Source organism: Sapajus apella, unplaced genomic scaffold (genome assembly GCF_009761245.1).
Source record: "Sapajus apella isolate SASKATOON/1434 unplaced genomic scaffold, GSC_monkey_1.0 scaffold16, whole genome shotgun sequence".
NCBI classification, from domain to species: domain Eukaryota; kingdom Metazoa; phylum Chordata; class Mammalia; order Primates; family Cebidae; genus Sapajus; species Sapajus apella.
In genome coordinates, this window is record NW_022436956.1 from 17,187,258 (window position 1) to 17,258,310 (window position 71,053).

Genomic DNA, 71,053 nt, shown 5'->3' on the forward strand with positions numbered 1-71,053 from the left:
AGAAGAAACTGCTGGGGTGAAAAAGAAGCAGCACTGGGTGATGCTGACAGTAACATGACAATTGGAAGTAGACAGAGGGGGTAAGTCCCCTCTTCAGCCTTGCCGCCTCTCTCTATTGCCTCCTATTGGCAGAACTTCCCCTAGCTGGCAATAAGAAACATTTGCAGAGTCCCTGTTGTAACATCACAAAGCCAACTACAGAAAGTGGGTTTGAAATTGAGAAACAATAGCTTGACTGGAACAACATTTTAACTGAACTATATCTTGGTTTTGAGTATTAAGCTATCCTCCCACCTCAGCCTCCTGAGTAGCTGGGGCTACATGGGTGTGTCACCATGCCTAGCTACTTTTTGTATTTTTATAGAGATGGAGTTTCAATGGTCAGGCTGATCTTGAACTCCTGACCTCAAGTGATCCACCTGCCTCAGCCTCCCAAAGTGCTTGAATCATAGGTGTGAGTCACTGCCCCAGGCTCTTGAGTAATATTTTATTCTAGGTCAGATGCTTTGTCCCTCTTTTGCATTTGGTTTTATTTATTTATGCTATACTTCGAGTGTGTGGTTGCTACGTCCTTTATTTGAGTGACTAAGTCCAGACATTCTATTTGTCTGACATTGATGACAGACTCTTCTCCTGTGTCTTGATTCTATTTTCAAAAAGGGAAATTACTATCTTTACCCCAAACAACACAGCCACGAATTTCTCCTCCTCCTCTTCTATTCTTCCCCTCCTCCTTCTTCCTCCTTCTCCTGTCCTCTTTGCCCTCCTCCTTCTTCCCCCTTTTTCTTCTTTTTCTTTCTTCTCCTCTTCCCCTTATACTTCTCCTCTTGTTCCTCCTTGTTTTTTCTCTTCCTCCTCCTCCTTCTGCTTCTCAGTTTCTCTTCTTCACTCTCCTTCCCCAAACTCCTAATTTAATCCCTTGACCTCACTTTGTTTTTAGACTTTTTTCCTCTTTCACCTTCTCTTCTTTCTTCCTCATCATTCTAAATAAATTTTAAGTCAATTTTCTTCTTTACAAACTGAAAACCCATGTTTCCCATGTCAACATTTTATAAGCATAGTTTTGTTTGTAAAATCAATTTGTAAATTTTTAAAAGGGGTTTGATAGAATTAAGATAGTATTTTGGCCAGATCCAGGAATACTGAAATCCTGTCATTGACTACAAAAAATTTCTAAGGGAGAGACACATAAAGAAACAGGAAATAAATGTCAAAGAAAAAAATAGCATATCACAGCACTTGTATCCCAAATCCCCACAGGCTTGTCTTGTAAACTTGACTGGAGCAATGACCAAGGCTAAAAGAGCCTTACGGCATGTTTTTCTCCTCCTTAGCCCAACCCCAAGTCCTGGGTCTTACCACACTTTGGTCTGCAGGGACAGGGAACTGTCATGATGAGCATGCCTGCATGTAAATTTGAGGAGACGATGATGTCTACAAGACTTCCTACTGCTCCAGTCATATGGAAGGAGGCAATGGAATAGAAGGGCCATAGTTATGACCTCTGAACATATGTTGATCCTGCCCATCAGTAAACTTGGCCCAACTGGCATGACTCAAGAGAGACAGTGAAGCAGGGAGGGAAAGAGGAAGTAAAGGGTCATCTTGGATGAATCTCTTTCCCTAGAGCCCTGTGCTGCTTTGTGGAAGCAGGACTAATAGAACATCACAATTATATTAACTCTTCATGAGCCTTTGACTACATGGTTACGGATCCACACACAACACTTGCATCTTAATGATAAGAGTGGAGACTGGGAGAAATGGCTCCTCCAGGCCAAATACCACTGTGAGTGACACAAAACAGGACTCCGTTTTGAAGAACCTCATTCTCTCAAACACCTTTGTGGTCTGAAACTGCTTTTGGATGATGTGGATGTGTGCCTCCCTGTCACAGATGTTGTGAGTGTGAGTCCTTTTGTCGGCTGGCGGCAATGGGTGGATTGATTGGATGAGGGGTATCTTCAGTAACAGTTGGTACGGTTACCTAACTGCTGACATAAAGAAGCTTCACATAGGCTGCTCTAAAAGCCGCAGCATAGTTCTGGAGATGTCTTCTCAAATTTATTTTATTTCTGCCTAATTACTTTAGAGAACAAGTAATTTTAAGCAATAAAGGATAATGGAAAGGACATGGGTTTTGGTGCCAGAAAGAACTGAGTTCTTGCTGTGGCTTTGGCATATACAGCTCTGTGAACTGAGTGATTACATAACTGCTAGGAGCTCTATTTGCAGTTTCCTTAACTGTAAAACAATGGTCAACAATAATGTAGTCTAAAAACTAAAAACTACCAAGCCAAAAAAACAGTGGTGGTGATTTAAAAAACAAACTTTTTTTTTAAAATAGAGACGGGGTTTCACTATGTTGGTCAGGCTGATCCTGAACTTCTGACCTTGTGATCCACCCGCCTCAGCCTCCCAAAGAGCTGGGATTACAGGTGTTAGCCACTGCACCTGGCCTGGTGGTGAATTTTAAAAAAATTCACATAGCTGACAGCCTGTTGGAAAAACATCTGAGAATTTTCACCTGTAGCAACATCTGAGGCAAAAGTTTTATTGACCCTTTCTTAAATTTGGATTTTATGAAGAGGAATATCAGTTCACCATATATTTATGGCTACCGAGGCTTATATAAGACTTGCATTTATTTTTTAAAAAAAGAGACAGGGTCTCACTGTGTTGCCCAGGCTGGTCTGAAATTCCCGGGCTCAAGCAATCTTCCTGCCCCTGTCTCCCAAAGTGCTGGGGATTACAGGCATGAGCCACCACACCCAGCCTAAGACCTGCATTTTAATGAATGCAGAGTTGGTAGATATATTCTTTCCCTCTGTAAAATCCTAGGTAAGGATTCATGTGCCCATCTGATGTCTCAATTATTTTGGCCAATAATTAGAACATATTAATTAATCAAGCAAGAAATTTATTCTGGCAAGATCACCAAGAGTGATTTTTCTAAAGCCAGATGTTCTAGTGGGAGCCCTATGATAACACACCTGTTTGGAATATATTCACCACAAAGAAATAATCTTTAATTATTCCTATAATAGAGATATCCTGGACCTATTTCTGAGAAAAACTCTGGCTGTGCCTAAAGATTGGCCCACCTCAGTATAGGCATTGCTCAGGAGAGGAAAAGGGTCAGGCTTCTCCATTTCTATTGAGAAAATATCCCCTCATCCCCCAACTTATTCATCTCTATGTTTAGTTCTAAAATATTTGCCTTTACCACAGGCATCACATTAACCAACCTCAAACTATACTAAAAGGCTACAGCAACCAAAACAGCATGGTACTGGTACAAAGAGACACGTAGACCAATGGAACAGAATAGAGAACCCAGAAATAAATCTGCACACCTACAACCACTGGATCTTTGACAAAGGCTACAATGATAAGCAATGGGGAAAGGACTCCCTATTCAAAAAATGGTGCTGAGATAGCTGGCTAGCCATATGCACAAGATTGAAACTGGACCCCTAATTTTCACCATATATAAAAGTTAACTCAAGATGAATTAAAGACTGAAATGTAAGACCTAAAACTGTGAAAATCCTAGAAGAAAAGTTAGGAAATACCATTCTGGACATTGGCCTTAGCAAATAATTTATGACTAAGTCCCCAAAAGCAGTTATGACAAAACAAAAACTGACAAATGGGACCCAATTAAACTAAAGAGCTTCTGTACAGCAAAAGTAACTATCAACAGAACAAACAGGCAATCTATAGAATGGGAGAAAACATTCATAAACTATGCATCCAACAAGGGTCTAATATCCAGAATCTATAAGGAACTTGGGCAATTTGACAAGCAGAAACAAAATGACTCCATTAAAAAGTGGGCAAAGGACACAAACAGACACTTCTCAGAAGAAGACATACAAGTGGCCAACAAACATGAAAAAATGCTCAATATCACTAATCATCAGAGAAATGCAAATCAAAACCACACTGAGATAACATCTCATGCCAGCAAGAATAGCTACTATTAAAAAGTCAAAAAAATAACAGGTGTTGGCAAGGCTGCAGAGAAAAGGGAACATTTATACACTGTTGATGAAAATGTAAATTAGTTCAGCCACTGTGGAAAACAGTTTGGAGATTTTTCAAAGAACTCAAAACAGGACTACTGTTTGACTCTGCAATCTTATTACTGGGTATATACCCAAAAGAAAATAAGCAGTTCTACCAAAAAGTTACAGGCACCCATAGGTTCATTGCAGCACTATTCACAACAGCAAAGACATAGAATCAACTGAAGTGTCCATCATCAACAGTGGACTGGATGAAGAAAATGTGGTACATATACACTAGGAAACACTACACAGCCATAAGAAAGAACAAAATATTGTCCTTTGCAACAACATTGGTGCAGCCAGAGGTCATTATCTTAAGCAAATTAACACTGGAATGGAAAACCAAATACCACTTGTTTTCCCTTGTAAGTGATAGGTTAACATTGGGTACATATGGACAGGGAAAAATGGACCCTGGGGACCACTAGATGGGGGAGAGAGGGAGAGGAGCAAGGGTTGATGAACTAACTATTGGGTACTATGCTCACTACCTGGGTGATGGGATCATTTGTACCCCAAACCTCAGCGTCATTCAATATACTCATGTAACAAACCTGTACATCTACTCCCTGAATCTAAAATAGAAGTTGAGGCTGGGTGAGGTGGCTCACTCCTGTAATCCCAGCACTTTGAGAGGCTGAGGCAGGTGGATCACCTGAGGTCAGGAGTTCAAGACCAGCCTGGTCAACATAGTGAAACTCCATCTCTACTAAAAATACAAAAATTAGCTGGGCATGGTGGTGGGCACCTATAACCCCAGCTACTTGGGAGGCTGAGGCAGGAAAATTGCTTAAATCCAGGAGGAGGCAGAGGTTGCAGTGAGCCGAGATTGTGCCACTGCACTCCAGCCTGGGCTACAGAGTGAGACTCTGTCTAAAAAATAAAAATAAAAATAATTGGCCTTACCCTTTATAAGCAATACAGAAAACGTGTAGCCCAGGATCTTACCACAGATCATACCCTTGGCCTGTGTATTTTCTAACCTATACATATACTTTAGTTAAAAAGAATGATTCTTGGGCCGGGTGCAGTGGCTCACGCCTTTAATCCTGGCACCATGGGAGGCCGAGGTGGGTGGATCATAAGGTCAGGAGTTCGAGACCAGTCTAGCCAATATGGTGAAACACGGTCTCTACCAAAAATACAAAAAATTGGCTAGATGTGGTGGCATGTGTGTATAGTCCCAGCTGCTCAGGAGGCTGAGGCAGGAGAATTACTTGAACCCAGGAGGCAGAGATTGCAGTGAGCTGAGATTGCACCACTGCACTCCCACTCCAGCCTGGGTGGCAGAGTGAGACTCTGTCTCAAAAAAAAAAAAAAAAAAAAAAAGAATGATTCTTATGGAGGGTTGGTTGAAAAGAAATGTAGTCTATTTCTTCCTAAGGATAATTCAGGCCTTCCTTGATGTAATAATAATAATAAATAAAAGAGTTATGATATCAACCATGGGCACCAGAATTCTTCATAGGAAAAGAAATGTATTGTTTGAACAAATAACTTAATAGGGTCTTCAAATTTGGAAAATTGTCGGCCATATCTCATCAAATATTTTTTCTTCTGTTTTCCCTCCTTTTCTCCTTCAGGGAATCTAGTAACACATATATTAGGTGGTTTGAAGTTGTCCTGCACCTCACTGATGCTCTCTTTTTTTTTTGGAGATGGTGTCTCACTCTGTCACCCAGGCTGGAATGCAGTGCAACCTCCGCCTCCCAGGTTCACGTGATTCTCCTGCCTCAGCCTCCCAAATTGCTAGTATTACAGGTGCACACTACCACACGTGGCTAATTTAAAAAATATTTTTGGTAGAGACGATGTTTTACCATTTTGACCAGGTTGATCTCAAACTCCTGACCTCAAGTGATCCACTCACCTCAGCTTCCCAAAGCGCTGGGATTACAGGCATGAGCCACGACGTCCAGCTTTTTCATTTGTTTTATTACTTTTTTTTCCCTCTATGTCTCATCTTGGGTAGTTTCTATTGACATGTTTCAAGTGCACTACTTTTTTCTTCTGTAACGCCTAATCTGCTGTTAATTCCATTCAATGTAATTTGCATCTCAGATGTTATAGTTTTCATCCCTGGAAATAATTTGGGTCTTATAAAATTTGGGTCTTTTATAATTTAAGACTTATTGAATCCCTCTTTTTCCCTCTTCCTCTTTTTCACACACGTGAAATTGGGATCCTTGGTGGTTAAATAGCTTGCTGAAGGCCTCAGGCTGATGTGTGAATAGCATTCAGAGGCAGGCTGCAGGATTCCAAGGCTTGTGCTCTGTTGATTATTCTGTTCATTGTGGGTCATTTTGCTGTGCCTCTCTGAGTGCCTGATAATATTTGATCAAATGCAGATATTGTGAATTTTACTTTTCTGAGTGCTAGACATTTTTGTTTGCCTATAAATATACTGGGAAGCTGTTAAGTTACTTGGAAGCAGCTTGACCTCTTTGGGTCTTGGTTTTATGGTTTGTTAGATGGGTTCAGAGCAGTAGACAAAACATTAAACCAAGACCCAAAGTGGTGGAAATAATTAGGCTTAGGCTAAACAGTCTAAGGCTAATTATTCTCACTACTAAGGCAAGAATTTCCTGAGTTCCCTATCCAATGCCATGTGAATTAAGAGTTGTTCTAGCTTGGCTTATGGGAATAGGTACTGCTTCTAGCCCTATTTAAATTCTAGGCACTATTTCCCATGAATTCTTTCAAATGATTCTCCGGCCTCAGGTAGCTTCTTTATACACATGCAGTGATCCATTACTTATTAAATTATTGAGGGGGTCCTTCTGCACATCTCTGGATTTTTTACCCGATGCAGCTCTCATTTGTGTCTTGTGAACTTTAGCTGCCTTGGACTGTCTCCTCAACTTACATTTTTGATATCCTGTGTTTTCAATATCATTCAGATCTAAGTAATTTCTAATTTCCCTTGTGATATCCTCTTTTACCCAGGATGTTTTTAGAAGTATGTTGTTTAATTTCCAAATTTTGGGATGTTTGCCAGATGTCTTTTTGTTTTTATTTTCCAATATAATTCTGTGGTCAGGGAACATATTCTATATAATTTTATTTTATTTTCTCTTCTTTTCTTTTTCTTCTTCTTTTTTTCTTTTTACTTGGTGATTAGGAAGTATATAATTTTAACTTTTAAAAATTTATTGAGATTTACTTATTAAGACTTATTGTTTTATGGTTTAGCATATGATCTGTTTTGATGAATGCTCCATATGTACTTGAAAAAAATGTGTATTCCTAAGATGTTGAATGTAGTGTTCTGTAAATGTCTACTAGCTCAAGTTGGCTGGCAGTGTTGTATCTTTTACATCTTTACCTGATTTCCTGTTCTATCAATTGCTGAGAGAGAAGAGTTGAATTCTCTAATAATAATTATGAATTTTTAAAGTTTGTCTTTCAGTTATATTCATTTTCTCTTTTTATATTTTAAAGCTATATAATGAAATGTCCTCTTGATGAATTACCTCTCTTATCATTATGAACTGTCCTTCTTTATCCTTGGTAATATTTCTTGTTTTAAAATATATTTTGTCTGATATCATTATAGCCACTTCAGCTTTCTTTTGATTAGTTTTTATATGGCATATCTCTATTTTCCTTTTATATGTGACTGTGATAAGTTAAAGATACATTTTATAAACCCTAGAACAACCAATAAAAAGTATAGGAAAGATGTGTAGCAAATGATATAAAATTAGATATAATGGAAAATTTTAACAAATAATTGGAAATTATAAAAAGAATTAAGTTGAAATTATGGAAATAAAAAACCCAACAATAACAAATTAAAACACTAAGGGTTATTAATAGCAGATTAGACACAGCTGAAGAGAGAATTAGTCAACAAGAAGATAGGTCAGAAAAAAATATCTAAGACAAATTGAGAGTGACAAAAGTAAGAAAAATGAAAAAACAATTTTATTGTTAATGTCAAACTTTTAAACTGAATGTTTTACCTCCTATAGAGTAAGTTTCTAAAAGCTTTACTTTGACTTCATGAGTTAGATGAAAACATTGAGCTAGTATTAAAATTTAATCAACTGTTACTCTTTTTTCTTATACCAGCCATAATCTATAACTGATGTCCATCTTAATAAATAGTAAAAACAAAAAACCAACAAAACAAAAGCAAAACAAACAAATGAACAAAACCTTACCCTGTGCATTTGGAAACTAAAAAGACACTGTCAAACCTCAAAGGTTAAAGAGGAAATCTCAGTAGAAATTACAAAACATTTAGATCAGACAAAGGTAAAAATATTACATGTCAAGTCTTAGAAAATGAAGTTAAAGTGATGTTTAGAGGTAAATTTAGAGCATCAAATACATATATCAAAGTACATTATGCTGGAAGTTCTAATCAATACAATTAGGCAAGAAATACAAATTGAGACATATAAGAACAGAAAGTAAGAGACTGAATTGCTTTTACTTGTGGACAGTATAATAGTCTACATATCCAAGGGAGACCAGAAGAAAATGACTAGAATGAGAGAATTCAGCAACACTATTACATGGAAGACCAATGTACATAAAACGAGCTCCCGTTCACACTTACAACATTGTAAAGTACTGAGGAATAAATGTAGCAAGAAGAATACCAAACCTTTAAGGAACAAATTATAAAACGTATTATAGTCTATAAAAGATGATTCCAAATAAGTGAAAACATTTGCCCTACTTGTAAGTTTGAAGGCTCAGAATCACAAATATGCAAGTTTCATCCAAATAAACCTATAAATTTACTGCTACCTCAATCAACTTCTAATAGAGTTTCACTGACCTTGAAAAATGAATTCCCAAATTCACAAGAAAGAGCAAAGTACTCAGAATAACTAACATGTTTATGAGGAAGGATAGAATGGAGTGTTTATTTTACCAGTTATTTATTTATTTATTCTTTTTTTTTTTTTTTTTGAGGTGGAGTCTCATTCTGTTGCCCAGGCTGGAGTGCAATCGTGTGATCTCAGCTCATTGCAACCTCTGCCTCCTGGGTTCAAGCAATTCTCCTGCCTCAGCCTCCCAAGTAGCTGAGGTTACAGGTGCCTGCCACCACACCCAGCTGATTTTTGTATTTTTAGTAGATGGTTTTTTGCCATGTTGGCTAAGCTGGTCTTGAGCTCCTGACCTCAGGTGATCCGCCTGCCTCAGCCTCCCAAAGTGCTGGGATTACAGGTATGAGTCACTACACCCAGCCAAGGTTTATCATGAGGCCATAGTAATTAAGATAATGTAACAGTGCTTGTCATTACATGTCTAGTGTCCAGTGACAGACATATAGACCAATAGAAGACAGTTGAAAGCCCAGAAAAAGAAGCAGGCACATCTGTAGAGCTTGATATATGAAAGCACCAGTGATGAAGGGGAAAACAGTGGAAAATTAATTTCTACATAAAAATTATGAAGATAATGCATAAAAATTAATTCCAGGTTGATTAAAGTACTAAACTGTAAAAAACAAAACGTTAAAACTTTTAGAAAAAAATTAAGAAGTATTTCTTATAGTAGAGGTGAATGTCTTAAATAAGATTTTTAAAAAGCACAAATATAGATAAAATTGATTAAAATATAAGTTAAAATTCTGCTCAAAAAAGACATTACAAGCAAAATTAAAAGGCAAGCCACAACAAAGACTTTGGGGACCCCTTTGCAGATCTCTGGGAATCCTTGTCTCTGTCCAGCTCCCTTCTCTCTGGTGTTTTGTCCTGTAAATTCTGGCTGCCTGGGCTTCCCTGAACTCTCAATTCTGACCCCTCAATTTGTCTGCTGGGCTCTTTCTGGGTTCTCTCTCCTGTACTGGAACTTGGGGAACTCACCCAGTCAATAAGCCAGGCAATCCTAGAGAGCTATTTATTTTACTTCCCTCCTTCAGGGATCACTGTTCTGCACTACCTTTACCCACTGTTTTACATAATTTGTTGGTTTTCTAGTTATTAAAGTAGGAGAGTAAATCTGGTCCCTATCATTCCACCATGGTCAGAAGTGGAAATGGTCCTAATATAATTTTCATAAAGTTTGCAAACATATAAAACAATGCTATATATCAGAGATGTAGACCAATGGAGCCGAACAGAGGCCTCAGAAGTAACATCACACATCTACAACCATCTGATCTTTGATACACCTGACAAAAACAAGCAATTGGGAAAGGATTCCCTATTTAATAAATGGTGTTGCAAAAACTGGCTAGCCATATGCAGAAAGCTGAAACTGGACCCCTTCCTTACACCTTATGCAAAAATTAACTCCAGATGGATTAAAGATTTAAACATAAGACCTAACACAATAAAAACCCTAGAAGAAAACCTAGGCAATTAGGCAAGGGCTTCATGACTAAAAGACCAAAAGCAATGGCAACAAAAGCCAAAATAGACAAATGGGATCTAATTAAACTTAAAAGCTTCTGCATGGCAAAAGAAACTGTCGTTAGAGTGAACCAGCAACCAACAGAATGGGAAAAAATTTTTGCAATTTACCCATCTGACAAAGGGCTAATATCCAGAATCTACAAAGAACTTAAACAAATTTACAAGAAACAAACAAACAAACCCATCAAAAAATGGGCGAAGGCTGTAAACAGACATTTCTCAAAAGAAGACATTTATGCAGCCAACAAACATGAAAAAAAGCTCATCATCACTGGTCACTAGAGAAATGCAAATCAAAACCACATTGAGATACCATCTCATGCAAGTTAGAATGGCAATCCTTAAAAAATCTGGAGACAACAGATGCTGGAGAGGATGTGGAGAAATAGGAAGGGTTTTACACTGTTGGTGCAAGTGTGAATTAGTTCAACCATTGTGGAAGACAGTGTGGAGATTCCTCAAGGATCTAGAAATAGAAATACCTTTTGACCGAGCAATCCCATTACTGGGTATATACCCAAAGGGTTATAAATCATTCTATTATGTTCATTGCGGCACTGTTTACAATAGCAAAGACTTGGAACCAACCCAAATGCCCATCAATAATAGACTGGATAAAGAAAATGTGGCACATATACACTATGGAATACTATGCAGCCATAAAAAGGATGAATTCACGCCCTTTGCAGGGACATGGATGAAGCTGCAAACCATCATTTCCCTCAGTTTCCCCTGGCTCTTGAAGGACCCTGAGTCACAGATTCTACTCTATGCAATTCATTCTCATCCTCCTCTTCACACCAGTTCGTGTCTGCCTACAAAACACTACCTAATAGCTGCTTTTTCTAGGAAGTCTTCCTTGATTATTGATTCAATAATCATATGCTATTGTTTTGCCACATGGGCAAGGCATCTGGAAATGGGAGAAACAGCCGCAGACCTCTGGTGGAGAGAAAGAAGAGCTGAGATAGCACCACAGTGACAGGTAATCTGTGCTAGAAGAGGTAAACATGGGGGTTTGGGGAGCACTGGGGGATAGCCCAGAATCTAGATTTGAGGGTGGTGTCAAGGAAACATCCCTGGGCTATGTGAGATCTGTGATGAATTGTGAAGGATGATCAGTCAGTTGCCAAGCAGAGGAGGTGGTGAAGGAAGAAGAGGCTCTAGGCTGAAGGTGGAGAGGTAGGAGAGATCATGGTTCTTTGAAGGCTCCATGTGGCCAGGTGTTGGCTGAGGATCAAGTGGTGGATGGGGCAGGTCATGGAGGCATTGCTGCTCAAGGATAGGCAGGATTCTATTGGCCCCTGAGAGGCTCCTTTGGCCAGGGTTGGGATGTACTGGGAGGAGCGAGCGCAGGCTAAGGCGGCCCTCCAGGTAGCCAGGAGAGTCATCTTGGAGAGGTGGTGAGAGCCTGACCCAGGGCAAGGGACAGGGGAGAGGTGGATAGGACATCGGGAAGAGAAGGTCAGCAGAACTGAGCGATCAATTGGAGGTAGTAAGTTAGGGAGAGAAGGGAGGCCTGGTGACTCCTGGGTATTGATTAGGCAACAGAGTGGATGACAGTGCCACTGATCAAAATGGGTCATGCAGGAAGGCAGTTCCATCGTCCTGTTGGGTTCAAGGTACCTGCCAGACCCCTTGAGGAGATGTTCACTGGGCAATGGATATCTAGGTCTAGACCTCAGGAGGGTCCTGTGGATCAGAAAGCTGAATTTGGGAGAGATCAGCACCCAGAAGATAGGTGCAACCGCAGAAGATGACATCCTCAGGGAAAGAATAAAAGCAAGAAAAAGAGAGGGCACACAGGAACCCTCGGGAACGCCGACATGCAAAGTGGAGATGATGGAGAAGATCCAGACAGAGAAGGACAATCACGGTGTGAGAAAGGCTCCAGGAAGACAGGCCAACTCTGCAGAGGAGGCAAGCCATGTCATCGAACAACATTTGCAGAAATTACAGCGGAGGTCATCGGTGGCCTCTGCAAACACAGCTCCAGAGGAATGAAGGGGGCAGAGGCCAGACCACCGAGGATTGTAGCGTGGACGGAGGTGCAAGGAACTGGTGAAGAAAGGAGAAAAAGAGCCAGGCCACACATTTCTGTGAGAACTGGCGATGACAAGAGTTGGCCACTCGCTCCCCAAGCTGAGTGGTAAGGGGAAGGATGGAGGTCTGGCCACAGCTAGAGCAGTGGTAGCCTCAAGGGAGAGTGGTGTGTTGGAGGAAGGGAGATGTGGGCATAGCTACCTGCTGGAGAAAGGGCGGCATGGAAGGCATAGAAGGAACCGCCAATTGGCGCTCTGTCTTGAGGAGGAACGGAGTTCAGAAGGCTTTGAAGGGATAGAGATAAACCTTCCTGGAAACTGAAGGGCACTCAGGAAGGGTTTGGATATGGATGTGTGAATGGGAGTGGGAGGGATAAGGAGAGGCAAGACATGAGGCATTCCTGTGTGCAGACCTCCGCCTCCTCTGGAGTAGGAGGTCAGAGCAGCTGATGACAGCATTGGGGGAGGGGAGGCACAATGGGCACCTTGCAGAGCACTCTGAAACATGGACAGAGCCACTGTGGGGAGAGAGCTGACCGTGAGCACGCAGGTGACACACTGCTGTGGGTGGAGTCTCTGCTGGGTGCTGGAGACAGTGATGTTGCTGTGGTCACCACCCTGTGGCTGAAGGACCTTTCAGCACCCAGGTGCAGGGGTGGTGTGGGTGGATGTCTGGCCTGCTCCAGGGCTGCAGTGGTGCTGGCTGGGTGTGGCAGAAGAACAAGGATGAAGATATTATATTTGCAAGTGAGTGGTGTGTTGAGAGGATTCACCTTGGGGGCTGAAAGCAAAGCCAGGAAAGGGCTGATGAAGAGAGAGAAATCGGAGGGGCCGGGAGCTGGGAGTCTTTATGAAGCAGACAGCAGGTGGAATTCAGGCATGAGGGTGGGAAGGTTGGAAGGATGGCAGCGCAGGACCAGAGGATGACTGACTGGAGGCTGAGCTCGGTGATGCCAAGAGGCAATTTTTGTGGAATGAAACACAAACAGACACAATTATTCAAAATAAACAATGACATTCATCTCCAGTTCAACTAAGCCTATAATTTGATACCTGGCTGCAGGATAGGGTAACCGCAGGCAGGGATTCAACTCTATTGACCCTGTGACCTAGTTGACATCGGGTCATACTGACAGCTAATTAGCTGTGCTGCCTAATTAGAGGAAGTTTGTCATCTCGGCACTGTATACAATAGCAAGGCTTGGAACCAACCCAAATGTCCATCAGTGATAGATTGGATAAAGAATATGTGGCACATATACATCATGGAATACTATGTAGCTGTAAAAAGGATGAGTTCACGTCCTTTGCAGGGACATGGATGAAGCTGGAAACTGTCATCCATTCTTAGCAAACTGACACAAGAACAGAAAACCAAACACCACATGTTCTCACTCGTAAGTGGGTGTTGTACAATGAGAACACATGGACACAGGGAGGGGAACATCACACACCAGGGGATAGGGGAGGGATAGGATGGGGTGGGGGGACAGGGGAGGGGTAATATTAGGAGGAATACCTAATATAGATGATTGGGGGATCAATGCAGCAAACCGCCATGGCATGTGTATACCTATGTAATAATCCTGCATGAGCTGCACATGTACCCCAGAACTTAAGGTATAATTTAAAAAATTGCTGTATATCTTTATATCTACATAGATATACATAATTTATTAAAAATATGAAGTAATAGCTAAAAATGGTGTATAGGAGAGAGAAACACCAAATTTGGGAGAGTATTTACTTGGAGGGAGAGATAGGAGAGAACTACCCTGAAATCAAACTAAAAGTAAGAGTGGCAGGATTTTAGAATTCTTTGAAAAATCAGTAGTAGGTACATGGCTGTCCTTGATGCTATTTTATGTACTTTTTGTATGCAAGAAATATTTTATAATAAAAGTGTAAAAGTATTAAAAAGAAGTCTAAAGAATATTAGTCAAAGGAGCATCCTAGAAAAATCGAGAGGTAAAATAGAGTAATTCTTTCTGCAAGCTACCTAAGTAAGAAGGCACTGTGTACAGGGGACAAAAAAGTAACCACAGAGACATAGCATCTCCATCCCTCACCTCGGGGTCTCTGGAAGGCCTGTGATTTCCCTGCTGGGGCTTTCCTATGGGTATTTCCTACTCTTGGACAGACTTTTCTTTGATGAAACGCTTCAAACCCCAGCTTCCACAAACACCACCAGTATCGCTATGATGCTGTGTGGTCATCTGTCCGTCCACCTGTGGGTCACTACCCCCTCATTCTTGAAGGTTTGAGCTCTTAGGTCACTGTCCCTCTCTCTGTCATCCGCAGAGATGATCTTCTTTGACCCTGGCCTCTTTCCTTGCACTTCTTTCCTCCAATGACTGTCTCTTGCTTGGATATTGCAGTACTCTCCTGACTGGTCCCCCTTCTCTGGCATCATTCCCTACCTCATCAATTCTTAACAGTAGCCAGCCAGAGACATCCTTTTAAAACACTGAGTCATGTTCCTTCTCTTCTCCAAGTCCCCAAGTGACTCCCACTCAGCGGAAAAGCCAAGCTACCCTCATTGCCTTCAAAGCACTACATTATTTGGCTCCTGGTACCTCCTCTCCTGCTGCCTTCCTGCTCATCACTCTGGGTTCCTGGATGCTCCTGGAACCTGCTAGGCATGCTCCTGCCTAATTTGTACCTACTGCTCCCTCTGCCTAGACCTTTTCACTCTAGATATCTCTATGGCTTGTTTCTTCTCTCACCTCCTGATATGGTTTGGCTGTGTCCTCACCCAAATCTTATCTTGAATTGTAGTACCCATAATCCCCAAGTGTTGTAGGAGGGAACAGGTGGGAGGTAATTTAACCATGGGGGTGGTTACCCTCATGCTGTTCTCCTGGTAGTGAGTGAGTTCTCATGAGATTTGATGGTTTTATAAGGGGCTTTCCCCTGTTTTGCTTGGCACTCTTCTCCTTCCTGCTGTCATGTGAAGAAGGACATGTTTGCTTCCCCTTCCACCCTGATTGTAAGCTTCCTGAGGCCTCCCAAGCCATGCTGAACTGTGAGTCAATTAAACCTTTTTTTATTTTTTAAATAAATTACCCAGTCTCAGGTATGTCTTTATTAGGAGTGTGAGAATGAACTAATTTACCTCCTTTAGGTCTTTGCTCCTCAATTGTCACATTTGTCGTGAGGTCTTCCTCGACTACTTTATTTAAAACTGCTCTCCCCATACACAATGCTTCCTATCTCTCTTTCAGCTTATTTTTTTTCTCTAGTATGTACCACCCTCTAATATGCTATGTAATTAATTTCTTTATTTTGTTTATAGCCTGTCTCCCTTCACTGGAATGTAATCTCCATTAGGACAGAGGTTTTCATATGTTTTATTGCTTTAATACATGTGCCTGGAACAGTGCTTCGCACAGAGAAGATTGTTGGGGGAAATAGCAATGGAGGAAGGGTTTACAGTGAGCCTACATAAACTGGTTAGAAGTAATGTATTAAAGAAATCAGGAACAATAAGCTGTGGAAGGCAGCAGGAGGCCTCTGGGGAGGAAGGCCTCTCTATGCCAGCATGTTCCCATGTACAGTGACCCAAGCTCTGACATTTTAAAAATGATGCTCAAGGAGGTAACACTCCTTTGAAGGGCTGGAATGTAGCCAGACATGTACGCTCCTTGTTAAGTCTTTTCCCACCAGCTGCAGATAGAGAATTACCTGCTTTTAGCTCTTAGAAAACTCACATAAACTGCCACTGCTATTAATCTTATGTTTGATGCACAGCTTTCCTTTCACCGGTTCACCCCACCATCTGCACTATAGATCAAAGTGATTGTATTTAATAAATATTGCAGAAAACCAGAGCTCAGGGCCTTTGCAGCCTCCATTTTGCAATAGCCCCCTGGCCCCACTTTATGCACTCTTAACCCATCTTTGTCTCATTGCTTGGTCAACACTGAACTCAGGGTACCCATGGGTAGTGTGTGAGGCTGGCACCCTATAAAGATGCAATTAAATACTTGCAGAAAGCCTTGGGCTTGCAAGAGGCTGTTCCATTGTTCCCCTCCGCTTTTCAACCATCTGTAGCTGCCTCCCTTGAAGCATCTTCCAGTTCCCATGGCCACTGCCCACACATGATTTCTGCCAGCATCTAAGCTGTTCTTGTGTTCTGGGGTGCTGGAACAATAGCTCACTTCCATGCTGGACTCCAGGTTGGGGTCAACAATAAGCATTTCTTTCCATAGCACAGGAGTATGTCATCTCCTGGATCTTCCTTTTTTCCTGGCTGTATAGCTGAAATGCATTCCAGAGAGTGAAATAAGATTAGTAATTACATTGGTTAAGCAGGCTAAATATCTGTAACAAGCAGATCCAAACTAATTATGGTTGAAACATAACAGAAGCTCACTTAGACCTCTAGTCTAAGTAGGTGTTCATGTCTGCAGATGGCTCTCCTCCATATGGTGACTCAGGGATCCAGTTTGATAGCAGCTTTGCCATCTTCAGCATGTGACTTCCACATTTGTCCAGCTGTCATCATTCAGGTTGGCACATAACTGCAAAGGAGGCTGAGGAGAATGGATTTTGGTGGACAAGTAGTTGCCTCCACAGGGTAATAATATTTATCATTTTCATCATTATGGTCTTAGTAGGAGGCATATATCTCAGTTGATAAACTCATGTATGCAAGAAATGTAACTTTGTGTTTTCTAAAATCTAACTTCTGTTTTCAGTCTCAGCCTGTTAAAGATGGCAGAATTTTAATTTTAGTCACTTTAAACATCCCTGTTCCCCTCTTTTCCTGGGGAGGGAGTTTAAGAGTAGGGTAGGGAGAAGTGCATAGTTCCTGATGTCATCTGCTTACACCAGTACCCATAGAGATGGCCATCATCTGGAGTAGGCTTTGAGCATCAGGATGCTGAAGAAGCATCCCTACATCCCAGCTGCATGGCTCTTCCAGGCCTGGAGTGGCTCTCTATGACTTCTCTGTCTGTCTTGTGGATACAGGAATCATTAGGTTGCTCTCATGCCATGACAACAACTCTTCAAGGCTCTGTGAGGCTCCATTTGGCAAGGCATCCCATGCAACTATTCTTACCTGGGCTATTGCTTTTCTTGGAGCTCAGCCCAGCTCTTGGATCCCACAACTCCATCTGGGGATTCTATTGCCTTCCCGGGGCTCAAATTTGGAGCAGGGAACAAGGTTGCTCTCTTTGGGACTCATCGGCATTTTTGTAACCTGGCCTTTTTCTTTCTCTTTTTCATCTCTCCAGGATGGAGATTTTTTCCTAGTATGACGAGGAGGGTAATTCTTGCTCTGGCTCACTTCTTATCTAGGCTGTGAATTCTTTCTTTTTCTCTAAGGGCCTGGGTTTTGGAAACTTAAAACTGAAAGGAGAGACCCCTTCCCTCTGCATTTGGCTGTCACATTCTCTTCACTGAGTAGAGAATAACCTGGTGGCTAGTGAGACGAAGGACCGAGGGGCATCGCATGGGGGAGGAAATGGCTTTTATTATCAATGGTCTCCCATCAAAAATGGGAGAATTGTGAAACATTTAAAAACCACAATTTTACCATTTGATAACACTAATGACAACAACAACAATGATGATGTAATTTACATCTATTGAGCATTTAGTGCATGCCAGATCCTCTCCTAAGTGCTCTCTACATACAGCATCTTTATTAATTGTCACAACAAATCTATATGTATTTAATATTAGTCTTATTTTCTATCAGAGCAGTCCAAGTTCAGCAAGGTAAAGGGATGTTCGTGTGTCAGGGTCTCACAGTTTGCAAACAATGGATCTGGGCCTCAGAGGCTAGCCTGCACCTAAAGTCTAGGCTCAACCACTGCAGCTCCTGGCCTCTTGGCAATATCCCTGGAGCCTCAGGACACCAAATGGGGAATCATTCTATTCTTTCATACCCTTATCAGGCAGGAGTGGGGCTGGCCTTCCTGATTCCCTGCCCAACGGAGGTGGGTTGTCCCTAGGGTGCTCCCACTGCCAGCCTCTTCCTCAGAACCTGGTTGCCCTCTCTGTTTCTGCTGTGGCTTATCTCATCTCCCTGCAGGTTTCCAACCTCTCTCTCTCTCTTTCCTGGTTGGACTTTACAAATAAAATAAAAATTTAGCTAAGAGCTCATACCACAAAAAGGGAAGAAGTGGTAAGTACAGGCAGCAAACAGGGCCCAAGAGTTAACATCCTGTTCCCACTGGGTACATGGGTTTTGCAAAGAGGGTGGGCCGAGGCTCCTGGGTCTGTGTTCTTGGGCCCTCCAGGTGGCCCCTCCTGACCATCTGGCTCATGCTGAGGCTGGACCTCCCAGGCTGTCCCCCAGATAGGCAAAGCCTTTTCCAGGTAGAATGTCTGTGACTTCAGAAAGACTTCAAACAATCTCTATTATCAGAGGACTATTCCTTTGGATTAAGAAGCTCCAAATACCAGATAGGCTCACTCTAAAAATTCAGGTATCAGACATTTTCACCTTAGTATAGCTAGGCTGAATCATCTGGCTTGGAGCAAGGCTCCCAGGGGACAGTCGTGTTGGTGGGCAGTGGGAAGGGAGGGGAACTTTGGAACATGATACAGGTGGGTTGGTGCAGGGGGCTGTGGGAGGGTACACAGCTGCATGTCTCTGCAGGTGAAGACTCCATCAACACCTTGGGCCTGATCCTTGGCGTGGGGCTGTCACTGCTGCTCGTGTCCATCCTCGGCTACAGCCTAGCCAAGTGGTACCAGCGTGGGTACTGCTGGGAGGGTGAGTGTGCACTGGGCCCTGTTGCCCCAGCTCTTCCTCTCTCATAGCAGTTGGCAATGCCTGGAAGGGCTGCAAACTCCTTAGCATGGTGGGATGCAAAAGTATTTCCTGTGGTGGTTGCAGTGGTTGAAGACTTGAGTGGGTGGCTGAGCAGTTGAGGTGGTGAGGTGAGGCAATGGTGCCTTTATCGAGGGAATGGGGGCTTCTCTCACCCCAGCAAGCAGCCAGCTTCCTCCTCTCTCAGAGCCCATAGGAGGCCATGCCAGGGACCTCTGTGGGCTAGATAAGAGAGCAATGGGCTAGACAGGCCATGCTCCAAGTGATCTCAGTCTGGCTCCATGTGTATCTCTGCCCCTGACTATGGGTCTTGGGACTCTCTCCTAAGCTTGTGGAGGTGTCGGCTTCACTGGGAGTCTCCTGGAATTTGCTGTGATGTTCTCAACTCTGAGACATGGCTGCACTTTTCACAGGACTCTGGGAAAGCTGCAAGGGAAGGGTGTGCTGGAATGCCAAGGGACAGAGACTATTTCACAGATCTGCAGTTAACTTTAACAGAGTCCATGGATGTTTGTTGAGCACCTACTCTGTGCCAATACACTTTTGCCTAATGTGATTTTCTTTAAAATTCCAAGTGAGAAATATGTTATTATAGCCTTCATTTTTATAGATGGGACATGAGGCTGAAGTCGTGGGGTTAGAATGAGGTAGAGTCTAAATTGAAGCCCAGGTCTGGTTCTATTGGGGTCCAGCCTAGGACTCCCTTCATCCTAGGGTAATCAAGACCCTAGCGCTGAAGCAGGCTGGGATGCTCCCACACCATCCTGAGGCTCAGCCCAGCCACCCTCCTCCTCCAGACAGGGGAGGGGGCACCAGACATTCTTGGAAGGGTGATGGACTGCTTTCCCTGGAAGTGTTAACCCTCTCTTTTTGAATTGTCTTCTTAGGGCCTAATTTTGTCTTCAACTTATATCAAATCAGGTGAGTAAATCCAGGGAAGATCTGGGTGAGGTGGGCATTGGGGGTAGAAAAAGAATCAAAGATAGAATAAGAACTGACTGCTTCCTTTTCCTGTCTTCTGTTCATGACCCTAAGAAAATAAAAGAGGGCAGGAGAATCAATTTAGAAAAGTCTCATGAATAAAAACTTGAATGTAGGACTATGTGAAACCCTGATGACAATGATCTTTTTAATATTCACCCTTAGGCAGGGACGATTCATTCATCCATCCATCCATCCATCCATCCATCCATCCATCCATCCATCTCTCCCCCAAGCAGGCAGAGCCAGCCTTCCTTCCTCCCTCCCTCCCTTCCTCCCTTCCTTCCTGCCTTTTCCTTCCATTCTGCCTTTTCCTCCCTCCCTCCCTCCTTTCCTCCCTTCCTTTTTTCCATCTATCCATCCATTCATTCATCTGTCAATCGTCCATCATTGATCATTCCTTCGTTTCTTTCATCCATCCATGCATCCATCCATCTTTCCTTTTTTCCACCTTCCATCATTTCTTCAGAAAGATTCTATCATAACCACCACTACTGTGGTATGTTTCTAAGAGTACAAAGATGACTGGGCATAGTCTCTGTCTTCAAGCATTTCATGTCTATGCTGGAGACAGGTCTGATTACAAATAATGTAATCTCAGGCACAAGAAGGTATCAAAAAGAGACACATATGAGAAAGTCAGGGATTTAGGGAGTGCGAGCTGGAAGTTCTCTTGGCGTTGGTCATCTCATCTACTTGCCATAGGCAGGGCTGCATCTTCTTTGTCCCTGAGAGATGATTATGGTAGGTGGCCCACTTCCTTTTCTGGAAGACAAGTCAGTGAGTTGGTGCCCTGGAGTCAAAGGAGATGGGGTCCAAGGGAGAGGCTAGGTTGTCAGCTCCAGTAGCCTGATTGGATCATCTTTCTCAGGAACCCGAAGGATCTGGAGATAGGTCCACCCTTCACCATCAGTGGTCACATCAGCAGCCCAGATGGTGGCTACGTGAAGTTCTCCAACAGGCTAGTCTGATGCAGGGGCAGCAGCTTATGGAGCCCTGGAGAGGTGAGTTGGAGGTAGGGGAGCTCCCGTGTCAGCCTGATGTCCAAGTAAGGTCCTAAGAGGGTCCAGGCACCCACGCCTTGCACCAAGGACCACTCGGAACTCAAAGAGATTATCTGGTCCATCCCCTGTCTTCTGGTGCTCATCTCAGGCTTGCGGTCATGTTTTCCCCCACCCGCTTCCGGCACTGGGCCGGCCCTGTTTTCTCCTGGTCCACCCAATCCATGCTCGGCCTTTCCTTCCTGGGAAGATTCTGTTCATATTCAAGGTGGAAGCTTCCAGAGCACAGCTTTTAAAATCTCAATTCTTGCTCTAAGATGAAGTTTCCAGATGACCAGTCTCTCCAAGAAGCATCACTCTAGCACTTCAGTTCTGAGCTTTCTGAGCCCAAGAGCTGCCCCTTCTTCATGGCCCACTAACCCTTTGGCCACACTTCCCCTCGCCTGCCTTCCAGCTCCTCCCTTCCTCACATCTCAGTTGCTTTTTCCCATCCAAACCTTTTCTCCCTGCAGCAGTTCCTGCCCCTTCCAGGCTCCTCTGGGCTGCCCTCATCCCCTTGGATCTTCAAGACCTGGCCTGGCCCCTCCCTGTGGAGGATGAGGGGGTCTCCTCTGGATACACACCAGTCTGCAGCAGGGGAGTCCTGGAGAGTCAGGCATCTAGGGATGGAGTCTGGCTGGGCAGCAGTGGCTTTCCCACAGAACTAAAAGAGGCGGACATTCCTCAGGAGGGAGCTGGGCTCTGGGAAGCTCCTGTAGGAGGGGTCGCAGAAGTCCTGGAGAACCAGCCCTGCCCAGTGCAGTCCAGGGTGGGCGAGGCCTCCAGACACCAGCGGGGAGCTTCTTTATGGGGTGTCTCCAGTTACCTCCCGTTGTAGGGTAGACCAGGGCCGGAAAGCTAGTCATAGATTTAACAGGCAAAGTTACGTGGAAACAGGTGATTCCAGACATGGTTTTAACCTTCCCACCTGAGGCCAGCTTCCCGGAAGCCGAGCTGGGCCTTGACTCTGCCCTGCCCCGCTGTCTACTTGGTTCGGGCACTTTCAACCCTCCCCCTGCCCCGTCCCCCATCTGGGCCTGTCTCTCACTGCTGAAAGCCTCAGTGCCTCCCAAACATGGCCAGCTCCCAGTTCTGACGTGCAGTGCTGAGAACAGTCTAGAAACATGTTCTTGTCGCCTCAGCTCCTGGGACGGGGTGGGCACAGAGGAGTGGGTGAGCGCTATTTCACAGTGTTCTGCATTTCTTATGCAAAGGCTGCCCTGTGGCAAAAGTGGGCCGGAAATGGTGGGAGTAGGAAGAGGAACCCAGGCGAGGCTGAACAAACCAGATAACATACCAGGGAAACCAGGAATCCACTGCAGTTTGGTGGACAGCAGGGCAGTTCACCTCAAGAGTCATCACTCCTTCCTCTGGTCTGTGCCCTGCTGGACAGGAGGCAAAGCGTGCACAAGGATATCAGCTCAGAAGGTGCTTAGTGCAGAGTTGTTCAATCCAGAGAGGCAGAGTCCTCAGGGCTGCTGTGGATGGAGTAGGGCAAGAGAAGGGGCCCAGTCACTGCTGAAACCCACAGTTAGAACAGCCAGCAGCCAGCCCCTCTGCTAGCAGTCCAGCAACAGATGCAGGAGGGGGAGGAGGGAAGCTGTGTGATTCTTCTTCCTAGCCTCCCTTTCCTGAAGCCTCGTTTCTTTCTTGTTTTGGGTTCTTGCAGATTGTAGAAGAAGGAAGGCGAGGAGCCTTACCAGCCCTTACCCTATTTTCTGCCAGGGTCTGGGGGCCGTTGTCTCAGCATAGCCAGGCTTTGACTTAATTTCCAAGTCTCTGGATTTGGAGGTCTTCAACCGAGTCTTCTGCCCCTGAGTAAGTGGGAATGGGGAAGGCCCCTTCATGGTTGTGGGACCCCCTCCCTTCTTTGAAGGTCTCTTGGAGTAGCAGGGAGGGGAGATGGGTTGACTTTGGCTTCCTTCCGTGGATTTCATTTCTGAGGACTGGGGCCCCTTTCCTAGCCCCTGGAGTATCTGGCCCCAGTAAAACTTTCTTTCTTTTTCTTTTCTTTCCTTTTTGTTTTTCTTTTTTTGAGATGGAGTCTCACCCTGTTGCCCAGGCTGGAATGCAGTGGCGGGATCTCGGCTCACTGCAACCTCCACCTCCCGAGTTCAAGGGATCCTCCTCCCTCAGCCTCCCAAGTAGCTGGGATTACACGCCTCCATGCCTGGCTAACTTTTACAGTTTTAGTAGAGATGGGGTTTCACCATGTTGGCCAGGCTGGTTCCGAACTCCTAACCTTAAGTGATCCACCCACCTCGGCTTCCTAAAGTGCTGGGTGTGATTTGCTGGGTGTAAAGTGCTGGGTGTGAGTTGCTGCACCTGGCTCGGCCCCAATAAAACTCTCAACCGTACCCTGCTTAGCAGGGATCCCGGGTCTGCAGTCCGTGCCCAGCCACCCTAGGCCCCTGGAAGTGCTCAGAACTCAGCAGCCTTGGAGAAACTTGAAAGGGAGGATGGTTCCCAGGACCCAGGTGGCCTTGGTCCCAGGTCTGTGGCTTCAGGTGAGGAGACAGGGACAGCTGCCTGGGGCTGGGAGCACGGAGGGTATTTCCCATCCCTGGGAGCAGAACTGATACCGGGCAACTTCCTCTTTTAGGGCCCTCTGACGCACCCTCTGTCCCCTCAGCCTCCCCCTCTTTTCCTTACTTCCGCAGGCCACTGGCGAGCACAGCTTTCTTCACCCATGGGGCCCGGGCCCCACCCCTGGACTCTGCGTGTTTCTGTTGATGGTTCTGAAGTGCAGATTCCAGTTTGTTTAGAAATGATTCGGAGCAGATGCCTGGAAATCCAGCCACAGGTTTTGTTGGGCCGGGCACTGGCTGGGCATCCAGACCATGGCTGTGCCAGGGCCTCTCCCAGAACCTCCCCACTGCCTTTTTATGGTTCTTCTTTCCACTGGCCCTAAGAGCCCAGAGGCAGTCACGAGGGCCGGGAGCCCAAGGGCCCCATCCTCAGCTCTGGGCTTCCCACTGACCCTCTCCTCTTTTTTCCTTTTATCTTTTTATACCTTCGTTGACCTCCAAATCACCAAATTCTGCTTATTCTTAATACCAGCTCAAATTTCCCTTCTTCAGGGAGCCTCTGTAAGACTCATGGATGTTGCTCTCTGCTGATTTTAAATACAGATAATCTCAGGCTCCCATAACTTTATTATTGATTATTTCTTTGCATTTATTTATTCATGCTGCTTCCATTATATGCCAGGAACTATGCTACGCACTGTGGGGGCATCCAGTCTCCCGGAAATTAACCTTGCTTTCTCCTATTTGACGGGAATTTCTTGTAGGCGGAATCAGGTTTTAAACCTCTTCTGAGTTCTCCACGGTACTTTGCATGGCTCTGGCCATAGCCAGGAACTTCTCAGGAAATTGTGTTGAAATCAATCTCTCTTCAGAACATGTTGGGCATTGCTTCATCCCTGGTGCAATCCTAGGTGCTCTGAAAACCAAAAGTTTTGATCTCTTTGCATCCTTGACTACATTCAACCCTGTGCTCATGATCACTTACATTTCTGAGACAGAGCACACAGATGGCGGTTTTTCTATATTAAAGTATAACCTAAGGAATGATCAAAGCCACGATGAGGCTGGCAGGTGAAGAGGGAGCTTTTCTCTCCTGTAGGTTCTTCTTCAAGTCTTAATGGTCTTGTCCCATGCCAGTGGCATTGGAGGGGGCCTGGTGCCAGGAGTCAGGAGGGCCACAGTCTATAGGGCCCCACTCTCTGCACCAGGGGTCTGAGAAACCCAAAGCAGGAGCAGATGGGAGGATCATTATTATATTTTTTAAAACTGCTTAGTGATCAAAAACCATCTAGAAGCTGTGATATTTAAACAGATCTGGTACAAAACAGGAAGCTAGTGGCCTGGCCAATTCTCACACTTGGAGACCAGAAGTGAAAATGCTCTGCCTGCCCAGAGTAGCAGCAGGCCAGCAAAACAACAGGTGGGGCCGGGCGTGGTGGCTCATGCCTATAATCCTAGTGCTTTGGGAGGTTGAGGTGGGCAGATCACTTGAGGTCAGGAGTTCAAGACTAGCCTGGCCAACATGGTGAAACCCCTGCCTCTGCTAAAAATACAAAAATTAGCCAAGTGTGGTGGCTCCTGCCTGCGGTCCCAGCTACTCGGGAGGCTGAGGCAAGGGAATTACTTGAACCCAGGAGGCAGAGGTTGCAGTGAGCCAAGATCGCACCACTACACTCCAGCCTGGGTGACAGAGTGAGACTCAAAAAAACAAAAAAAAAAAAACCAGATTGGGCTGTGCTGGAGGTGGGTTTTTCCCTGCAGAGCTATGGGTCTGGTCACCTCCTCCCCAGTCAGGAGGATGAGGTTTCTCATGATAAGCAGGGAACCACTGTGGGAGTGATGGTGGGCCATATAAGAAGTCACATCTATTCTAGTCCCAGTTCCTCCCCTTGTAACTGGTGAGTGCAAGCTCTCTGAGCCCCTGGTGCTGTGTTTGTATAAGGCTGCCATTGGTCCTGAGGACCCTGAGGTCCCTTCCAGCTGAGAGGCTATTTCAGAGCTCAGGTAACTCTGAATAATCCTTTGTCAGCACTTCTAGCCTCAGTCCTAGCTGGCAGCTACCCTGACATTCTTGGTCCCCAAGAACATACTTCTCCCTCCAGGTGGTTTCTAAACAGTTCCACAGTGCTGGGGGTGGAGGAAGTAGAAGAGGATGCGGGTGGAGACATCCATGTGGTGTGTGCGTGCGTGTGTGTGTATTGCACAGCTGAGGCAAGAAGGAGAAGGATCATGTCAGATTGCCTGTTGTATTTCCAGAGGGCCTGCTCATGACAGAGGCTCAATAAACGTTTTGCCCGAAGAGCGAATGCATGTTGAATGTTTTCATGGTCCTTTGCCTTGTCTCCTGACCACATTTGCTTGCCTTGGTGTTCCTGTTTGGCCTGTAGCCCTGAGTTCCTACAACACCCAAGAGTTGTAGGGTGAAAATAGCAGGGAAGGGAATCAGCAGGGTATAATATGACTCAGCTAAGAAGATGAGAAACCTGAAGATAAAGTTTAAAATCACAGTTACGTACAGCCTGCTTTTCTTTAGACTCAGTCCAGTGTCTCCCAAGTATCTGTTCAGCCAGAAGCTCCCATCACCACTGTTGCCTTCTCATGTTTGGACACTATGCTTCTTCAAGTTCCTTCCCACAAACGGAGGAAATTCATTCATTCACGCATTCATTTATTCATCAAAATGAGCATCCATTGCCATGTGTTAGGCATTGGCTAAGTACAAAGGACACAGAAAGAAATCAGAGTGGTTTCTGCTCTCCAGGAGCCCACAGTCAGTGCTGCATGTAGCACTCTTGGGAATAGCAGTGTGTCCAGGGCACTAATGAGAGAAGTCAGCTTCAGGAGTCCTCTGTCCATTTGACAGATGAGAAGACTGAGGCCCAGAACTGACATGACAAGTTCATGTCCAGAGAACAGATAGTAGCTGAGCATTCTTTCTATTCCCCGGGGCTGTTGCCTCTTTTTGTTTGCCCTTGGAGCATTTCCAGACCAACAAGCTTGCTATGGCCACCCATCCGGCCATTCACGTATTATAGCATACCACGTGCAGGGTCATTCACATATTATAGCATACCATGTGCGGGGTGTCCCTGGAGCTGTCCATGCTGCAGAAGCAGTTGGAAGAGGAGTCAGTGAATAGAGACTGCTCATTCAAAAGGTTGATTGTGAAGGATGGGCGAGAAGGTGGTGCTGGCCAGTAAGTTTTCAGAACCCTTGGCTTGTCTTCCCCACGGAAGCCTCCAGAATGCACCAGCTGGGCCAGATGCCCGCCCTCCACATGCCATCAATCTCTTGCCCAACCACATGACAGCCCAGACAGTTGATGTCCCCCATCCTCCCAGCCTGACAAGTCTCGTCTGCAGTGCCCACTGCCTGCCATCTGCTTACTGCCTGGCTCCTCCACTTTTGGAGGAGCCCATGCAGCCCGTGCGCCACATCAGGAGGACCGCGGTATGGAGATTAGACTGAGGGAGCAGGAATGGATGCAGAGGAGGACAGAGCCTCATGGTGGTCCAGGGAAGAGGTGACAATGAATTTGACCAGATGACAGTGGGGGGTGGTGACAAATGACTAGATTCACTATCTGGAAGGTAGAGGTGATAGGACCTGCTGAGGAGTCTGATGGGGCAGAAAGGGCTGACTCCTGGGTTTTTGACCTGAACTAAGAGAACCGTGGTGCCATTTATCAATCAGGTGGGGAAGACTGAGAGAGGAAGACGTGTGGAGGGAGTCATGAGCTCTGTTGTAGACACTATAATTTTGAGATGCATGGTAGACACCCACATGGAGCTGCTGATGAGGCAGCTGGATAGAGTTCGGGAGAGAAACCCTGTTGGACATTTGGAAGCCACCAGTATCCAGTTGCCACTGAAAGGTGTGGACAAGGTGATATCAAGTAGTGGGCAGTGGGGAGAAAAGGACTGATTTTAATAGAAGCAGCAGCAAATCATCAGCTTGTTCCCTAAAGGGTGACTCTCCAACTTCATTGTAGGCTGGAATCACCGGCAGTGTGGTCATGGTAAGTTGTTTCCCTAGCAGGTCCTTGGGAACCGGCATTCAGAAATTCTGGGCCTCGAGAAGCAGTTTAGGAAGACACCCACAAGTAATTCCAATAGAGGAGATCTTCTGAGAAACTCTGCCTTAGGGGACCGGAAGAGGGGATGTGGGGAACTGGAGGGTAAGGGATACTTCCAGGGCTGGGGTGACCAGATAGTAGGATCCTAAAGAATGTTCCTGTTCTCTCCAGAGTCACTGTGAGGACTTAATCTCCACCATGCCCTCCTGCCCCATGTGGGTAGAGGTAGACAGGTATGATATCCTACACCCAGGCCTTTGCTGATCACATACTAGTCTGTACCGCTCCCTGAGCCTCTCAGCTCTGCAGACTGGACAACTTACAAAAGGTTGTACCTCAGTTGCACCCCTGATGATGGGCTGCAATTGACCAAGGAGCCCCAGAGAGGCTCCTGGCTAGGCTCTGCAAGACAGACGCCAAACTCAGCCATGGTTCCTGTGACTCGATGAGCTGAAGGGATGGCAGCCTGCTTTTCTTCAAGGCAGGAAGTCATCAGGTGAATATTCTAGCTGCATATTGGCTATAGGGGGTTTAGGGATCTTCTCCAAGCCGGTGTCCTTACCTTCACACTAAGGGGTATGGGCTCATTCACACTGACATAGGAATCCCCAGCCCTGAGCCTCACAGAGCCAGGCCAGCCTTGTCATCTGCTGAAAGACCTTTTCTTGGATAACTTGTCATTATTAAACCAGAACTCACCATATTCCCTCTCCCTCTACACCTGTGTCTCCCTTCCATGTCCATATTTTGCTTTTCTTACCATCGAGTTCAAGTGTGACCAGCACCACTGAGACCTTCTTCTTTCACTCCAGCCCGTCACCCCATCTTGATAACTCTTCCTTTAAAATGTCTTTTGAGTCTGTCCTCTTCTTTCCATTCCCACTGCCCCTGCTCAATACTGTCATTAGACTATTGTATAAGCCTCTGTTATGAACCAAATATTTTTGTTTTCCCCAAATGCATGTTGAAGCTCTCACTCCCAGTGTGATAGCATTTGGAGTTGGGGCCTCTGGGAGGTAATTGGTTTAGATGAAGTCATGAGGATGGGGCCTCCGTGATGGGATTAATGCCTTTGTAAGAAAGTGGAAGAGAGACCAGAGCTCTTTATCTCCACCATGTAAGGACACAGCAAGGAGGCTGTCTGTAAGCCAGGAAGAGAGCCCTCCCTGGGAACTCACTCAGATGGCACCTTGATCCAGCACTTCTCCACCTCCAGAACTGTGAGAATTCAGTCTGTTGTTTAAGCCACCCAGTCCATGGTATTTTGTTACAGTAGCCCAGCCTAAGACAGCCTCCTATCCTGTTTCTCTGCTTCTTGCCTCATCCTTCATGTGGAATATTAGTTTCTTTCACACCGTTTATCACTGATTGTAGTGATACATTTGTTGTGTTTATTTGCTTGGTGTTCATCTTCATAACCAGATGATACACTCCATGACACCACTCTGTACCCAGGGCTGAACACCATGTCTAATACATAATAGGTGCTTCATAATGTTTCTTGACAAAATGAAATGCTCACTACAATAAAAGCCTCCAGCAAGTTTCTCTGCCTCCTGCCTCATCCTCTCTGATTCATGTCTGATGCTTTGGCCAGGGCCATATTCTTAAAACACGAGTTTCATCCTACCCAACCCTTCCTTGGAAGAGTGTTTATTGGGTCCCACACCTCTTTTGGAGGTTTATGGGAAATTAAGTGAAGTTAGGATCAAGATGATAGTGTGGAAAGGTGCTGTGGAGTCATTAATAACGATGCATTTAATTTTAAATTGTGGGTTTGCTTATTTAAACCCATGAGCACTACAGGAAATGAATGAGTCAAGCTTCCTAGCATCTAGGGTCCTCTAGGTTGAGGCTTGATCAGATCAGCTGCTGCCACTTAGGCAGGAGACCTGTCAGTGGTCCCAGGCAGTCACAGCCTACAGCTTCCCTTGCTGTGCCGTTCACATGTGGGGCTCAGAGACCTTCCAGCCAGTAGAGCAGCATGGGTTCTAGGGGTGGGACCCGGCCTCCTAGGGACTGTGTGCCTTTTGTGAAAGTGTTGACACTGAGGCGGGGGGAATGGGTGTATGTTGGGTAGACAAGGCAGACTCTGACTACAGCTATTTAGAAAGTTGGGAAAACACAGTTCAATTGAATTTCCTCTTCGGTCAATGGTGGCCCATTTCCCCCATCTCCTTACTAAGAGGAAGTTCCATTAGCTCACAGAAAGAAAGCATCACACATTCCTTGGCCTGGAAAAGCCCTTGAAGGAGATTGTTCAGTCAAAGAACATCTGGGGCCTTCTGTTGGGGACTTTAATCCAAATTCCCAAGAAATCTGCAAGTGTCTCATTAGCCCCGGCTGCTTGGAAGAACTCGCTCAATTTCTCCCAAGGCCCTGGCTGTGGTGAGTGGTTAGAGAGCAGCCTCAAAGCAGAGGCGAATCAGTGCAGACTCCCACTCATTCCGCAGAAATGGAGCAGGCAGGGTCTGCACCGAGGGCTGTGCCTTCTGACTTCCTTCTGTCCTGCAACCTGCTTCTTGATCTGTCATAGCTCATAGCCAACCAAACTGGCTGCAGTTCTTCAAACATAATTCCTCTTATTCTCTAAATTTTCATATTCAGACCTCAGAGGCCTTTTCCATGGGGAAGAAGCTATCGCTAACACCTCATTTCTAGGAGAAAGTGACCAACCCTACTTTTCTTTCCATCTTGACGAGAGATCTAGGGCAAAAGCTTGAGTAGGTCTGAAATGGTGGGATATTAGTCAAGTTCTGTGAAGATGACAGAATCAGCACTTCCTCAGAACTAGTTATTTTCTCAGAATGAACGGGGTAAGGCAAGGTTGGAGATGACACGGGGAAAAGAGGTGAGGTGTCCCCAGTAACCTTCTAGGAAATCCAGGTGAGACAAACAGCACATGCAGGAAGCTCAGGCCGTAAGCCTGGGTTTGTTCTACCCACTGGCTGAGCCCGGGGAGAGAGTCAAACCCACATAGGGCTTTTCGTGGAGGGAGCAGGCTGCTTCTAGAATAGAATGCAGATGGCTTCCACGCTTAGGAGAACCACTGCTGGGACACACCTCCAGGGCTAGGGGAGCGGGGACAGGGCTCTGGGGAGGTGAGGTTTGCTGTCTTCCTGGAAAGGAGGGGTTTCCAGGTTCTTCTCTCCACACTGTCAGAACTCACATCCAAAACATTGCATTGTACTTTCCACCATTTGTTTTCCATCTTCTGAAAGAGCCCGCTGTGCATTCCTTCTCTTTCATTTTCAGCTGCTTCCAAGAAAAGCTGTCCATTTCTCTTTATAGGCTTAACAGCTATTTGCACATGGGGACCACCACATGCCTGGCACTGTGTTAAACTTTTTGTGTGATCTCATTTAAACCTCACAACATTCCCATGGGGAGCTGTTAACTCCATGTGCTAGGTGGGGAAATGAAAACTTGGAGAGGATAAGTAATGGGCCCAAGGTCACGAGGACTACCTAGGTCTGTTGGATTTGAGGCTGAGTCCTCAGCCCTGTTTCCTTAGTGACATGACACATCCCACCCATTATTACCCTCCTCATTATCAACAACCGAGTCCTCCACCAGCCACCGTGCCATCTGCAATCTGACTGGTTTCACATGATTCCTGTGGTCCTGACAATTTATTGGAATAAAAAACATGTATCACTAATACACAGAGCTTTGTGTTCAAGGCACATTCATATCCCTATGAATTAGATGAGTCAGTCACTGTTTTCCAGATGAAGAAACTAAGGCTCCAAGAGGATAAGTGACTTCCCCCAGGTCACATTGCTGGAAACGGCAGAGTCCGAGCTAGAACTTTGGGGCTTCTGAGATACCCAGAATTCTTTCACTGTGCAATGCTGCCTCTCCAATAAATAAATCACAAAATAAATAAAGCTTTCAAGGGAACCCTCAGGAATCCTCCCTCAAGCCTGTTTCCAGAGGGAGATCAGTTACCAGACTGGCACCTAACAGCACCTTGGCAGGGGGCAGTGGTCATGGCTGGATTCCTTGGGACAGAATGTCTGTTTTCAGAATACTCCAGAGAAAGACAGGGCTCAGAGATGACACTGGAAGGCACATATAGGCCTGTCTCCTCCCAGCTTCCATGCCTATCGAATGAAATTCCTTTGTTTGAAGACAGATTCCAAATGGCCTGTGGGAAGCAGGGCTCATACATGCCCCTTCCTGGGCCTGTGACTGATACTGTCTTGGCATAATACCATGGACTTCCACTGCATTTGTTAGCCCCTGGCATAAGAAACAAGCTGGATTGGGAGTCCATGGATACTATTTACTTTCTCCCAGGGCCAGCTTAGCTAATACCCAGCAAACATGGAGGGCTCCCTAAAGGTGGAGTCCTTATTACACAGATGGGGAAATTGAGGCCCTCTGACAAGTCGCTGGTCCACAGTCACACAGCTGAACACAAGGAGGGCAGGGACCCCAGCCCAGTGTCCAGTGCCTTATCCTCTGGGTCTGTAGCTGGACATTAGCAGCCAACACAAGCACAGGCCCCCAACCTTGACTCTCTGGGGCTGGCTTGAGCTGGTGCCCAAGCCCAGAGGCCGCCCAAAGGGTTGAGTTATGACCAATACAAAACCATGGCTTCTCTAGAACTTGCTAGCAAGATGGTGGGGCAGTAGGGTAGGATGTGAGTGGCTTGGCCACAGCCAGTGCCCCAAGGGGATGCTACTCCATTTGCTGGAGAGAGGGAGGTATTTGCAGATGGGCACCAAGGATACCCACTAGAGGGACGGGTTCTGAGCTGGAAGCTCCATCCAGGGTCTCAGCTCCCTTTGTCTCCCCTCGGTGACTCCATCATGATGCGTTTGAGTGTCCAGAGAATATATACCTTAAGATCTTGTAGTGACAAGCTTCCTGCCTCGGAGGCCCAATGTGGGGAGGTTCTCCATGTGATGATCCCAGAGGTAAAACTCAGCCTCCATTTCCTCTTTTTTCCCCTAGAAATGACACCAGCGGTGAGGTCCTGAAGCTTCCATTTCTTCAGCCCTTCCTCCTGCTGGAGGTCCTGATGCTTGGGTGGCCTAAGCAGGGAGTTCTGGGTCTGAGCTGACTTTGGCCTGGCGGCTTCACCACAACTCCAGAAAGCCCCATGGTTCCCCTGAGCAAATAATCTTTTATGATACAGGAAAGAGTCCCAAGGGGGTGAAGGTCCCTTCCCTTCTCAGCTCTGCCAGAGTCTGCAGGGCCGAGTCAGCAGAACGGGTCAGTGCCCCCCACACACCCTGCATTAGTTCAGGGAGTCAACCTCCTCCTGCCCCAGGCACCCTGACCAGCCCTGCACGGCCGGCCCCAGTGGACTTGCAGAAAAATGCCCAGACTGCCTTGTGCCTTACTTCTGCCCAGGGGGCTCCTCTTCCTGGTCCAGGTAGAGGAGCAGGTGTGGCTAAAATCAAATCAGCCTGAGTCACTCATTTGAGTGCAGGCTGGAGATGAGGGGCAAGGTAACCAGGTCTGAGTTAAGGCTGCCCAGGAGACCGCCTGGGGCTGCCAGACAGCCTAGAGAGGCAAGGTTATGGGCGAAACTCCAGTCAGATGTTCCCAGGTCACTGCAGCTGCTCAAGGCCAGGAGTGACCATTCCTCAGTGGGCTGGTTCCACTGTCCAGTTGGGGCCCCCGAGGAAGCCAGCGTCATTTCTAGGGGATCCTGTTTCAAATAGCCCTTGGCCAGGGCTGGTGGATGCCAGCCTTCCTCATCATCCAGGCATGCTCTGAATTTGGGGCCAAGGCCATCTGTCAAGGGGGATTCTTCCTCCAGGCAGCCTGTCTTGGTTGCCTTCTCCTCAGTGCATCTGGTCTGCCTCAGGTAGCCCCGGAATGCCACAGCAGCTGGATCTTCTTCCCCAGGCACCTCAGTCTCTGGGGGACTGTCGTGGCCCAAGGCTGGGCCACCCTGTGTGTCCCCAGCCTGTCCCTCAGAGTTTTGAACTAGGCCAATTCCACTGTCGTCCTGGCCCCTGCTGTCACTCCCCACCTGCTGCTCCCAGGTAGGCCGTGTGCCAGGGCTCAGGCTGCGCTCTTGCAGGCAGATCCCACTGTCCGTGCTATTGCTGCTGTCATTACCACAGCTGTCCCCCAGCTCAGGGGGCTCCCCACTTGCCAGCATTCTGTTGGCCTGGGGGTGGGGGTCAGAGAGGAGGAACTGCGGCTCTTCGGTCTGCAGGGATGGCTTGTTACTGCCAAAGCCACTGTCCGTGCTGCCGTGCAGGTCCAAGTTCCTCAGCTCTGGGGACACCTTCAGGAAGGCCTCCTCATCAAGTGGGTGGATGGTGTCCTGGGTCTCTGGGTAGGGTCGCTGGCTGCCGAGGATGAAGGGGCTGGGCTTCGTGAAGAGCTGGGGAAGAGAGGGCAGAGTGAGAGGCATGAGTCACCTTCCAGCACCCATCCCAGTGCTGCTGGGGAAGGCTAGGCCCACGAGGAGAGCTCAACAGAGGGGACTACAGTCTTAATTACACTGCAATGTATTGTTTTGTTTTCAAAGCCAGCTTTCCTCCTAATGCAATTCCCAGTTTGGCTCATAAGAAGCTTGTATTCTTGGGCCTAGATGGAGTAACAGGCAGAACTGGGGTCTGCCAAGCATGGTGAAAACTCTTAGGTGGCTCCATCCGCAGTGCTTTGCAAACCTGAAAGCAGGCTAGACCCATCTAGAAGCGCATTTCAAACTTTTTTGACTATGACTCAAAATCGGAAATAAGTTGCATAATGACTTGTATATATAACACATATGTAAATAACTGAAACCAGTTTCACAAAATATTACTTATCACTGTGACCTGTGCCATGATCTTTTTGCAGTTCTTATTCTATTGTGTCCTAGTCTATGCCATCTGCCCATTTCGTTTTTGTAAATTCTGGATGTGAGACACCAAATTAATTTCTCTATTCCCTGAGCCATGACTCACAAGAACAGGGTGGCTGCAGTGTGGGACAGGGGCTGCTCTCTGTTAACTGCCAACGGTTTTGAGGAAGCCATATAACCCCTCTGCTGTAGCCACACTGGTATCCTTTCCGTCCCAGAACACATCAAGCACTGTGCTGTCTCACGGCCTTTGCACATGCTCTCCCTCCTGCTTGGAATGCTCTCGGCACTTTATATGACTGTGTCCTGTTCATGGTTTAGGTCTCAGGTGGTTTTGAAGCTCAGATGTCTCTTCTTCAACAAGGCCTTCCCGTATACCGTGCCCAAAGCAGTACTCCAGCCACCCTCTCCACATTAACCCTGTTACTTCTTCCTAGCACTTGGTTCCTAGAATTCTTTTACTTATTTATTTCCTGCCTCTCACCATACACACACTCGCTTATTCCACATTCCCAAAAGAACACAAACTCCTTGAGGGCAGGAACTGTCTAGTGTTGTTTACTACCCTGTCTCCAGAGTCTAAATTGAGCTGGTGCACAGCAGGCCCTCCTAATGTCTGCCGACTGACTGACTGACTCGCTGATGCACATCTGCCCTCATTTCCTTGGTACATGATGACTCAAATACAGCTCTTATTGGTTGAGTCCCTATTACTATCACATTGCTTGGTGATTTGGGATGTGTCCTCCAGAGCAAGATTCCATGGGTTCAAATCCCAGCTCTGACTCTTACCAGCTTTGTCACTCTAACCAAATGACTTACCCTCTCTGTGCTTTAGTTCCTCATCTGTAACATAGAAATAACGACAGTACCTGCCTCCTTACATTGCAGTTAATGTATCTACAGTGCTTAGAACCAAGTGTGGTGCATGCAAGGTATTCAATAAATATATGTTGAATTGAACTTTGCCCTCCAATAATTATGTAAGAGAAGTATTATTACTTCTGTTTCCTAGAGGAGAAAACTGAAGCTCAGAGAAGTTAAATGACTTGCACAAAGTGACCCAACAGTAAAGAACACATCTGGAATTCATCCTCAACTGTCTTGATTTGAAATCTCTTGCTTGTCCAATAATACTTACCTTGATGAACTGTTGAAAGATAAGATCAAACAAGCTAATGAATGAGAACAAACTAATGAATGTGCCAGTGCTCTGTGCATCATAATTTATTCATGTGGTAATGACTGTGATGATCAGACACAGGGAATTAGGCTATATGTATCCTGAAGAGAAAAAATCCTCAAGGACAAGTCAATTCTGTGATCCAAAGTAACAGAAGGGGCCAGGCATGGTGGCCCATGCTTATAATCCTAGCACTTTGGGAGGCCAAGGTGGGTGTATCACCTGAGGTCAGGAGTTCGAGACCAGCCTGGTCAACATGGTGAAATCCTGTCTGTACTAAAAATATAAAAATTAGCCAGGCATGGTGATGGGCACCTGTAATCCCAGCTACTTGGGAGGCTGAGGCAGGAGAATCATTGGAACCTAGGAGGTGGAGGCTGCAAGTGAGCTGAGATTGAGCCACCTCACTCTAGCCTGGGTGACAGAGCAAGACTCCATCTCAAAAAAAACAAAAAACAAAAAAAACCCAAACCAAAAAACAACGAAGGTATAGAAGAAAGAACAAACAAACAAACCAGAAGCACTTGCCTTCTCGCTTGGCACTGGCATTTTTGCATCTATGTCTATTTCACTGCTTTGCGTTAGTTAATCATTTACACACTGGCTGTAATCAAGCTCCTTGGGACTAGGCACCACATTAATCAGCTTCTTCCTGAACAACTTTTTGCATTTATAGGTAGTGAGTGTTCAGTGACTATAGTTCACCTGCTCCCTCCTTCTTTCTCGATGCCTCTCCTGATCCCCAACTAAGCATCTTCCCAGTCAGTATACCAGGGTCACCCTTCTCCACTCCCTCTGCTTTTCAGTTCTCATAGCCTGGTCTCCCATCCCTGAGGACAGGCTCCAGGCTACATTTGCCTCTAAATCCATCCCAGCTCCAGGCCCCACACACAGTATATGCTTAAAGTGCTTGTTAAACAGGCCAAGGAATACGTGTTTATGGAACTGGGTCTCTGAGAAGCCCAGAGAAAGGCCAGTGAGTCGCACACTTCAGCTAGACACAAGGAAGAACGTTACAATCCCCTAAGGCTGTAGAGGTTGCCTGTCTCCAGTGTCATCATCATACTCTTTCACCAGGGTACTGGAGCTAGGAACATGTTCCTTTTTTTCACATGGATAAAGACCCTAATTAGGCCAGGGAGTCCCATCCCCCTTCCCCATCACCATCACACACTCCCACTTCCTAGAATTCTTATTCAAAATAATTTCAGAGAGTCTTTGTCTCTCACCTTGTTTCCCCTAGAGGTCCCAGGATCCCTCTGGTGATTCCCCTTCCAGTTGTGGGACCCCTGCCTTGCAGATGAAGCTGGGTCCTTCCCACCTGAGCCCTTGGCCATCATGCCAATAGTGTCAGCTATGGGGGCTGCGGTGGGCAACCTTCGATGTAGCCTGAACTCCAGGCCAGAGACAGGGTGAGGTTTGAAAAATGCTGCCCAATCTTTGCAAGCGGAGTTTGGAGGCTGGCTTGCCACAAGTGTACCATTTGTCAATACAACATAGCAAGAGGATATACCCAGGAAGGGAGAAGGAGGGCTTGGCCTCCTCCATGAGCCCCTCCCTGCCCCACCCCCCAGCATCCCCTCGCCACTGGCCCAGCATCCCCACTACCCCCAGCATCCTCTCTTCTCTGATTCACTCTGACAGCAGCCCAAGGGCCAGCACTTCTGGCCCTTCCTTCTTTCTCTCTTGTGGAGCACACATGGCCACTAGTGGTGGGAAAGTGGGCTCCATCCCTGACTCTTCCTGGCTATGTGGCCCTGTGTGTGTAACAATCACTCCGTGCCTCAATTTCCTCACTTATAAAATGAGGATAACAACTGTGTCTCATTATCAGAAATACACTAGTAGTAGATCATACCAAAATGGCTTGTGGTCACTGAGGTCTATGGTACCATGTGTCTTATCTGCGCTACTGGATGGCAACGTTCTTGGTACTGGGCTTCATGCTCACTTCCTCCCTCTGTCCCCACAGTGCTTGATGATGGTATCTCCCAATCACATCAGGGCTGAGAGCAGAGGCGAGCTGAGGGAATAGACTGTCTGGGAGGAAAAGAGCTCCCTGTCCTCCCAGGGAGCTCTGGTGTGGCTGGGAAGGGCAGGGCAGTGACCTTCCTGCAAGACTCACCAGGACACTGGGCAGCTTCCTTCGGCGCTGCACATACAGCTGGAGGGCCAGGCGGCAGGCCAGGGCTCCGGAGAGCAGGACAAAGGCAAAGAGGATGATGATGTTGGTCACGGTGAGATCTGCAGGCCCAGAAAGATGTGTTTGTGGCCTGGCACCATGGGACATGGTGATTCTGGTCATGGGACTCTGGTCCCATGAGATCCGTTGGCCACTGTCAGGAACCATTCAGTGAGTGGCCCCAGGTGACCTACAGGCCACAGCTCTAGATGTGTCTAGGTTTCTGTGAATCCTCTCCTGGCTTTCCAAACCCTGCCCTGAAGGATTCCCTTAGGAGATTCGCTGACTGCTTCCAGCTCTCTGCACATGACTCCCATCACAGCAAATACAACAATGAGGCAGGATGGTGCAGCGGGTAAGAATCAAGGCTCTGAGGGCTGCTAGATCTGGGTTCTACGCTTATTATTATTTTTTTTTTTTTGGTCTTTTTGTTTTTTTTCTTTTTGTGGAGAACGGGGTCTCACGATATTGCCCAGGCAGGTCTCGAACTCCTGGGCTCAAGCTATCCTCCCGCCTCTGCCTCCCTAAGAGCTGGGATTACAGGCGTGAGCCACAGCGCCCGGCAGATCTGGGTTCTAGTCCCAGCTTCGCCACTTACTTGCTGTGTGACTGTGGATAAATCACTTCCTCTCTCGGAGCCACTGACCTCATAAGATGGTTGTGAAGTACACAGCACTTACCATGTACCAACACCATCAGATCCTTTTAACGTTTATACTTATAGGAGTAAATACTATCATCAGCTCCAGTTTTACAGATTAGGATCCCGAAGCGCATAGAAGTGAAGTAATTTGCCCAAAGTGGTAAAGCTGAGATTTGGAGGACTATTTCATATATCAGTGAATGAATGTATGAAAACCTCTTAAGCCTGCCTGACACACACTGAGTGCCTTACTCTGCATCGAGACTTAAATGACGCTGAGCTGTTGAGTGTCCTTCATAAACTGAAATTGTTGCAGATCTAGCAGGAGTCACTTTTGTCTTTGCCAGACCCTGCCCACACTGGACTGGGCCCTCCCAGAGCACTTACTGTTGGCATGATTCACTGGGCACGGGACATCTTATCTGCACTCCAGTGAGAGCTGCATGTTACAGTCTCCTCTGTGCACTCTATCTCCCCAGCCAGGATGCCAGATCCTCGTAGGCAGGACCGTGGCCTCCACATCCTCCATCCTCTCCCTCCCCCTACAGCTCTGGCACCTGGCTGGCAGCCTGGAGCAGTATTTGCTGACTTTAGCAGCTCTGGCGAGGAGCGGCATGGGGAAGTAAGGAGAAACCCTTTGTGTCCCTGGCTTTGAGGAAGAACAGCAGAAGACTGTAACAACAGGAGTTAGCACAGCGGACTGAAGATGCAGGAGGGGGATGTTGCTGGGAGACATCGCTGTGCTCTAGTAGGAGGACCCTAGATCCGAGAGACCTGGTTCTGCCACCAAGTCCTGGCTGTGCAACCCTAGGAAGTTGCTAATACTGAGCCTCAGTTCCCTAATCTCTAAAATGAGGACAGTAGGACCCCTCTCCTATTAAGGATGGAGAGCTATGTGAGGCAGCGCCTAACACAGTGGCTGGCACCAGCATCCCAGATGCATGCATTTTGGATTGTACCAGGCCCTCCCAGTCTCCCTGCCCATGCTGAGAGCAGCCCGACGGACTCACACTGCCTGGTGAGGGAGATGCACTCCTCTTTAGACCACATCCCCTTGTTAGTTCGGGAGCCGATAGATGGTTTCACCTTGATGCAGAACTCTCCCACCTCTCCAGAGGTTTGGATGCTGAAGTTTTCATGTTTTATTTTCTCATGTGTGAACTGAAACAAAAATGATAGCAATGAACAAAATCCTCTATTTCATGGCACGCAGACACCGAGAGCTGGTGGGCCTTCAGAGGTGATTTCAGCCAACCTCCTTCAGTAGCCTTTGTCTAAGACAACAACCCCCACCTTTACGAATGCAGCACATGATCTCTGTAATTACCATGATTTTATTTTGCATTTTAAAAGTAAAATGGGTGTTTTATAGATGCTGAAGATCTTCCCAGAAGGGGCTGGAATCAACTGTGGTGGAGAAGAAAGAGGGTGGATTTTGCAGACACCAGCTCTCCCGTAACAGGGGCACCTTCTGGTAGGTTACATAGCCTCTCAGAGCCTTATTGATTCATCTAGAAAGGCTCTGGGGTGCCCAAGACCTAGTGGGCAATTCCTTTGAGGAGCATCTTACAGGGACACAGCTCTGAGGGCTGAGGTCATTTCTACTCCCTCCTCTGCTCACCCGCCATCCCAGACCCTCCCTCTAGTCCACAAGCAAAGTTCCCAATGGCACACAAGGGTGCTTCCAGCCCAGGGGACAGGGAAGCCAAGGGGGCTTTGGCCCTGGGACCTTGGGGAACCCCATACCGTAAAGTTTCCCGGCACCTTGCGAATGGCAATCTCATACTCTCGGAAGTGACTGAAGATGCTTTCATATGTGACACCTGCAGGGGCCATCTTGGGCCTGGGGGACTGAATCTTCCCAAGGATGAGGTCATTGTGGATCTCTAGCTTCACATTGCCAACTGTCAGAGTCACTAAGTAGGGTGGAGGTGGGGAAAAACCATGAGGCCTGAGGGCTGAGGAGGGCCTTGGTGTCCCCCCAAGACCTTCCCTCCAGAATTAAGCTTAATTAAAACCTAGGCCTACAACCTAGGCCACAGGTTTGTCAATGCAGCAGAATATAAGGACTTCTTGGGGAGCACATTAAAAATACATATACCCTAAAATCAGATGCATCGACCAATAGAATATGATAGAAAGTCCAGAAATAAACCCACAATTGATTTTCAACAAAGGGGCCAAGAACACACAATGGGGAAAGGACAGTGTCTTCAATAAACGGTGTTGGGAAAACTGGATATTCACAAACAGAACAATGAAAATAAATTTTTATCTCACCCCTGACACAAGAATCAACTCAAAATGGACTAAAAACAAATGTAACACTTGAAACTATAAAAACCGTTAGAAGAAAGCCTGGGCAAAGTTCTAAGACATTGGTCTGGGCTAAGATTTCTTGGATATGATCCCTAAAGCACAGGCAACAAAAGCAAAAATAGACAAATGGAATTGTGTCACACTAAAAAGCTTCTTCTGCACAGCAAAGGAAACAATTACTAGAGTGAAGAGACAATCTATGAATGGGTAGAAAAATATTTACAAATCATACATTGAATAAGAGGTTAATAGCCTTTATTCAAATATATGCAAGGAACTCATCCTACTCAATAACAAGAAAACAAACCTGTTTTTAAAATGGGCAAATGACTTGAATAGACATTTAAAAGAAGACATAAAAATGACCAACAGATATATGGAAAAATGGTCAACATCTCTAATCATTAGAGAAGTGCAAACTAGAGCCACAATGAGATACCACTTCATACCTGTTAGTTGGCTATTATCAAAGAGATAGAAGTGACAAGCGTTGGCAAGGATGTGTTGAAAAGGGAAACCCTACACACCGCTGGTGGTGAATTTCTCAGCCATATGGAAAACAGTATGGATGTTCCTTAAAAATCTAAAAATGGAACTACCATGTGATCCAGCAATTCCCACTACTGGGCATATATTGAAAGATACTGAAATTAGTATATTGAAGAGATATCTGCACCCTCCATTCACTGCAGCATTATTCACAACAGCCAAGATATGGAAATGCCCACCAACAGATGAATGGGTTTTTAAAAGGCGGTATATATATATACAACAGAATCCCATTCAGTCTTACAAAATAGGAAACTGAGGCCAGGCGTGGTGGCTCATGCCTGTAATCCCAACACTTTGGGAGGCTGAGGTAGGTGGGTCATTTGAGGTCAGGATTCTGAGACCAGCCTGGCCAACATGGTGAAACTCCAACTCCTTTAAAAATACAAAAATCAGCTGCGCATCCTGGTGCATGCCTGTAATCCCAGCTACTTGGGAGGCTGAGGCAGAAGAAGCTCTTGAACTTGGGAGGTAGAGGTTGCAGTGAGCCAAGATCACACCATTGGACTCCAGCCTGGGCGAGATCATGAGTGAAATAAGTGCAGAGAGGTAAATACCATAAGATCTCACTTAAGTGTAGAATCTAAATAGAATTCTTTTAGAATTTGATTCATAGAAGTGGAGAGTAGAAGGGGTTACCAGAGGCTGGAGGAGGCAGATGGGAGCAGTGGGTAGGGAACAAGGAGGGGGGTACCAAGTTACAGTGAGACAGGAGGAATCAGTTCTGCTGCCTACTGCATGGCAAGGTGACTATAGTAACAATAGATGGACTGTATATTTCAAAATAGCTGAAAGATGTATTTTAAATATTTTTGCCACAAAGAAATGCTAAATATTTGAGGTGATAGATATTCTAATCACCCTGATTTGATCATTCCACAATGTATACGCGTATTGCAACATCACATTGTACCACATAAACATGTAGAATTATCAAAACATTTTGTTATAAAATGTCTTCAACATTTTATAAAACTTTACTGTTTTGTGGTGGTTGTTGTTGTTTTTGAGACAGAGTCTTGCCCTGTCGCCCAGACTGGAATGTAGTGGCTTGATCTTGGCTCATTGCAACCTCTGCCTCCCGGGTTCAAGTGATTCTCCCACCTCAGCCACCCTGAGTAGCTGGGAATACAGGTGCACACCACCACGCCTGGCTAATTTTTGTATTTTTAGTAGAGATGCGGTTTCACCTTGTTGGCCAGGCTGGTCTCGAACTCCTGACCTCAGGCGATCCACCTGCCCTGGCCTCCCAAAGTGCTGGGATTACAGGAGTGAGCCACTGCACCCGGCCCAACACTTTACTGTTAAGCACAGTAATTATGGTAGGTATGTGTAGATAGATACCTTTCTATAGGTTAGGATGTTTTCTTTCTATTTTAACTTAGTTTCTTTTTAAATGGAGATTTCTTTTTTAAATAGTTATATGATAAATTGCATTGATAATACTTTTATGTAGAAATTTCCAATAGACACAAAAGTAGAAGAAAATATAATGATTTCCAAAGCCCCAGCTTTGGTAATTGTAAACACTAGGACAATTTTAAAGTAACTGGTGGCAGGGGAGGGTCATCAATATCCCACCATGAATTTAGCATTTTAAAGAAAATCTAAGCACTGTATTACTTAATTCTTGATTACTTAAGTATGTATCTCTCACATATCACACCTTTGCAAACATAACTACCATGCTATTATCATATGTAACAAACAAATACCTAGAATTATGCCCTAACCACAATTTCATATACAAATATGGTGATTTCCTAAAAAATGTCTTTTTATAATTGTCTTGCTCAAATCAAAATACAAAGAAGAAACAAACGTTTTTTTAAAGAAAATACAGACGCCTTGGACCCACTCAAGACACAGTCTGAATTTCTGAGGCTGGGCCTTGGAAATAGATATTTTAAACACACTTGCTGGGAAATCTTTCCACACCAGCTCAGCAGTAGCCTGTGGGCTGGCATTTGGAAGCCAGCAACCTCCTAGACCGTTGGCTCTAACTCTGAATCTACGAGCAAGATCTCCATGCACACAAAACTTTCTCAATCCCAACTGTTGGAATGAAAAATCCCGTTGAGTTGGGGGCTTATCCTTTCCTCTTACCTCTCCAGAGAGGAATCCCTAACTTCTCCTTACCAGCACTTACCATTTCAAACGGATGATCCCTAGGTGTTCACTCCTAAAGAAGCGGGACCTCACCCAAATTCTGCCTATTGCTTGCTGCCCTATGCTGAGTATTCATGGATTCGCTTCCTCTCCCTGAACCCTTCCTGAAAAAACAAGTTCACAGGCCTGGCTCTCGTGACTCAGCTGCCCCAACCCACCCCAAGACCTCTCTCTGTAGGATAAACAACTCCAGTTCCCTTTTAAATCTCAAACAACTTGGGCTAATTTTATCTAACCTCCAAAGTCCCACCCTGTTTGGGCAACTAGTTCTCTGGCCAGGGAGCCTGGCTGCTATGGTGAGCTATGGGAATAGACAGAAAAGCTCTAGACTAGAGTTCCTGACTGGAAGTGACCCCAGAGCCATGTTCTAGGTCAAGGGAGGAAAAGCACCTTCATCCACGGAGAAGCGGGTGTTGGTGATGGTCCAATTGGAGTGCTGGGTGCTGTTCACAGCCCGCACTCTGGCCCGGTAGCCATTGCTGTGGTACAGGTCCAAGGTCACCGCGGTGAGGTCACAGGACAGCATCAGGGTCTGTCTACAAGTGGGGATGGGCCTCCAGTACTCTATTCCATACCTGAGGAGATACCAGGGTAGGCACTGGAGAGGAGCTTGTACTCAATCCTACCTCCTTTAAGGGAGATGCAAGAGGCCAGGAAGAGAGCTCCCACAGTGGGAGAAACTGGGACAGCACTCAGGGTATATCCTCTAGTCCACAGCAGCTCATTGTGAGGAGTCTCCCTTGGCCCTGGGACCCTGTGCCAATTTCCGTGTGGTCTAGAAGATTCTTAGATGGGAATATGAGTAGTCCCAGCTCTTCCAGAAAGCCTTGCCAGCTCCTGCAGCACAGCCCAGTCTCTGCCTTCTCCCACTGTGTTTGCAGTCATTAGGGTTCCCCTGTTGTCTGGCTATACTATGGATGCTTCTCCTGCTAAGACAGAAAAGCCTTGGGGGCTAGAGGTGGTGGCTCATGCCTGTAATCCCAGCACTTTGGGAGGCTGAGGCGGGTGGATCACCTGAGGTCAGGAGTTTGAGACTAGTTTGGCCAACATGGTGAAACCCCATCTCTACTAAAAATGCAAACGTATAGCCGGGAGTGGCGGTGGGCCCCTGTAATCCCCACTACTTGGGAGGCTAAGGTGGGAGAATTGCTTGAACCCAGGAGGCAGAGGCTGCAGTGAGCTGAGATTGCACCACTGCACTCCAGCCTGGGAGACAGAGTGAGAAGCTATCTCAAACAAAACAAAACAAACAAACAAACAAAAAAAACAACAAAAAAGAAAAGCCGTGGGGCAAAGGCTTTTTTTTACTTTGGAGTGATCAAAGTCTCCGACCTTCTCACCCAGAGCTCCGTGCACATTGCTCAGTACAGGAGTCTCAATCAGTACTTGTCAACTGCTGGCTATATGTTAGGGACCTTCAGGCACTCACTTCATTAACAAGGCAGGTATCTTCCCTGCTAGGGAAGTAGGGGACAAGGTGGGAATTAACTCCTCGCTCCCCCTCCCTCCTCCCTTTTCCTCACCTCAGGAGCTCCACTTCATAGAAGGTACTTTCAGACTGATTTGGGATGGGAGTCCAGTGGAGGATGTGGTGGAAAAATTCTGCTTCAAACCACACAGACGGAGGGCTTGGCAGTTCTGTCCCTGGGGAGAAGAGTGTCAGTTCCACAGCTGGGAGGGCCCACCCCCCAGAGTGGCTATGAGTTGCATGAGGCCAGTAGAGCCAGTAAGGGGCAGAGTGGGAAGATGAATTCAGATGTGTCTGATTCTAGAGCTAGTGTGTGTCCCGAAATCATTGCCCTGTGTTGTCTGTGATCAGAAGCTGCAGTGGTGGCTGAGAAGAACCAAGCTGAGCCTGATGCCTCCCAGGGAAGAAGGCAGGGGCCGAGGGCTAAGCAAGTTGGCAATGAGCTCTCAGATGTGTTAGTCCCTGGCTCTGCCCGATCCCTGTCCCTGCTCTAGCACTATTCCTAGGCTTGGCCCCATCTCCACGCCTGGTCCCCACCCCGGCTTGGCCCAGGCTCCAGCTCAAAGCTACCTCTCTAGGTACATAGACAGCTGGCTTGCTGATATCTGCTGCTTCTCTTCATAGGTCTGGGCTCCCCAAGCTAAGTGCTTGCCTCATTTCCTAGTTTCTAGAAGTGTTTTGCCTATAGCAGATGCTCAACCTCTGGCTGGGCAAGACAGAATAAATCAGCTCTGGTTCTAGACATGGCTGAGGACATCCCCACAAGAGCTGGCACCCATGGCTCCAAGGCAAGATACTCAATACCAATTCCTAGCTCCACTCTCCCTTTACCCCCAGTACACACCATTCACCATGGGAAACACTGTTGAGCCTGTTGTCTTCTTTGTAAGAATGCAACAAACATTTCTACTTTGAGTCTTGCTGATCAAGCACACTAAATAATGAGCGGGGCCAATGGCTGACTGGTCCCCCTTCTCTCTTCCCTGGTTCCATAAAGTCTCTCCATTCGACAGCGACTCTGCTCCTGCTCCCTAGTTTTCTAACTTCTCTTCATCCCTGTAATCATGAACCTGTTTTTTTGTTTTTTCTGACTGTCATCTGTCTCTTGCTTGCTTTCTTATACTGTCTTTGATCTTCCCGTCAGTGCCTTGATTTCAAAACTTCAGACGGAAAGTGAAAAATGCAACAAGTCTTTGTGGCGTTTGAGCCGCACATCCCCAACTTAGCTCTCGATCACGTGAATGGCTGACTGCATGTTTTACTTTGTATTTTGATGTCATGAAGAGGCAGTTTCGGTCCCTGTTCTCTCTATTTCTGTTCTTGGTCCCTCCAGCTCTGGGCTCTTTCCTTCTCTCTCTGGGGTTTACTTTTCTTAGTTGCAGAAACTTTGCAGAAGAACTGGCTGGATTAGTAGCCTGAACTTTTATGTGCTCAGTATGGGGAGTGCATGCTGAGCTGGGGGCTACAGGAGGAGCAAGGGGGATCGGATGGGGGTGATCAGTGAGGGATGAAGGTGAGATGGGAGAAGGACAGAAAGAGGTTAGTTGAAGGGCCAAGAGAAGGGAGAGTCAGGAGATCAAAACTTTTCCCCAAGGGGACAAGAAGTCCCATCATTTGAACCTAACTAGCAAAAAATCTAGGGCTAAACTTATGGCTCATCGATAAGTGGGAGGATGGTGAGGTTTGCGGGGTGGGGGTTTGGCCTTGCACATACTTCTCTATCCTTCCCAACTCCGTCAGCTCCCGTCAATCTCAGCCTCTTCCACTTCCACAACAGGTGAGCCTGAGATTCAGTCTTGCCAGAGTAAGGGAGCCCGGCCGAGCACCCCTCTCCCCAGAGTGCCGAGCACCGCTCGTCGCAGAGGGCCAGCCAGCCAGGGTTCTCCACTGAATGGAGAATTTTAATGGAGCGGGCGCGGAGAGGGCAGGGCCGGGAAGGGTCGCGTCCCGGAGCCTTACCGTGAGGGTTCGAGCCAGGGCGGAGACTGAGGAGCGCCGCCAGCAGCACAGCGAGGCGCGGCAGCATCCTGGGCGCGCCGCATCGTCCGGGGACCCAGCGGAGCCGGCCTGCGCGCCTCCAGCGACCCCTGGGCGGGGACTGACAGCTTCGCCGCTCGCTCCGCCAGCGCCCCCGGGGCTGACGTCACGGGGCGTGGCCGACAGACGTCCCGCCCCCGAGGCCGCGAACCTTGGAACTCCTTTACCGCAGGGCACGCTCCTGGGACGAACGCGCGACTGTCCCGAGGCGGAAGCGGGCTCCGGCCATCCATCCCTCCCTCCCTTCCTTCCCCCTCGACCGCCAGTGCCCTCGGGTCGAAGGTCTGGACAGCCCTTCCGGCCGTGTGTGTGTGTGCGTGCGCGCGTGTGCGTGTGTTGGGGAGCAGGTGGCCAGGCACACCCTCGCCCCTGAGTGTGGAAGGTGAGGTGAGGGCGTCAGAGCCGCCTTTGCCGGGCGTACCGGCTTGGCGTTGAAGATGTGGCCGCGGCCGCTCTGAGTGGGGAGGAGGTTGTTGCAGGCGCCTGAGGGCAGGGGCCCGAGGACGCGGGTGTGAGTATTGCTTGGCGTTGACCCAGGGCTTCGGCATCGGGAGTCTGAGGACACCGATGGTTGAATACTGAGTAGTCCCTCCTAATTGTTGGAGGGGGGTCCATGACTAAGCAGGTTATGCAGACCTGCCCCCAAAGTCCCAGGAAGCTGAGGCCCAAGAAAGAGGCTTGTAACCAGCAGCTTAGCAACTGAGCCCCAAACAGCGACTTTTTTTTTTTTTTTTTTTTTTGGCGACTGAGTCTAGCTTATTGCCCAGGCTGGAGTGCAGTGGCGCAATCTCAGTGCACCCTCCGCCTCCCAGGTTCAAGCGATTCTCCTGCCTCAGCCTCCCGAGTAGCTGGGACTACAGGCCTACGCCACCACGCCTGGCTAATTTTTGTCTTTAGTAGAGACTGGGTTTCACTATGTTGGCCAGGCTGGTCCCGAACTCCTGACCTCAGGTGATCCGTCTGCCTTGGCCTCCCAAAGTGCTGGGATTACAGGGGTGCGGCCGGCCTCAAACTGTGTTTTAAATTTATTTTTTCTTCTTTTCTTTTTCCTCTCCCTGCTCTGGGTGTCAAGATATAACTTTGAAACAAACTGCCTGTATGTAACCTCTCATCTTAAAATACAGCCTCAGGATGTGCTGTGAACCTCCCTCCCTTTCCTGTCCCATACTGTAATCCCGTGCCTTATGCATGTTTATTTACTTACGTGCTTTTAAGCACACGCTATGCTCTTATCTGGTCATATATTTCCTTGGATGCCTCAGGAGCTGCATCCTGATAGGGACCAGACACCACTGGAATTCTCTCCAATAAAAGCTTACTTCAGGGATTGAACCTATACCCAGCTGAAGAATAACTAATTTATAACCTGGCAGGATCCGCGATTGCACCAGCCCCTCCACCAAATAAGACAATAATTCAAGAGGACCACCAGAGCAAGTCACTGCACCTGGCACCTCCTAACCTCCCCCTTGCCTTTTCTGCATTTCAGATCCTTTCTTTAAAAACCCCCGGGTTCCCCCTACGAATTGAAGAGTGGAATTGTTTGCTACCCTTCCCCTGCTAGCATGGCAGCTGGCAGATTTTGCAGATTTTATTATCGATTCTTTCTACAAGCCGAAAACAGCCAGATGCTTTTGCAGGTTACGGGCTGACGCATCCAGTTCCTTAGAAAAAAACATTTAATAAGGGCTTATAAACAGAAACCACATCTGTGTCTCCCTGTGGTTTCCCATGCTTCTCCCTCAGGCCCAAAGCTTACAGACCATAGGGGAAGGGTCATCAGAAGGGATGCGCAGGACAGTTGAAGTATGGTAACATCAAGGTTGTTTGACCTAAGGGTCAGATTTACAGTAAGTGCTTGCTCTCACACAAGGAGCAATAGATAACCTGGGAATCTCGGGGGCCTTCCGGGATGCTCAGAAGCCAACATAGCTGAAACGGTGGATTTGCATCCAACATGGATTTGCTTTAGCCTCCACAAGGACTTCTCCCAGCCTCTGTTGGGGCCCCTCGCTTGCTTGAAATCTGATGTTCAGACCAATTTTTGTATTGGGTAATAGCACTACCAGAGTACTGGGTAACACCTCAGCACATCCTCAGTCTCTCACGTCTCTGTGTCACTTGGCTCATCTGAGGCCATCTCCAGGTGGACCAAAGATGAGAGGATATGGGATATGGGAGACAGACTGTCCATCACTTTTTCTTGGAGACTGACACCTGCTTCAAAGTGTGTGTGTGTGTGTGTGTGTGAGTGTGTGCACTTGCAGTCACATATGATTTGCAGTGTCCAGTCTGTGGATTTGGATTTCACTGTGCTGTTGAGCATGTGTCTGTGAGTCTGTTTGCCAGGTGCATATGTGTGCTTGGGGCTGTGTGGGCATCCCTGGAGTCCTGTCCTTGTTCCTAGAGAAACCAAAGAAGAGGGTCTCAGGACATTTCTGGCCGGCAACACCCCCCTCCAGGCCTGCTACCCCACCCACCCGGCCACACCCCACCCTGCCAGTATTGTAGTTTGTACTTTCATTTGGTGTGGTTCCTGTTCCTGTGCTCTTGTCCAGTGTTCAAGAAGAATGAGGATTTGCTGACAGTCGAAGGGTGAGGATGGGTGGAGAATAGTTTTATTGAATGATGGAACAGCTCTAAACAGAGAGGGGATGGGAAGGGGGTTGGTCCCCCACCCCTGCAGTAGGTTGGTTTTTTTTCTCAGTATGGCTGGGTCCAGGGCTTTTTATGGACTCAGTATGGGGAGTGCATGCTGATTGGTTTGTGAGTATGCAAAAAAGGTTAAAGCAAAGACACCAGTCAAAGGTAGGCCTGACAGTGTAGAAAACCTATTAGGAAAGAGTAGGTGTATGTAAAATAGGTGAAGAGTAGGGATCAATCAGAGGAAAACATGCCAAATAGGAAGACAGGCTCTCAATCCAGTCGGAGGATTTAACTTGTAGCTCAGTTTTTAGGTTTTAAATTGTCTTCACCTTGGAGATGGGCTTTCACCAGGGACCTGCCCTATCTGCCTAGGCATTTGACTACCTCCTATAACTATTGCCTGCTCCTGGGAGGTTTCTCTGGCAGTGCCCAATGCCCACATGGAGGAGCTTATTACAGCAGCTTTGAGAAAGGGCTCCTAACCTGTGTGTGACATCAGAACTGTGTGTAGTCTACGATTTAGTGAGGCATTATTCCCATGGTTTGTGGAGATATAAGCCCCATTTCAATATTTTCAGAGTAGAAATCTCTCTGCCCAGTTGCCTGGCCTGAGAGTGTGCCAGGTTGGCTGGGGGTGGGAGTTGGGAGATCCTATCCTGTATCTAAGATTCCTCATTGGGACTAGAAAGACCTCACTCTTGATGGTAGGCAGTGAAGGCAGGGGTACCCCAGCTACATGGGTAGGGGAGAGTGGTATCTGCAGCCCTACCAGGACACCTGATCAGCCAGAGCCACCCTCAGGGGACAGCTTCTGTTGCCACACCCCCAGACAAATGGGGAGGGCAAGCCCCAGGCTTTTTTAGTATGTGAAGATGTTTCTTATACTCTCTGTTGCTCAAGTGAGAAATTAAGATGGTAAATTGCTGACATGACCCAAGGGGTATGGCTGCCTTCTGAAACAACTGCTTAGTTCCCCCTGACCTTTTAAAAGAGAAAGACAGTGTGATATTTCTTCCTGAACTTGTCTTTTTTTTTTTTTTTTGAAATGGAGTCTCGCTCTATTGCCCAGGTTGGAGTGCAGTGGCACGATCTCGGCTCACTGCAACCTCCACCTCTCAGATTCAAGTGATGCTCTGCATCAACCTTCCAAGTAGCTCGGATTACAAGTGCTCACCACCACACATGGTGAAATATTTGTATTTTTAGGAGATACAGAGTTTTGCTGTGTTGGCCAGGCTGGTCTTGAACTCCTGACCTCAAGTGATCTGCCTGCCTTGGCCTCCTAAAGTGTTGGAATTACAGGCATGAGCCACTGTGCATGGTGAGTTCCTGAACCTGTCTTTTTTTATTTTTTGTTGATGTAAAAGAGTTTTACAGTCTTACACGTTACCATTTTGAAGGAGGATCAAAATTTTAATTCGTTCATATGACAATATTTACTGCACACTCGTTGTGGGCCAGATGCTGTGCTGATGCTAGGAACAAAATGGTGATCAAAACCATGTCCCTTCCCCCAAGAAGCAATCTAGCTAGAGACAGAAAGTGAACAGAAATTTTAATACGCCATGGTAAGTGCTCTGGGAAGGCAAGTACAGGCTGATATGAGGATAAAAGACACGGGCATTCAACCACACTTGGGGTAGAAGAGAAGGAAAGCTTCCTGAAGAAGGTGGCAGCTAAGTCAAGACTTGAGGGAGGAGTAGGAGGTAGCTAATGGAGAGTGGTTAGGGAGGGTTTTCCAGACAGAAGGAAATGGATACTTGGAAATGAGGGAATATGGCATTTTTTAAGAACCCTGGAATGTGGGTAAACTGGAATTCTTGTTTTAAAACGGGAAAACCACAATGGCTAACACAGGTTAATACCTTGCTCAGGGCAGAGCCAGGATTTGAATGCAGGCTATTCCAATGTATCCTGCTGCCCCGTGGAGAGCACCCAGCATAGGAGTAATGTTAGGTATGTGATTACTATCCTTTAAAAGAAAGAAAAATAAACACGGAATTCACATGTTTATTTTGTTGTGTATTCAGTATTCTGAAAAGTCCACACTAAGGTTCTGTGAATTCTACTATTCGTGCCAGTAGAGAGACTTAGGAAGCAATTTTTATAGCATCTGCTCTTTTAAAATTTTTTTTTTTCATTTTTATTGATTGATTAATTGATTGATTGAGACAAGGTTTTACTCTGTCACCCAGGCTGGAGTGCAGCGGCATGATCTTGGCTCACTGCAGCCTCCACCTCTGAGGCTCAAGCGATCCTCCCACCTCAGCCTCTTGAGTAGCTGGGACTACAGCTGCAGGCCACCTTGCCCGGCTAATTTTTTTTTATTGTTTTATTTTATATTATTTTTTTCTTTTTCACAGTCGCCCACTACCACAAATTATGCAGTCAAGTTTCCCACATTTGAGGAAATTGCAGGGGTCAGCACATCCGGAGTGCAATGGATAAGCCTCACCCTGGGAAAACCACCTTCGTGATCATAGTATCTCCCCTGCCAGGTAAGTAGGCCCAGCTAATTTTTAAATTTTTTTTGGTAGAGATGAGGTTTCCTCATGTTGCCCAGGCTGGTCTGGAACTCCTAGGCTCAAACGATCCTCCCGCCTCAGCCTCCCAAAGTGCTAGGATTGCAGGCGTAAGCCACCACATCTGGCCGTGTCTTCTATTAATATTTACTGAGTTTCTATGACCTATCAGGCGCTGAGTGAAATACTTTACATGTTGTGGCAGAGAATGGCCAGATGCTTAGCAATCACAGTTCCTCTTCCTGGGCACATAGGGCAACTATATTTCCCGGTCCCCCTTGCAGTTAAGTAGAATATGTGACTGGCTTTTAAGAAATGTAAAGTTGAGTTGATGGGTGCCACTTCCAGGCCTGGGTGCTAACTCTGTCTTTGCTATTCTGCCAGTCAGCTGGAGGTGTCCAGTGGAGGATTCTAAGGGGATAGAGGGAGCTTGGGTCCCTGAATCACCTCTTGGAGGACAGCTGTGCAGAAAAGACACCCAGTTTGCATCAGTCTATTGATTGGGTGAGGAGTAAACGCTTATCTTATCAAGCCACTGAGATTGTGAATTTTTTTTCATAGCAGCTAGTGTGAACTACCCTGAATAATCTGCAAACCTTATTTCATTTAATCCTTACAACCACTCAGTAAGATGAGCATCATTATCAGTATTTTGCAGATGGGAAAATGAGGTCAGAGTCTAAGTCACTTGTCCATGTCATTTAGTCAGTAAGCAGCAGAGCTAGGAGCCTGTTTGACTCCAGAGCTCATGCTTTTACTACATGTGAAGAGTGCGCTTCTGAATCTTGGAAGAGTTCTTGCAAGAGACAAACATCAAGTGATTGAGAGAGAGAATGGGGGCTGAGAGAAAGGGGGGGCCATGGGAGGAGGGACAGCTGAGGGCTGAGAGTGTTGCAGAGGGTAGAGGGATGTGGCACGCCCAGGGAACCTGTGGGTAGAGCTGGGTGAACGTCTTGCCCTTGTGGCTACCCTGGGAAATTTCTAGGGCAGATTTTGGGCTCCGGGTGGTTCCACTGTCTTATTTTCATTTTACTTCATCTTGGTCTTCAGGATGATGCTGTCCAATGGGCATCCTTGGGGAGTCGGGTGGGCATCTGAGTGGGTAGGAAGTATGCTTGAGTGTGCTAACGAGCACAACTTGCAGTTTCGGTCCCTGGACTGGCGAGTAGGGAAGTTCCAGGACTTGTGATCACTGTGTCAGAGCTGCACATAACAGGGAGAGAGACACAGAGGGTACCGACCATGAGACAGAGACAGAGAGAAAGAAACTGTGTGGGTAGGAAACTTGGTAGTCGTTGGGTCAAGGAGAATTGCAGATGGACAGTGAGGGGCTCGCCCAGCTCCAGCAACAGCCCTGGGAAGAGTCTCCAGCGGCCGAACCTAATTAGTGTCCACATCCCTTCACTTCTGCCTGGCTCCCTCCTGGAGGAGCACCAAAGAGCTCAGAAGGGACAAAACCTCATTCTCAACATTCCTCTCGACTCTGTGTGGTGGCTCAGGCTTGGATGGGGAGTTCCTGGAACTTTAGCTGGGTGAAAGGCTTCAGTGAAGAGTTTTAGGCAGGAGAGGGACATGGCAGATTTGCATTTTAGATAGAAGAGGAAGCCTAGAGCATGAAAGTGACTAGCAAGGGTACCTCATTGGTTAGTGACAGAATGAAAACTTTGGTCTCCAGATCGGAGTTCAACTCTGGCTATCAAACCACAGCAGCTAAGTTTGTGGAACTGTGAAGACTGCTTGAGGTCATGCCCATCAGTTTAGGAGGAAGGGGAAGAAGTACTGATCTCCCAGGTGAGGGAATGTCCCTGCTAATTCCTTTGAATCAGCAGAGCTGGGGCTAAGAGGCTTCTCATTCCTATCATCTGTCTGGGACACTGTTCTTGGTCATTACCCAAGGTGGGAGGAGGCTGTGTACCTCAAAACCAAAAGATCTACTTCTAGCCCCAGTTTGGTCACTAACAGCTGTGTGCCCAGGGACCTGTCCCTTTGCCTGTATTAGCTGTTGGCAAGATTGGAATCTGGGCTGTTGTAAAGCCAGACACCAAAGTGTTCTGATAACTGGTAATGGCTTCTCAAGTAAGAGGGAGTGCAGTCTGTAGAAACATTCAGCAAAAAGCATGCTGACTAGGGGGATCTAGCCCATTTCTCTCATGGCTTGCATATGTTTGGCCTCACTCTGGGTTTTATGTTGTGCTGAGGCCCACTGCACCATCTTGGGACAACTGGGGCCTTTGGCTGTATTGGGGACACCTCCCTCCCCCAGAATGATTTTAAGAAAATCACCTTGTCAGGAAGGCTGTGGATCTGGTCCATTGTCACTGGTCATGAACTTAGTCCATTGTCATTGCTTTGTGAACTTGGGATGCAAGAAGTTAGGAACAGAACATTGACAGAAATATCTCGTGTCATTTCAAGAGACAGTCATGTCTTCCTTCTGCAGCCCAGATGGCCTTGACTTCTCTAGTTTTTTAAGGGTGTCATTTCCCCTTAATTCTAAAATAACAACAGTTTGAACTCCCATCCCACAAATGCAGGAAGTCCATCTGCTCTTGGGTTTCCAATTCCAGAGCCATCCTAGAGGGCTTGCAGCTCACCTCTGAGTGTCTTATGGTGGCGGCCTCTGAGCTGCAGCTGTTTGTCTGAAGTGTGGACACAGGCCCAGCACATTTAAAAAATGCTGTCAGGCCGGGCGTGGTGGCTCACGCCTGTAATCCAAGCACTTTGGAGGCCAAGGCAGGCGGATCACCGGAGGTCGGGAGTTCAAGACCAGCCTGGCCAACATGGTGAAACCCTGTCTTTAAAAAAAAAAAAAAAGAAAGAAAGAAAAAAGTAAAAAAAATGCTGTCAGAAGCTCTCAAATAACAAAAGTACCAAAGAGATAGTTGGTTACAACTGCTCAAAGCAGTAGTTTCAGGGCACCCACCAGTTCAGCCACATTTTGCAAACCCTCCTTAAGCTTCTGGCGGTGTTGGTGGCAGGGAGAGGCCGGTGAACTTCCTGCCTTTAGAAGTATCTAGACCTCTCTGAACACCCTTCTTGCACATAAAAAAGAGGAGAGGTCTTCGTCTTCCTGCCCAAAGACCACCTTGTTTTGTTTTTAACTTTTTACCTCAAGATGATTCACAACAAGAACATCAATGTCTTTCAAGAGAAATTCCTAGCCGCATCCTGAAGGTATAATCTGGCTCCAATGGCTCACATAGGGCTAGTTGCCTTAAGCCTGCCTCAGCCTTAAATAACACTGCAGGTGGGCCAGCAGCTGTGCGGCCCAGATAGTGGCAAGTCGGGCCCAATCCAGGGCCTGTGTCCACACTCAGTCCTTCCTCCCCAGCAGGGAAGAGACTAGGTCTGCCTGCTCCTCCTGCCCAGACAATACCTGGACAACGGACAATGATATTTAGGCTGGGACAGCCTAAACTGAGACTTAGGGAAACCATTTCTGTAGCTCCTCAGGGGCCTGGTTCTGCTAAGGACATACTCCACTGGCATTGCTAAATGAAACTGGTAACGCTTCAGTCTGAGGCCTCTGTCTTGGGCCCATCACAGATGTCTAGGATGTCTTCCAGAACAATGGGCATACATGTACTTATATTTACAAGACCAAGAAGGTTCACCCGATACAGGGGAGGCTCCCATGAAAGACAAATCCTGATCACTACTCTGCCATGCAGAAATGTCTTGTAAACCCTTGAATTACAGCTTCTCAGCTTCAAGGATTTAAAGCTCTACATTCTCCCCTGTCTCTGGCAGCAGCCACAGTGCTCAGTGGGAAGACCTAAGCCTGAGGTTCAAGCCCCAGGTCTGTCAGTTGCCATCTGTAACTTTGGGCAAGTCACGAATTCCCCAGGTCTCAGATTTCTTAGCTACAAAAGGAGGATAATACCACTTCTTTCAACCTATCAGCATTGTTGAGAGGATGAATTCAAGCAAGAATTTGTTAAGTACCCTTGCCTAGGCATGGTAGGATCCAAAAATTAGTAAGACATTGGCCTTATCAGGCTCATGCACTTTTAGGGTATTTAGACTTCAGTAGGTAACTTCATTATAATATGAGAAGAAACAGCTCGGATCTAATGTGTTTTATAAACTCTAAGGTGTTATATTCTTATAGATACATGCTGCTGTCATTTTTCCTATAAATTGGGTTTCCTTTCTGTTCACTGCTAGGCCAAGCATGTCTACAGCAGCTCACAGTGAGAAGCTGCTTCTCCTTGTCCCCCAGGTTCCAGGAGGTCTCACTGCCCCCAGTGGAACCCTAGAATCTTTTCAGGGAGCTCCTGTCATTCTACTTACATGCTTCCCTTCCAGCACTCTTCCCAGGACATGGTAGAAGTACAGTCTTTCCTGTTTCACAGAATTAATGATGAGTACAAGAAATGATAATTGGAGGCCAGCCAGGAATGGCGAATGGTAAGGGTGTACAAGTGCCCAGCAGAGGATGTGTGGGAGGAGGGCATGGAGAGGGAAGCTCTGTAGTCCTGAGGATAGTGGAAGTTTTATAATTTATAAGAAAACGAAAGTCAGAGAAGAAGAGCTATCTCAAGAGCCTAGCGGGTTCACACCTTACCCCCAGATTCATTCTGTGGCGATCTGACCTTTTGGGACAAAAGAACAAGACAGGCGATGTTCTTCTCACCTCCTTTTCCAAGCTCTTTTAAACAGGCCAACATTTAGGTGATTTTGATGGGGGAGGTCCTGCTGATATCTCTGATAGTCCGTAGCCAACCTCCTTTCTGTCTTCACTAACCTGTCCCTCTCTCCTCCCCGGCCTCTTTTCTAAGGACACCCCAAAATTCCAGTGGAAAATTACCAGGACCATAAAAAAAATTGGCATTTCTTGTGAGCATTGTTCTAGTTCTTGTGTATGGTGAGGCCATTTTTACATACAAAAAAATTTTAAACTAGCTGGGTGCAGTGGCTCACACCTGTAATTCCAGCACTTTGGGAGACCGAGGTGGGTGGATCACCTGAGGTCAGGAGTTCAAGACCAGCCTGACCAACATGGTGAAACCCTGTCTCTACTAAATACAAAAGAAAAAAAAAATTAGACAGGCTTGGTGGCAAATGTCTGTAATTGCAGCTACTTGGGAGCCCGAGGCAGGAGAATCGCTTGAACCCAGGAGGTGGAAATTGTAGTGAGCCAAGATTGTGCCGTTGCACTCCAGCCAGGGCAACAAGAGTGAAACTCTGTCTCAAAAAAAAAAAATAAATAAATAAACTTTAATTATTAAATGTGTTCAAAACCCATACACATGTATACAGAAATATACAGTTTGATCAACACTTGATGCACAGTATGAAGTTTCAAAGAGGTGACTCATGCTTACTGTTGCACATTGTAGAAATTTCCAGCCTAACTTTGGAAAGCTGAAGTAAATAGATGCTGAGGATCGTGAAATTCTGGTAAGGGATCACTACATGTGTCTACATTTATAATTTAACAGAAGGGTTTCCACATGATCACTGGGTACTCACCCATCCACTGGTCCCAGGAGAGGCTTCCTGTCCACACACAAAGTGAGATATTTCTGGTGCTTGGTCCCAGCCTGTTGCTATTACGCCACTTTCTTGAGCTCCAGACTCAAAATTACTTCCTCCTCTCCACTTAAGTCTTCTCCCTAGGCCAACTGTGGTCACCACATATTAAAGCATAAGTCAGTTGCACAGCAATTCTGAGATCCCAGTTTGGTGACAAAGTTCATAACTGCCACATCTTCTTCTTGGGTCAGTAGCTCAAATCTGCAGGCATTCATTGAGTAGTCCCTGTGTCAGGCACTGTGCTAAGCGCCTGGGGACAAAAACAGAAAAGATACATTTGTCTTAGAGAATGTTTAGTTAGAAAGAGTGGGGGAAAGGAAACGTAAGGTACTTCCTCTGATTCTGTGTGAGATAGAATTCTATGAATTCAAGCAAGAATTTGCTTGAATTGCGTGTTCTCTTCCCATTTTACAGAGGAGGGAACTGAGCCTTAGGTTATGTGCTTTTCCCAAGGTAACTCCGTAAGTGGTGCAGCTGGCTCATAAGCCCAGGTCTGACTCTAACTACTCCATGTTGACTGCTCCTGCCAGTCCCATGCACACCAGCCACAGACAAAGAGCAGCAAGTGGGACATTTTCAGCAGTAGGCCAGTTGCAAGACTGCCAGCAAAGAACCAACTTTGGGGGGACTACTGGCAGGTGTTCGGGTGCTGCCAGTTCCCCCTGTGGGAGGCCCATAGCCCAAGGAAGCCAGGGGTGGGATCTGTGGGAATGAAAATTACTAGGAAGTGTAAGCAATGCTGTGACCTGACAGGGTTTGCATTTGGCACAGAGAATCTGCAGAAGATGTGGCTGGGCTGGTGGCTTCTGAAGCAGAGACTTTATCATCCTGCTCCCATCTGCTCCCACCTGACAGTGCTCACCCCAGCGCTTCCATTTTCCTGGAGACAGGCCCTGTGAGAGTGTTTATTCTTGAATAATTGTTGATTTCCTGCCACATACCAGGCTTCATTCGAGGCAGACAAAGCAAACAAAACTCTGCCACATGGAGTGTTCATTGTGGCAGCAGGAGACAGATGCCAAGAGTCAATAAATGAGAGAAATATATAGTATGTCAGACAGTGATAAGCGCCACCGAGAACAATAAAGTAAGCAAGGGGTTTAGGGAATGGGAGGGGTGCCTTTTTTCCCTTTCCCTCCCCCACCTCCATTTGTTTCCTTTTTTTCTTTAGATTTATTTATAGAGACAGGGTCTTCCTATGTTGCCTGAGCTGAGCTTGAACTCCTGGGCTCAAGCAATCCACCTGCCTCAGCCTCCCAAAGTGCTGACATTACAGGTGTGAGTCACCGCACCTGGCCTCCATCTCCATTTTAAATAGAGTGGGCAGCAGGCCTCCCCCAGTAGGTGAGCTTAGAAGGAGGACCCGAAGGAGGTGAGGAATGAGCTATGTGGGTGTCTGGACGAAGGGTGTTGTGGGCAAAGGGAACAGCAAGTGTCAGGCCTCCAGGTAGGGGCGTGCCTGGCTGGTAAGTGAGGCCCACCTGGGTGAGGGCTGGCTCCTTCATGGGGATCATGGCTAGTGGCTGACAGATAGACAGACAGATGACAGACAGACAGACAGGGGACTTGAGAACTCTCAGCCTCCCCCACTTCTGGAGAGTACTCCCTGGAGGAGAGGTGAGGGAGCCATGGACATAGGGCTCTTTTTCCTGCAGCTTCTGAGTAAATTACCATCCCCCTGCATGTACCCTCTCATCTCTTTCTTCTTGATCCTCCTTTTTTCCTTTTAAAATTATTTCAGATTATTTTAGATTATTCCTTCTGGCCAAACCTGAGATGCTTAGACATGGAGAAGGCAGGAGGGTTTTGGGGGTCAGGGTGAGGAGGGTTTTGGAGCTCAGGTATATTTGTTTCCCATGGCTATAACAAATTATCACACGCCGGGTGGCTTAAGATGACGGAATGGATTCTTTCCTGGTTCTGGAGGGTCTGAAATCAGTTTCCCTGGGCTGCAATCAAGCTACTGGCAGGGCTGAAATGTGCTCTGGGAAGGAATGTATTCCTTGCCTCTTTCAGTTCCTGGTGGACTGCCTTCTCGTGTGTGTGTGTGTGTGTGTGTGTGTGTGTGTGTGTGTAATCTCTCCCTGCCTCCTTCTTATACCAAACACATTTATTAATAATATCAATGCGATTGCATTTAGGGCTCACTTTAATTATCTAGGCTGACTTCATCTCCCCATCTCAAGACCCATAATTTAATCACAAGATACAAAGACACTGTTTCCATATAAAGTAACACTCACAGGTTCAAGGGACTAGGTCTGGATATCTTTTGGGGGGCCATTTTCATCCTCCCACAGAGGGTACTCTAGTGTCAACATTCATCTCTATTCATTCAGTCATTCCCTTATTCAGCACAGCATCACTGGGCATTTCCTCAGTGCCAGACAGCGTTCAGGATTCTGGGAAAACACAGTGAGCAAAGGAGAGCCCCCTCTACCTCCACCAGGAGCTTGCAGCTTAGAAGGGGAGATGGATGGGAATTAAATAGTCACTCAAATAAAATGCAGAGTTGCAACTGTGATAAGTGCCATGAAAGCCTTTATTGGGGGCTTTACCTGGTAAGGAAGGCCAAGAAAGCTTCCAGGAGGAGGTGTGCTGAAATCTGCGTGATTTGGGTTGGTAACCAGGTAAAGAGGGAGAGAAGAGACTTCCAGGTGGAGAGGACAGATGGCAGAACAGAAGTATGGCTGCCTCTGTCAGGTTGTGCAGGGCTTGGGGTGGCCTGGGGTCGAGGTTGGGGTTTCAGGGATCGTGTGGGGACCAATGAGGTGTGCCTCCTCCCCACCCTTTACCCCAATCCTCAGCCTTGGCCACTGCTCTGTGTCCAGGGCCCCTTCCTCCCTATTCCTGACTTAGCCCATCCCTCCAATTCCTTTCCACCACGGCATGTGGTTTAGTAAGGAAACTCCCCAGGCTCAGTGTTGGGACAGACTGCTAAGTTTCATTCAACAAAACTTTCTTATGAGCCTACTGTGTGGCACACATTGTGTTGGGAGTTACAAGGAATAGGATGGGAAAACAACATTATTCTGGTCCTTGAGGCAAGAGGCTGTGTGGTGGAGGGGAAAGCAAAGAGGGTTAAGTGCTGAATGTTGACTTGGATTGAATCTCACTTCTGCTACTTACTGGCTGTGTAATCTTGGAAGAGTGACTTCACCTGTCTGTGCCTCAGTCAGCAAATATTTAACAGCTAACTCCAGTCAACAAAAATTTACTGTGTACCCACTGTGTGCTAGGCACTAGGCCATGCCCTGTCAATCCACAGAGACATGTCTGAGGTAGGCTGTTTCCTCACACAGGCCAACAGGTGATTTCTGTTTGGGGATCCCAGCCAGGCACAGCTCTCCAGGAGATGGCAGTCAGAGAGTGGCGACAGAGTCCTGGGAATGTGGAGTTATTTGGCCTTCTTTGTGCCTTCTCTTCCCCCTTCTGCAGAATATTCAGCACTGCTTATGGAGAGCCTCCCTTGGTTAACACTAGACATTCTAATCTTCCTAAGTGCTCCAGCTTTAGGAAGAATGTACTGTTTTGACCAACAGTTTCATCTGCATCTTTGTTGATCGGCCACTGTTATTAGGTGCTGCTACTCGATGTGTTTTAACGGTAGGGGTTCCAGTCTTTTCTATTAAGCCATTTCATATAAAGCCCAAGATGGAGTTGGACAGCATGCTCACTTACTGGACCATCTTTGGCAAATCACTTGACCCCTCTAAGCCTCCATTTCTATGATAAAGTGAGGATATGAATCCCTGCCCTGCATCCTCCTAAGGTTTTTGTAAAAATCAAATGAGATTCTGCACCCAAACTGTCTTTTCACCTAATTGTAGTGCCCGGCATGAAGCTCTAGGGGTGGTTGTCAGGAGGGGCGAAACCTTGAGTGTTGAATGGTTGAACTTGTGAAAATTGGCTGAGCCCCACCATACCTCATGGGTCCTCTTTTAGGGGCTGTTTTGTGGGCAGGTGGGTTAACCGTCCACAGATTGTTTTCTTTGGTTTTCTTTTCCAACCATAGTGGCTTTTGAGTCTTCAACTCCCTCCTTGTCCTCTTGCCTTTTAACATCTGGGTGGGGGATTTTGCTCAGAGTGTGAAACAGACTTCTAGCTCTCTCAGGTCCTCGTAGGTGTGAGGTGCTGTTTTTGCCCTTGGGTGGCAAGGGTATTTTATGTGTGAGTGGAGGCGTCAGGCTATGGCCCCTCATTCCCTGGGACTGTTATGGTGGCCAGGGTCTCATAGTCTGTGTCTGAGAGTTCAGGCACCCATCAGAAATCACAGAACTGAATTCTGGGGTTGGCTCTGGAGCACGCTGAGGTGGGCACCCAGTTACTACACAACCAGGCCCAGCAAGGAAGGGAGGATGGGGAGCCAGAAGTGCATGAAGACCAGTGGGAGCAGGGCTCACCTAGCAGCACAAAACTTGCACGGACAAAGAGGGCAAGAAAATTCACTGAAATTCTAAAAGTGTGGTGTGTAGTACAGTGGGGCTCACCAGTAGGGTTCTGATTCTTTACACATCAAATGGGCATAATGATACTATGTACAGTTATTGCTAAGATTAAATGAAATAAGATGTGCGAATGATGTTTAGCACAGCGCATGGACCAAGTAAGTGTCCAACTGTTAGATATGAGGAGATCCCGCCCAGAGTCTGTAACTATTATCTGCCAAAGGGTTATTCCAGTACAACCTATTTTCAAACACCATTTGGCTGATAGCAGTTATAACTTCTGAATAAAATATTTAAAACTTCAGCTATTAGAAGAGACAGATCTCCCATATACAAGAATTTCATATCACTTACATAGATAATCTGCCTTCAATGGTGGTAGAGGAAGAAAACCTTCTCACACTTTAAGTGTAGGCTGCACTTAGTGACTTCCTTCCAAAGAATACAGTGCAGAAAGTGCAGAAAAAATTTAGTAGAGAAGCTGACAGACAACGTCAGCCAACTGATTAAGATGAAAATCAAGAGAAGTCATGTTAATAGTATACACCCTTTACGTGATGTGACAAGAATGACATTTAACCTCTGTAGTCTTCTAGTCTTCCTCCCCAAACACACAGCCCAGATAACCATGAGGAAACCATCAAACGAATTCTGATAGTGGGGCCTGCTACACAGCACCTGACCAGTATGCACCAGAACTGTCAAGGGCACCAAAACCAGAGACTATCACAGCCAAGTGGAGCCTACAGAGACATGGCAACTAATTATGACACCCTGGATCAGATGCTGGAATAGAAAAAGGACATTAGGACAGGGTGTGGTGGCTCATGCCTGTAATCCCAGCACTTTGGGAGGCCGAGGCAGATGGATCACCTGAGGTCAGGAGTTCAAGACCAGCCTGGCCAACATGGTGAAATGCCATCTCTACTAAAAAATACAAAAATTAGCTGGGAGTGGTGGCAGGCACCTGTAATCCCAGCTACTCGGTGTTGGGTGCCAGAATATAGGGTGCCAACCCCCACACTCCACCCGTGGGTACCCCAAAGGTGCAAAGGCCCCGAGCTCTGATTTTCCATAGTATTTATTGAATACAAGCACTTTAATCTATAGTACAGATGATGGGGTGAATCAGTAAAAGGGAAGCTATGCGTAAAACATAAAATTGATAGCAGTGGCGGTTTATGGGAGTTTCTCAAGAGCTAAAAGCATATGCTTATCTATAGATAATGCAGCTGGTGGGAGCAGGCTTAGCAAGGAGCCTACATATCTGGTTACATTCCAGTGCTTTGAGGGAGTGTTATGTCCTTGGGCACTATGTTTAAAATATTATAGCTTAGGTCACTCTGTTCCTGGGAACATGGTGGCATAGAGAGGCCTTCCTCCCCAGAGGCCTCCTGCGGCCTTCTGCAGTTTATTGTTCCTAATTTCTTTTATACATTACTTCTAACCAGTTTATGTAGGCTCACTGTAAACCCTTCCTCCATTGCTGCGTCCCCCAACACTCGAGAGGCTGAGGCATGGAGAATTGCTTGAACCTGGGAGGCAGAGGTCGCAGTGAGTCGAGATTGCGTCACTGCACTCCAGCCTGGGCAACAGAGCAAGACTCCATCTCAAAAAAAAAACAAAACAAAAAAGAAAGAAAGAAAGAAAAAAGACTTTAGGTAAAAACTAAGGAAATGTGAATAGAATATGGACTTTATAGTCAGTGACAATATATCAATATATATATCAATATTAAGATATTAAGTTCATTAATTGTAACAAAGGTATCACACTAATGTAAGATATTAATAATAGGGGAAACTGGATGTGGGGTATATGAGAAACCTCTGTAGTATGTTCTCTCTCTTTTTTTTTTTTTTTAAGACAAAGTCTCACTCTGTCTCCCAGGCTGGAGTTCAGTGGTATGATCTAGGCTCACTGAAACCTCTGCCTCCCAGGTTCAAGCGATTCTCCTGCCTCAGCCTCCCAAGTAGCTGAGATTACAGGCAGGTGCCACCACGCCCAGCTAATTTTTGTATTTTCAGTAGAGATGGGGTTTTGCTGTGTTGGCCAGGCTGGTCTTGAACTCCTGACCTCAGGTGATCTGCCTGCTTTGGCCTCCCAAAGCGCTAGGATTACAGACGTGAGCCACTGCGCCCGGCCCCCCTCAATTTTTTTTTGAGACAGATCTCACTATGCTGCACAGGCTGGGCTAAAACTCCTAGACTCAAGCAATCCTCCTGCTTCAGCCTCCCAAGTAGCTGGAACTACAGATGTGCACCACCACACCCAGCTGTTTTTATTTTTGTAAATCTAAAACTCTTCTAGAAAATAGTCTATTTGAAAGTATGCATATACATATATACACACATATCTCTATTTCTGTCTATCAATCAGGAAAATCAATCATGGAAATGTGCCAACAATTGATGAATCTGTGTAAAGTGTATACAGGAGTTCTTTGTATTATTCTTGCAATCCTTCTGAAACTTTGAAATTGTTTCAAAAAAAGATGTATAATCTGCAAAAACGAACAAATCCAACTATTTTGAAGGCACTAGGGCACAAGCAAAAGTCAATAGCATTGAGAGGGTCATGTTAAGTAGAAGGAGTAGAGCAAACTAGGTGAATTCCCTGAGAGCTCACTCCAGTTCTGGGTGGCGCCTGGGAGACCAGATTCCACATGAGGGTGAGTGCTGCTGGGCTGAAAACTGAGTCACAAGTAAGGGTTTGGAGCTGCTGCGAGAGCAGCCGGAAATTGAGATGGAAAGATCTCAGGAAGAAGGGAGTGGCAGAGTAGGAAGCCCCCAAACTGCCTGCAGATTCCCCTTAAATCTTTAACTGACTTGAATACTGTGCATTCACCCATGTAGGATGAGCCTCCAAGAAGCCAGCAGGGAACTGGGAGGCAAAGATTCAGTTTCCTTAATGGATGTTAGAATCTCCCAGAACTCTATTTCTTCTTTTATATTTGTGAACTTGGCTTTTTGAATAATTTGTCCATTTCATCCAAATTGGAAGAATGTTGTTCAAAATGTATTGTCTAGGATGTGGAGTCATGTTGCATTTTTTATTCATTCCCAATATTAGTAATTCACTTTTTTTTCTTTTTGAGATGGAGTCTCCCTCTGTTGCTGAGGCTGGAGTGCAGTGGTGCAATCTCAGTTCACTGCAAACTCTGACTCCCGAATCGCTGAAGAGATTCTCCTGCCTCAGCTGCCTCCAGAGTAGCTGGAATTACAGGTGCCTGCCACCACATCCAGCTAATTTTTGTATTTCTAGTAGAAATGGGGTTTTGCCATGTTGCCCAGGCTGGTCTTGAACTCCTGACCTCAGGTGATCTGCCTGCCTCGGCTTTCCAAAGTGCTGGGATTACAGGCATGAGCCACCATGCCCAGCCTCTTCCTTTTTCAAAATCAGTTTTGCTAATTTTTTTTTCAAAAGTATTAATCTTTAAAACACACACACACACACACACACACACACACACACACACACACACACATTTTGGCTTTTTAAATGTTTAAATTTGTTTTCTATTCATAAACTTCTGCTCTTATCTTTATCATAGCCTTCTACTTTTTTTAGGTTTGTGGTGCTTTTTCATCATCTTGAGATGGCAGCGGAGATCATTGATTTTCAACTTTTCTTCATCTCTAATTTGTTATTGAAATTTCTAACTTTCCCTTTGGGCACTGTTTTAGTCATATGTCAGAAATTTTGTTAATGCTATATGTAAAATTGTGCCAGGCAAGGTGGCTCAGACCTGTAATCCTAGCACTTTGAGAGGCTGAGGCAGGAAGATCACTTGAGCCAAGCAGTTTGAGACCAGCCTAGGTGGGACCCTGTAGCTACAAAAAAATTAAAAATTAGCTGGGTATAGTGGCTTGGGCCTGTAGTCCCAGCTACTCGGGGAGCTAAGATGGGGGGATTGCTTGAGCCCAGAAGTTCAAGGTTGCAGTGAGCTATGACTGTGCCATTGTACTCCAGCCTGAGTGACAGAGGGAGACCTTGCCTCAAAAATAAATAAATAAATAAATAAAATAGTTTAAAATTTCATTATAATTTATTTTGGCCCTTGGATTATTTAGAAGTACATTATTTGCTTCCCAGTCAGTTGAATATTTTTCAATTATCTCTTTTTTATTGATTTTTAGAATATCCTCTAAATGATCTATTTTTTGAAATTCACTGAGGCTCGATTTACATCCTGACGTTGTTAATTTTGGTATTTGATACTTTTTGATGCCATTATAAATGACATTGCTTTATAAATTTCAATTTCCAATGATTTGTTGTTAGTATATAAAAATACAATTGTTTTTAAATATGGATCCTGCAACCTGCTATCTTGTCTGTTATCAGTTATAACTTTCAGTAGCTTTTTTGGTAGATTCCATCAGGTTTCCTACCTAGATGGTCATGTTACCTGAGAATAAAGTCAGTTTTACTCCTTCCTACCCAGCCTCGATATTTGCTATTTCTTCTTCTGGCCTGATTGTTCTGTCTGGCACCTCTGGTACAATGTTGAATAGAATTGGTGGAAGAGAAGAGGATAACCTGCCCTGTTCCTGATCTTAGGGGGAGGCATTCAGTCTTCGGCCATTAAGAATGATCATAGCTATAGGCTTTTTGTGGATTTAAAAAAATCAGGCTGAAGAAGTTCCCTTGTATTCCTAGTTTGCTGACAGTTTTAAAAATTAGGAATGGATAAAATGGACGGTAAATTTTGTCAAGTGCTTTTTCTTGAAATGATTACGTGGTTTTCCTTTTTTTAGTTGTTAATACGGTGAAATAATTACATGGTTTTCTTTTTTTAGTTGTTAACATGGTGAATTACACTGAGGGATTTTCAAATATTCATTCAACCCTGAAGCCTTGAGATAAATCTCGTTTGGTCAGAATGTATTATCCTTTTAATATATTGCTAGATTCAATTTCCAAAGTATTGTTAAAAATTTTTGCTTGTGTTCTTGATTTTGGCCTTTAGTTTTTTTGTTTGTTTTCCTGTAAATGTCTTTGGTTTTAGCAACAGGATAATGCTGGCCTGATAAAATGAGTTGAGATGTATTCCCTTTGCTTCTATTTTTTGGAAATGTTTGTGTAGAATCAGTATTATTTCTTTCTTAAACATTTGGTGAAATTCACCACTGAAGCCACTGGGGCCTGAAGTTTTCTTTGCGGGAAGGCTTTTAACTGCAATTTCAAGTTATTGAATATATATAGGGCTGTTCAGGTTATCTTTCTTTTTGAATGAGCCATGGTAATTCATGTTTTTCAAGGGAATTAATCTATTTCATGCAAGTTTTCAATTTTTTTGACATACAGTTGCTCGTAATATTACTTTATTATCCTGTCTATATCTGTAAAATCTGCCGAATAATACCACCTCACTCATTTCCAATGCTGGCAACTTGTGTCATCTCTCTTTTTACCCTAATCATTATAGCTACAGGTTTATCCATTTTATTAATCTCACAGAACCCACTTTTGGTGTCATTGGCTTTCTCTATGTGTTTTGTTTTATTAGGTTTTCTGTTTTATTAATTTCCCCATTGATCTTTGTTATTTTATTTTTCTGCTTCTTTGGGGTTTAACTTTCTCTTAATTTTCTTAGTTTCTTGAGATGGAATATGAGCGTATTTACTTAATATTTCTTTACAAGTGTGGGCATTTAGCACTCTGAGTTTCCCTGTAAGTACTCGTTAGCAGCATCCCACAAATTCTATGTTTTGTTTTCATTTTCATTTATTTCAAAATACTATGTAACTTCCCTTTCAGTTTCTGCTTGGGTCATGATCATGGGTCATTTAAAAGTATGGGACTCAGTTACAAGACATTTGGGGATTTTCCAGGTGTCTTTCTGGTATTAATTTCTAATTGAATTCTATTGTGATCAGAGAACATATTTTATATGACTTAAATCCTTTGGAACTTATTTAGATTCATTTTATGACCCAGAATATGGTCAGTCTTGGTAAATGCTTTGCATATACTTGAAAAGAAGGTGTATTCTGCTGTTGTTAGATGGAATGTTCTATTAATGTCAATCTGGTCAAATTGATTGATAGTACTATTCAAATGTACTACATTTTCACTGATTTTCTACTTATTGAGAGAAGTATATTGAAATTCTACCACTTAATGTAAGTACACTGAAATCTCTGACTGTAATTGTCAATTTGTCTGTTTGTCCTTGCAGTCCTATCAGTTTTTACTTTCTGTATTTTAAAGGTGATAAACATTTTAGAATTATGTCCTCTTGATTAATTGATCCCTTTATAGTTATAAAATGACCTTCTCTAGCTCTGAAACCCACCTTTGCTCTAAAACCCACCTTGTTGATATTAAGATAGGTACTTCAGTTTTCTCTTGACTAGTGTTAGCATGATCTACACTATCCCATCTTTTACATTTAACCTATATGTACCTTTATATTTAAAATACGTTTATCCCTTCCCTTCCCTTCCTTCCTCTCTCTCTTTCTCTCTTTCTCTCTCTCTTCCTCCCACTCCCTCCCTCCTCTTTCTTTCTTTCTCTTTCCTTCTTTCTTTCTTTCTCTTTCCTTCTTTCTTTTCTCTCTCTCTCTCTCTCTCTCTCTTTCTTTCTTTCTTCTCCCTCTGTTGCCCAGCACCATTTTGGCTCACTACACCCCCTGCTTTCTGGGCTTCAGTGATTCTCCCACCTCTAATTCCCAAGAAGCTGGGACTACTTAGCCACCACACCTGACTAATTTTTGTATTTTTGGTAGAGAAGGGTTTCACCACGTTGGCCAGGCTGCTCTCAAAACTCCTGACCCCAAGTGATCCACCCACCTCAGCCTCCCAAAGTACTGGGATTACAGGCATGAGCCACCACACCTGGCCCTAAAATGAATTTCTTGTTGGCAGCATATAGTTGCATCTTGCTTTTGGGGTTGGATTTAGGTCTATCATTTTGCTATTTCTTTTCTCTTTGTCTCATCTGCTCTATGTCTTCCTTTCCCGTTTTTTTTCTGCCTTCTTTGGAGTGAGTATTTTAAAATTTCCTTTGTTGGCTTATTAGCTATAACTCTTGGCTGTTGGGGATTTTTTTTTTAGTAGTTGCTTTTGGGTTTATGGTATACATCTTTAAGTTATCACAGCCTACTTCAACTGATAATATAGTTTATGCCTAGTAGAACTCTACAATAGCATACTTTCATTTCATGCCCGGCTAATTTTTTGTATGTTTAGTAGAGATGGGGTTTCACCATGTTGGGCAGGCTGGTCTCGAACTTCTGACCCCAAGTGATCCACCCACCTCGGCATCACAAAGTGCTGGGATTACAGGTGTGAGCCACCATGCCCAGCCTGTGCTGTTTTTATCATGCATTTTGTTATTACAAATATTCTAAACTCCACACTATGTTGTAACTGTTTTTGGTTTAACAGTCTGTTATCTTTCAAAGATATTTAAATAATTTTTAAAAATCCACATATTTACCAATGTAGTTACTACCATTTCCAGTATGCTTTATTTCTTTGTGCCAACCTGGATTCCCATCTGGTATTCTTTTCCTTCTGCCTGAAGAATTTCCTTTGACATTTCTCATAGCGTGGCTCTGCTGGTGGAAATTCTCTCAGCTTTTGTCTGTCTGAAGATGTCTTTTATTTTTGAGAGATATTTTTGATGGGCATGGAATTCTAGGTGGATTTTTTTTTCCTTTCAGTGCTTTAAAAATGTTGCTTCAGTCTTCTTGCTTCCATTATTTCTGATAAGAAATCCTTATCTTAATTCTTCCTCTGTATGTGACATGTCTTTCTCTAGCTTTTTTTTTTAAAGATTTTCTCTTCAACATTGGGTTTAAGCAAATTTATTATAATATGCCTCACTATAGTTTTCTGTATATTTTTGTGCTTCGGTTTTGTTTTGTTTTATTTGCTTATTTGTTTGTTTGTTTGGTTGGTTTCTTGGATCTGTGGGTTTATAATTTTCATTAAGTTTGAAAACTTTTTGGCTATTATCCTTTCATGTTTGTCCGTTACCCCTCTCATTTGCTTTGGGGACTCTTTTAGGGAATCCAATATTAGGCTGCTCGAAGTTGACTCACAGCTCACTGATGCTGTTTTCTTTTTCCTTTTCACTTTTGATGATTTTTTCCCCTGTGTTTCATTTTCTGAACTACTGAGCAGTTTCTATAGCTAAGATTTCAAGTTCACTTATCTTTCTTCTGCATTGTCTACTCTCCTCTTAATCCCATCTGATGTATTTTTCACTGTTGGCATTGTAGTTTTCATCTGTAAATTAGAGTTATGTTTTTAAAAATATTCTTCCATGTCCCTACTTATCTTTTTGAACATATGAAATACAGTTATAATAGCTGTTTTAACATCCCTGTCTGCTAATTCTAATATCTGTGTCAGTTCTGGGTGGTTTCAATTGGTTGATTATTTTGTCATTTAGGTCTTGTTTTCCTCTTTGTTTGTATGCCTGGTAATCTTTGGTTATATGTTAAACATTGCAAATTTTACCTTGTTGGGGGCTTGATATTGTGGTTTTCCTGTAATTATTCTTGAGCTATGTTCTGGGTTGCAGTTAAATATCTTGGAAACAGCTTGATCCTTTGTGTTTTGCCTTTGTGATTTGTTAGGTAAATTTGAAGTACTGTTTAGTCTAGGGCTAGTTA

At 45.7% G+C, this 71,053-nt stretch overlaps 2 protein-coding genes, 1 long non-coding RNA gene and 1 pseudogene across 4 annotated transcripts in view; 2 read left to right on the forward strand and 2 right to left on the reverse strand.

The window, feature by feature from the left end:
• Positions 1 to 21,268, forward strand: part of SMIM35 (small integral membrane protein 35) — a 76,879-nt gene extending 55,611 nt beyond the window's left edge. The window contains exons 4-6 of one of the 2 annotated variants that reach the window (XM_032285366.1): positions 19,106 to 19,222; positions 20,167 to 20,200; positions 21,132 to 21,268. In XM_032285366.1, the coding sequence (XP_032141257.1) occupies positions 19,106 to 19,222; positions 20,167 to 20,200; positions 21,132 to 21,231 (251 nt within the window). In that variant the 3' untranslated portion in view covers positions 21,232 to 21,268. Of the gene's footprint in view, positions 1 to 18,756; positions 19,223 to 20,166; positions 20,201 to 21,131 lie in introns of those variants that run through there. The other variant, XM_032285365.1, reaches the window with a different exon arrangement.
• A 10,238-nt stretch (positions 21,269 to 31,506) lies between these two features.
• Positions 31,507 to 47,373, reverse strand: IL10RA (interleukin 10 receptor subunit alpha). The gene is made up of 7 exons (XM_032285367.1): positions 47,193 to 47,373; positions 45,289 to 45,409; positions 44,156 to 44,340; positions 40,475 to 40,644; positions 39,739 to 39,889; positions 38,029 to 38,147; positions 31,507 to 34,255 (listed from the first exon to the last, which is right to left on the reverse strand). The coding sequence occupies exons 1-7, from the start codon at positions 47,257 to 47,259 to the stop codon at positions 33,329 to 33,331; spliced, it is 1,740 nt and encodes a 579-aa protein (XP_032141258.1). The 5' UTR covers positions 47,260 to 47,373; the 3' UTR covers positions 31,507 to 33,328.
• A 4,903-nt stretch (positions 47,374 to 52,276) lies between these two features.
• LOC116556464 lies at positions 52,277 to 52,422 on the reverse strand (annotated as a pseudogene).
• A 136-nt stretch (positions 52,423 to 52,558) lies between these two features.
• On the forward strand, positions 52,559 to 57,257 carry LOC116556216. Its single transcript, XR_004270888.1, has 2 exons — positions 52,559 to 52,942; positions 57,220 to 57,257. It is a non-coding gene; the product is annotated as an uncharacterized LOC116556216 (long non-coding RNA).
• Positions 57,258 to 71,053: the final 13,796 nt, after the last annotated feature.

Excerpts from the sequence above, each read along its gene's own strand:
- IL10RA (XM_032285367.1), bottom strand. The coding sequence starts at position 47,259 with ATGCTGCCGCGCCTCGCTGTGCTGCTGGCGGCGCTCCTCAGTCTCCGC. Across the intron at positions 40,645-44,155 it reads CCGCTTCTCCGTGGATGAAG|TGACTCTGACAGTTGGCAAT; the intron begins GTGCTTTTCCTC and ends CACCCTACTTAG. Across the intron at positions 38,148-39,738 it reads CATCTCCCTCACCAGGCAGT|ATCTCACCGTGACCAACATC; the intron begins GTGAGTCCGTCG and ends CTGGGCCTGCAG.